This window comes from Medicago sativa, chromosome 6 (genome assembly GCF_051527215.1).
Source record: "Medicago sativa cultivar Bolivia chromosome 6, Bolivia_mono, whole genome shotgun sequence".
Classification (NCBI taxonomy): Eukaryota; Viridiplantae; Streptophyta; class Magnoliopsida; order Fabales; family Fabaceae; genus Medicago; species Medicago sativa.
The window spans coordinates 73,608,251-73,680,339 of NC_140754.1; the positions used below are offsets into that span (position 1 = coordinate 73,608,251).

The 72,089-nt window shown below is 38.5% G+C and overlaps 2 protein-coding genes, 2 long non-coding RNA genes, 1 other non-coding gene and 1 pseudogene across 5 annotated transcripts; 3 read left to right on the plus strand and 3 right to left on the minus strand.

The window, feature by feature from the left end:
- Positions 1-10,926: 10,926 nt before the first annotated feature.
- On the plus strand, positions 10,927-12,813 carry LOC146916765 (uncharacterized). Its single transcript, XM_085721727.1, has 2 exons — positions 10,927-11,143; positions 11,240-12,813. Exons 1-2 carry the CDS (start codon positions 10,927-10,929, stop codon positions 12,811-12,813), a joined length of 1,791 nt encoding a protein of 596 aa, XP_085577853.1.
- A 2,339-nt stretch (positions 12,814-15,152) lies between these two features.
- LOC146916766 (uncharacterized) lies at positions 15,153-16,100 on the plus strand. Its single transcript, XR_015014030.1, has 3 exons — positions 15,153-15,504; positions 15,582-15,663; positions 15,753-16,100. It is a non-coding gene; the product is annotated as an uncharacterized LOC146916766 (long non-coding RNA).
- An 8,603-nt stretch (positions 16,101-24,703) lies between these two features.
- Positions 24,704-30,575, plus strand: LOC146916767 (uncharacterized). The gene has a single exon (XM_085718720.1). It carries the CDS (start codon positions 25,064-25,066, stop codon positions 30,569-30,571), a length of 5,508 nt encoding a protein of 1,835 aa, XP_085574846.1. The 5' UTR covers positions 24,704-25,063; the 3' UTR covers positions 30,572-30,575.
- Positions 25,643-25,749, minus strand: LOC146916768 (small nucleolar RNA R71). Its single transcript, XR_015017189.1, has one exon. It is a non-coding gene; the product is annotated as a small nucleolar RNA R71 (small nucleolar RNA).
- An 8,930-nt stretch (positions 30,576-39,505) lies between the features above and the next one.
- LOC146916769 (uncharacterized) lies at positions 39,506-41,188 on the minus strand (annotated as a pseudogene).
- A 3,032-nt stretch (positions 41,189-44,220) lies between these two features.
- Positions 44,221-54,060, minus strand: LOC146916770 (uncharacterized). Its single transcript, XR_015015270.1, has 3 exons — positions 52,976-54,060; positions 47,037-51,573; positions 44,221-44,537 (listed from the first exon to the last, which is right to left on the minus strand). It is a non-coding gene; the product is annotated as an uncharacterized LOC146916770 (long non-coding RNA).
- Between the last annotated feature and the right edge of the window lie 18,029 nt (positions 54,061-72,089).

Below are 72,089 nucleotides of genomic sequence, written 5' to 3' on the forward strand. Positions count from 1 at the left end.
CCTTTCCTTGATTTCTTCGAGCGCATCACACTTGAACAACCAATCAAGCTAATAGATAAATTAGGTGGAGTTATGAAATTGAGTTCCATCCAATTCATCACTTCCCTCCAAACATGAGATATAACATTACAATGAAGAAACAAGTGGATACTCGTTTCGTCAAACAAACCACAAAAAACACACCTTTTGGAATCTTCACTAGCCAAAACCCTCCTCCTTGCAAGGTTAACCTTTGATGGGATACGATCAAGAATCAAACTCCATGAGAAAGCCAAAGCCTTTGACGGAGCCCCACACTTCCACAAATCTCGAAAGACCACCTTGTCCACTGTAGATAACTCTCCATCGGATGAATCCAACTTTTGTAAACTATCATAGCAAGATTTAACGGAAAAAATCCCCCCCACCTCTGGCTTCCACACCCACCGATCCGGACCAACCCCCACAACCACCCCTTCCAGCATCTACTCCAAATTACAGAACAAATCTCTTTCCCACTCAAACAACTCCTTATGCCATTCAAAACCCACACCTACCACCAATCCCATGCCCTCGCCACATATCCCTCACACAATATTCTTTGTTAGTAGCAAGGGAAAAAAGCCTTGGAAAAATCACACAAAAAGGCTCATTAACCAACCATGCTTCCTTCCAAAAAAGTGTTCCCATACTATTGCCCGCCTAACACCACTCTCCACTTCCAATGCCATCAAATCACGCCATCAACATGAAGAGTATGCTGGCCACCCCTCTCCCCCCAACTCGACTCTCCGCCCCACCATTGGGCCATACTTACTCACCAACACAGACTTCCAAAGAAAGTTGTCTTCACACAAAATGCGTCACCTCGACTTTGCTAAAAAACTATTATTCATCTTCCTAACATCCTTCACCCCTAGACCCCCCTGATCTTTAGGTTGACAAATCTTACTCCACTTCACCCAACAAGTCTTTCGCCCAATACTTCTCACCCCTCCCTAAAGGAAACTTCGTTGCAAACTAACCACCTTCTTGACCACCTTTGCCGGCACCTTCAAATAAGATAAATAAAAAATTGGAACCGCATTAAGCACCCAATTTAAGAGGAAAATTCTACCTCCTAAACTAAGTACTTATTCCCCCAAGAATTTAACTTATATCTAATTTGCTCCAACAAAGGTTCCCAAGTGGACATCCTACATGCATTAGCACCCACCGGAAGACCCAATTAAGTAAATGGAAAAGACCCCAACTTACAATTATGGAAAATACTAGCCACTTCCAAAAAATCCGGTGACACATTCACACCCAAAAAGACAACTCTTATGGAAATTCACCTTTAACCTGGAAACCATTTCAAATCCCCTTAAAACCGCCTTTAGCGTCCATAAATTATCCACCGTCGCCTCCCCGATACAAAGTGTGTCATCGACATATTGACGATGTGAGACCATCGTCCCCCCCTCTCACTACTTCAAAGCCTTTAAACAAATTCCGCCTCACCTCATTTTGCATAAAACCACTAAACCCCTCCGCCACAAAGAGAGAAAGGAAAGGCGCCAAAGGATCAAACCACACACACATGCCTTCATCCAAGAGATCCACTTTTCCACAAAACCCACCCTCCTAAGCATATACTCCAAAAAACTCCAAACCACCGAATCACATGCTTTTTCGAAGTCCACCTTAAGAATTAAGCATTCTCGCTTCCTTCTCTTGGCCAAATCTATAATCTCATTCATGACCAACACCCCATCCACCAAATGCCTACCTTGTAGAAAGGTCGATTGAGATATAGATATTACAAAATTCATCACCTTTGCTAATCTTCCCGCCAACACCTTCGAAAGAAGCTGATACAAACTTCCCAAAATAGGACAAAAGACATTTCCCATGATATTGATCAAAGAATATTCTCACCTCATTTTTAACAAGACAAGATACCAAAATTGCTTGAAGAAGGCAAAAATAAAACCATCCGGCCCCGAACTCTTATCCCCTTCACTTTCCTTGACCACTAACTCAATTTACCTCATTGAAAATGTCTTAATAAGAAAACAATTATCCGTCTTGGAAATAGTCTTGAAATTAACACTGTCCAATTTCGGCCTCTCCCACTCCTCACAAGATACTTGATTTCTACAATATTCCACTACCACCCTTCTAATTCCCAGCACATCATTCACCCAACCATCGCCCTCCTTAAGCACCTTGATGCCATTCCGATGAGCTCTACTTTTCACACAACTATGGAAGAATTTAGTATTTCCATCCCCCTCTCTAAGCCACTTTGATTTAGATCTATTGAGATTGTATAATGGTTGTGTGTCTTACATGACCACACTGAATGTTTATTTATATTCATATGCTTGTGTATACAATTGGTAACGTATTAAATATGATTAATTACAATATTAAAAACTAATAAACACTAGTAAATACACAGTTGACTAATGTTGATTCTTAACACTCCCCCTCAAGCCGGATCATATATATCATATGAGCCGAGCTTGTTACAAATATAATCCACTCGAGAGCCCTTGAGAGACTTAGTAAACATATCAGCCAATTGGTCTTCAGACTTGACAAAATCTGTGGTGATTTCACCAGAAAGAACTTTGTCTCTTACATAGTGACAGTCTATCTCTATGTGCTTGGTTCGTTCATGGAAAACCGGATTGGATGCAATATGGAGTGCAGCCTGATTGTCGCATATGAGTTTTGTGTTTTGGAGGTCTCCCAATCTAAGCTCTAAGAGTAGATTCTTAAGCCATGCAAGCTCCTTTGAGGCTGCTGCCATAGCACGATATTCAGCTTCTGCACTAGATAATGCAACTGTGTTCTGTTTCTTGCTTCTCCATGAGATCATATTTCCTCCAATAAGAACACAATATCCAGAAGTGGATCTCCTATCTGATGGTGATCCGGCCCAGTCAGCATCTGAATAACAAGTGATTTTAGCATCGCCATTGTCTTCATATAATAGTCCTCTTCCTGGTGAATTCTTTATATATCTGAGAATGCGAATAACTGCGTCCCAATGACTATCACAAGGAGCGTTCAGAAATTGACTCGCAATGCTGACAGCAAAGGTAATATCAGGTCTGGTGACTGTAAGATAATTGAGTCTGCCTACAAGACGTCGATATCTTCCCGGGTCTTTCAATGGCTCCCCCTGACCCGGAAGAAGCTTGACGTTTGGATCCATAGGAGTATCAATAGGACGGCAATCAAGCATACCAGTTTCAGTCAAAATATCTAGAGCATATTTGCGTTGGTTAATTGCAATGCCTGATGAGGACTGTGCGACTTCAATGCCTAAGAAGTATCTGAGAGGACCTAAGTCTTTTGTCTGAAAGTTTTTGAAAAGATGGGCTTTGAGTTGCTGGATACCTTCTGAGTCATCTCCTGTAATGACAATGTCATCAACATAGACAACAAGAAATATGCACCGACCGGTGGAGGAATGAAGGAAGAAAACAGAGTGATCCGCTTCACATCTAGTCATACCAAACTGTATTAAGGCAGAGCTGAAGCGACCAAACCACGCACGTGGGGACTGTTTCAGTCCATAAAGAGAACGGCGAAGCCGACATACGAGTTTAGAATTACCAGGAACAGTAAAACCTGGAGGCTGATCCATATAAACTTCCTCCTGCAATTCACCGTGTAAAAAGGCATTTTTAATGTCCAACTGATGAAGGGGCCAATGATGAATGGCAGCCATCGCAAGAAAGAGGCGAACAGAACTGATTTTGGCCACTGGTGAAAATGTGTCACCATAATCGAGACCAAATATTTGTGTGTAACCTTTAGCTACCAAACGAGCTTTGAAACGATCAATTTGACCATCTGGCCCTACTTTCACTGTATAAACCCATCGACAACCCACTGTGGTTTTGTCTGGAGGCAATGGAACAATGTCCCAAGTATTATTTGAATGTAATGCAGCCATTTCTTCCACCATTGCTTGGCGCCAATTAGCATCAGTCATAGCTTCTCCTGTAGACTTAGGAATAGACACAGAATCCAAAGCAGACACAAAAGAAACATAGGAAGTGGATAGACGATCATAGTTTAAAACACAAGCATATATAGGATTAGGATTACGGGACCGAGTACCTTTCCGTAATGCTATTGGAAGTTCATGTGCAAGTGACGTAACGAAAGGAGCAGTTGGAGCAGGAGATGATGCCGGAGGATCAATATCATCCCTGATTGTTGGTGGAGGAGGTTTTCGTCGCTGGTAGACACGCAAGGGAGGTGCGGTAGGGGCTACAATGGGTGCCGGGACAATAGAAGGGATATCTTGAACATCTGTAGTAAAGTTGTCATCAGGTGACACAGAAGCAGAGAAGAATGGACAAGTTTCAAAGAACGTGACATCAGCGGAAACAATGTATCGTTGAAGTTGAGGACAAAAACAACGATAACCTTTTTGTATACGTGAGTAGCCTAGAAAAATACATTTGAGAGATTTGGCTGAAAGTTTGTCTTTTCCTGGAGTGAGGTCATGAGCAAAGCATGTGCAACCAAAGACACGAAGAGGGATTGGGTAGAGTTCATGATGTGGGTTCAAGATAGAGTATGGAATCTGATCTTGAAGGACAGATGAGGGCATTCGGTTAATTAGGTGACAGGCTGTGAGAAGGGCATCACCCCAAAAACGGAAAGGAACATTGTGGTGAAGTAAAAGGGTTCTTGCGGTTTCAACTAAATGACGATTTTTACGTTCAGCGACACCGTTTTGTTGCGGTGTGTGAGCACATGATGATTGATGAATAATCCCCTCTGAAGTTAAAAAGGTTTGAAATTGGGATGACAAATATTCACGAGCATTATCAGTGCGTAAAACTTTAATGGAAGTATCAAATTGATTTTTCACTTCTGCATAAAATTCTTTGAATATATGGAAAACTTCTGAACGATTTTTCATTAAAAATAACCAAGTACATCGTGAAAAATCATCAATAAAAGTTACAAAGTAAGAGTAACCTAAAGTTGACTTGACACGACTAGGACCCCAAACATCGGAATGAACTAAAGCAAAAGGTGACGCAGCACTTTTATTTACTCGTTGACTGTAGGTGTGACGAGTATGTTTACCTAACTGACATGATTGACACTCAAATGACGAAAGCTTGGAAAAACTAGGAACTAAAAGACGCATTTTATTAAGGCTAGGATGACCCAAACGCTGATGTGTAAGGCTTTGAGAGGCAACAGAAGCACATGCCACCGGCGGTGAGAGATAATATAATCCTCCAGATTCATGCCCTGCTCCAATCGTCCGTCCTGTACGTCGATCCTGGACATAAACAGAATTATCAACAAAATGAAACGAATAATTACGAGTACGAGTGAGTTTGTTAACAGATATTAAGTTGAAAGGACAACCGGGAGCATAGAGAACAGAATCTAAGGACAAGTTTGGAAGTGGGTGAGCCTGACCAAGGCCTTGAACTTTGACTTTGGAACCATTCGCCACAGTGACAGGAGGCAAAGAATCAAAGTAAGACAAATGAGATAAAAGAGATTTATTACCGGTCATATGATTAGAGGCAGCAGAGTCAAGTACCCAAGGACCAAGGGAGGACGATGTGGAGATAAAGGCTGCAGGATTACTAGACTGTGTAACAACGGTAGAAGATGATGGCTGATGGGCTGCTTTGAACTGAAGGAACTCATTGTAATCAGCGGCCGGAATAGTAACATCTCCGACGGTAGTAGGTTGAGCAACGGCAGCAACTGTAGGCTGTTGTTGTTGTTCTCTTACTTTTGTACGACAATCAGCTTCAATATGGCCGTAGCGGTTGCAATAGTTGCAACGAACACTATTACGACTACCGCGTCCACTGCGTCCTCCATTCCGTCCACCACGGCCATTGTAGTGCGAGGCAAGAGCAGATGAATCATTAGGAGATGGAGTGGAGACATGACCAAAAGCATGAGGTGTGGCCAATCGCAGCAATTGTTCACTAACTGTCTCATAATCGGGAACAGTAGATCCGGATAAAATTTGGTTGCGCACAGAATCAAGTTCTGGTGGCAGTCCAACAAGAGCCATGACCATGAAAAACTTACTGCGTTGTTCAGCATGAGTTGTTGCATCACTAGTGAAAGGCATTAAAGTTTGAAAATTAGCCTTTAAAGAATCAAGCTTACTAAGATAAGCTTGAACATCCATATTCTCCAATTTCAAAGAATTGAGGCTGTGAACAACGCTGTAGAGACGGTGAACATCATTGGAGAAGACTTTCTTAGCCTTTTCCCACACTTCATAGCAAGTACTGAAAGCTTGGTACTGTGCTTGGAGATGGGGTGCTATTGAAAACCATAGAACGGTGCATAGGGATGCATCGACTTGCTTCCATTTTGTGCGATGAACAGTGGCAATATCTTTGCCTTGTTTGGTCAAGTGATCTTCAAGACCTTGACCGTGAAACCAGAGTCTAACGGCACCAGCCCATATGTTGTAGTTGGCTGTTCCGGTTAGCTTTTCACACGGAATGAGCGGAACTTTGGTGAAAGTAAAAGAATCGGCACCTCCGGTATCACCCATGAGTGTTGGCTGGGCTGTAGAGGTCGTCGGAGTGAGACAAACCTATTGGTAGTGGCACACCGGAGGGAAGATGCGCGGTGGCAGAGATGAGGATTGCTCAGTAGCCGTTTGTAATGGTAGGGTTACTGAGGCATATAAGAACAGATCGTGAAACCTAAAACTACTGATACCATATTGAGATTGTATAATGGTTGTGTGTCTTACATGACCACACTGAATGTTTATTTATATTCATATGCTTGTGTATACAATTGGTAACGTATTAAATATGATTAATTACAATATTAAAAACTAATAAACACTAGTAAATACACAGTTGACTAATGTTGATTCTTAACAAGATCTTTGGTACAACAACGCCTCTTTACTCTTCCACAATTTCCACAACTCCTCAAACTTCAATTTTCTTGCCTTCACCTCTACCAACAATAAAATCCCCTCTTCACTCCTAATATCTAATGCCTCTATCTCCTCCTTCAATTTGATCAATCGCGTGTCAATACTCCCATATTCCTTTCTACTCCATTGTCTAATATCCTCCTTTAACCCTTTCTCCTCCATGCTTCTTCCACCACTTTTTCGAAGTTGCGATTCTCAAGCCAAATGTTATTAAAGCGAAATTGCTTAGGACCCAAATCGGTAACCTCCACTTTCAACACCAACGGACAATGATCGGAAACATCCCTAGGAAGAACCCAAAGCAAACAATTCCCCCAATAATCCCTCCACTCATCCGACACCAACGCTCTATCAATTCTACTCATCGCTCGACCATTCGGTTGATACCAAGTAAACTTTCTCCCCACCAAATTCAAATCCTCCACCTCCAAGTCTCCAACCACTTTATTAAAAAGCATCCTTTCCACCCTATACTCCCAAGTCACCACTAAATTCACCCCCCTTCTCTCTCTTCCTCCAACACGGAGTTAAAATCACCAATAAAACACCATGCTTCCCTTGCCGAAAAATTCCTAAGAAACACCAACTTCTCCCACAAATGTCTCTTTGTCGGTAAATCGCACTTGGAATATAAGTTTGCCACAAAGGATCTTTTGCGGTCAACTCCCCATTCAAGAAACACTCCAACAAGACCTTCACCCACAAAAGAATAATAAAACTTAGCCGCCCTCTTACGTCAAACTGATAAAATTTTGCCACTATTACCCACCGACGGAAGACACACCCATTGAAAATCATCATTTTCCCATAAGTTACGACACAATATATAGGATACCACCTCCATTTTTGTTTCTTGTATTGCCAAAAAATCCACCTTTTAATTTCCCACTAGCTCATTGATATTCTTCCGCTTCAAAGCTCCTCCCAACCCTCTAACATTAAAGGATAACACTATCATTAATTACCCATTTCCTCTCCCTCATTAATCTTTTTCCTACATCCACTTCCTCGGCTACAACCATCCTATGCACAACCGTACCATCCGCCATAGCAAAAGTAACTCCAATTTCCTTCTCCACACCTAAGAATGTCTCGGCATCCACCTCTTTCCAACGTCTCTCTCCCATTACCTCCAAAGGGGTATCTGGTACCCTGTCTTCTTCTTCATTCATAATGAATTGGACACCAGACACTGGCAGCTGCGTACAACTCAGTAAAACCACCTCAAGTTTACCACCTTCAACCTCCACACACCCCTCACTAACCCCTTTCACACGGCTAATCCTTTTTAATTTTTTAATTCCCATATCTCCCCCTTCCTTCCCTCTTCCTTTAACACTAGTAACCACCATTTCCTTCAAAGCACAACACCTTGGTTCTCCCAAGCTTGAGCTTCCTTTCTTTGGTTTTTTCTTTTCCAGCCCCCTTTTCGGAATAGGAACCGCTGGTACACTCTTTTCTTCAGAAAAATTTGATAGGCTAAGCCCATCACCCAAAGTCCCAACAGATTGACCCACAATCCATTTCATGACCCTGACCCACTCCCAAAAGTGCAGCTTCTTTCTCCTTCTTGTCTGTCACGCACTCCAAACCAGGCAAAAGTTAAAACTCTGCTCCATTGGACAGCTGGCCACCGTTGTCGCCTTCTTGATGGCTCGTGTGGGCCACGCGTTTTTGTCCTTCCTCTTCCGTTGACCCACCTACAGCTACCAATGTACCCTCTTGCTGAAAGTCAGCCTCGACCCTCTCCCCAGATACCATGTGGCATCCCTTCAATGGTCTATCTTACAAAACTTCCTCCAAAATACACTTTGCATCCTAAACCTCCAAAAGGTCTTTTTCAACCCCATCAAATATGTCCCCCCTATAACCACCGCCCACATCACCTCCCTGGGTCCCACTTTCATCCTCTTCCCTTTCCTCCTCTGAAACTTCATCTTCCTTGCCAGAACCCTCACCGGAATTGTAATCTGAGAGGTCCTCTACCGCCGGAAAAAACTAAACTTCCTCCCTCATATCATCTTCGTAAATCTCCCCATCCACATTTCCTATAGCCTCCTTCATAATCGCTGCACCGGAATCTTCCAAAATTGTAATAGAGTGTGAAGCACCCCCTACTTTGATATTAGCCCTCTTTTGAATATACTCAAATCAGGATGTGGATACCAGAAATCTGGCTACATCAAGACGCCTCCTCCCCGCCATTTCATCGTCAAGACCGTTGAACTCTCCAAACATTTTACCAATTTGTTTGAGAAAATTGTCATCCCAAACGTGATTAGGCACACCCCACAACTTCAACCACACCTTCCTTTTGCTTGCAACCATTTGTGGAGACCAAGGTTGCACTGATTTAAAATTGGCTTTCCACCATTCTTCTTTGCTCTTTCTAGCTTCTAGGATCAATCCCACCGCCTTACCTTGTAGCTAAAATATGATGTCCCCATCTCAGTAACAGTAATATTCACCCACCCCTCCATAAACAGGCTGGTCTGCACCATCTTAAGATCTCTAGAAAAGTGCAAAACACCTACAAAATAGTTACTTAAAACCTCCAACATCTCCTTCGATGGCATAACGTCCATCGTCGGCTCCTCCTCTCCCCTCACCATTGCCTCCTGCAACCCTAGAGCCACCACATTTTTGAATGATTTATCCTTCACCACCAACGCCGAACTCCCAACACCACCTACCTCCCTCCTATCTACCTTCACCTCCTGACCATCTCTACTAAAATGAGATAAATTCACCCTCAGCTTACATCCTCCACACCTCACCTCTGCCAATCTTCCCTCCAACACCTCAACATCCTCCACTTCCTTAAACTTCACAAAACCAAACCTCTTCCCCCACTTGGTTAGTTTGTTAGGAATTAACACTTCCCCCACCTTACCATACTTAGCGAAAACCTTCCATAACTCCATTCTAGGAACATCATCAGTGAAGTTGGTGAAGAAAAAAGAAGTGGTAGTACTATCTAGGTGATGAAATGATATGTGTTTCTTCCCTCACTCATTTTTGAAATCCCCAGTTGTCCCACTTGACCCTTTCCCTCTCACACCTTCTCTCTCTCTAGATTCTCTCTCATGACTTGGTCCCTTTCCCTCTCAGACCTTCTCCCTTAGATTTGGTCTGTATACTAATTAGGCAGAATGTGATGTAATTAAGTGACTAATTTAACATTAGATAGATATAAATAATTTGTATATTGAAGTGAACTAAAACAGTGTATAGTGAATTGAATTATTTTAACGAGGGCTTAAGATAGGTCCATGAACAATTTGAACCGCGGGGTCCATATTTTTAACGATTTTGAGACCATAAAATTTGGATTTCTGTTCAATAGTAGTGATTGGTTGATCAAGAGAGAATAATCTAACCATATTTAAGATTAGTAATTTGAATTATAAAAACAAAACTTAAGGGATTCTAGAATGTTGACAAACACGTAACACTAGTGAAATTAGTTGAGATTCACATAACCTGTTCATCAACCAGGTGATTGGATGTGTAAAATGAATTGAAACAATATTCATCAAATTCACATAGTTTTTGAATTGTACAAACTATTACAAGTTAGGATTATAGCATTGAGAAAGTTCTTGTTCTATTGAACTCTCTTCATTTAAGATTAATCACATATAGGATTATAGCATTGAGAAAGTTCTTGTTCTATTGAACTCTCTTCATTTAAGATTAATCACATATTGTCAACTCACCAATATTTTGATCGATGGCCAGTCTCCAATGGAGAACCTGATTAAACTACTTTTAGTGGAGTCTTATTTCCCAACCACGTAATTTGACCTCGTTTTTGTTGGCGTTTTCTCTCTCTGTCTAAGATCTACCACCTCTGTGTTCATCATCGCACCTCTGGACTGTGTTTTCAACCTCCACCAGCATTTGTTGTTTTTCCGGCGAAGCTTCTCTTCTCTGGGGTTTTAGTTCTCGCGGTCTTATCGCAACTCTATTTGACCTGTGTTGTCATGGCTTCAACGATTTGTCCTTGGCCGTTCCTCTCCTCGCCGGAGACGGCGCCGCCGGCGAATCCGGGTAAATCATTTGCTCAAGCAGTTACAGCTCCTGGTGATTCTCAGCCACTTTGTCTCCCTGACAAGGTTCGGTTAGGTGATAAAGTTTGGATCAAAATTACGCAGAAGATTTACGACAAAGAACTCAAAGATTACAGAAGGCACCTCCATGGTCGTGTGCTGCTACAGAAGGGTGATCCTCCATTAACTTCGAAGCTCTTGAAGCAGAAATTGGATGGAATCTGGCCTCATCTGAGGAACTGGTCAGTGACTCCATTAGGTAAAGGGTATTTTGAATTTACGATTCAATCTATGGAGGAAATGAAAAAGGTTTGGGCATTGGGTATTGTCAACTTAAAGCCAGGAATTCTGAAATTTTTTGGCTGGTCTAAGGACTTTAATCTACTTAAGCAAACTCAGACGCATGTTCAATTATGGGTCCGCTTAATGCATCTCCCACAAGAGTATTGGAATAAAACCACGCTCTTGGAAATAGCTTCAGGAATTGGCACTCCCCTCTCCATTGATGAGGCCACTCAATCTCGTCTTTTTGGCCACTATGCCCGCATTTTGGTGGATGTTGACATGTCTGACACTCTGTTTGACTCTGTGTTGGTGGAAAGGGAAGGGTATGAGTTCCCGGTATCGGTTGAATATGAGAGGAGACCTGCGTTCTGCCCCCACTGCAAGATGATAGGTCACTCCATTCAGCAATGTAACCGTTTAATCTCTGCCAAATCTCAAGCTACATCAGGAAAACAGCCCCAAGCTCAGCCAGTCACTAATTCTTCTGCACCAGTTACTGGATTATCTATTTCTCAACCAGCACCTGCTGCTAACTTTGATTCAGGTCCCTCTGTTCGGAATGTGCGTAAGTCGGCACAGCAGAAGGCTATTACAGATGTAGTGGGCACGTGTAAGCACAAGGAAGGAACCCCTTTAGTAGATAATTCTCTTGAGTTATCCTCTCCTGCTGTGGCAACTAAGTCACAAAAAACTGTCACTTTCTCACTCGATGCTACTGCGCAAAATGGTGATATTGAGGAACCTCTTGATTTACAGAACTCGTTTGACATGTTGGTTTCGGATTCAGAGGAGTTGGCGGGGGAGGCTTCGTTTGAAGTCTTGGATGACACTTTGGCTAATAATGAGGTGGCTGATGCGAGGAAAACCATAAGTGATCACCCTGTTGAGGTGGTTGGTCTTGTGTCTGACACTTTTAAGAAGGGTTCTGTCCCAGTTGAGACTATGTGCAGTCCTTTTGTTTCTCATGACACTGAACAATTTGAGGAGTCTGAGGTTGGGAGGCTGTCTTTCCCCAACTCAGTTGCTCTCTCTCTAGTGCAGGGTGACTTAGCTGGGAGGCTGTCTTCCCCTAGTGTCTCTGCTGTGACTTCTAACAAGGCTGTGGATCCAGTTACTATCTCACATTGGGCAAATACTCCAGTTCTCACCCATTTGGCCATGCCTAGCTGTTCTGTTTCCAGTCATTTAATGCCACAACCTATAACTACCAGTTACACAAGTTTGACAAGTGACAAGCTCCCTTCAAGCCAAATCTTGGGTCCTGCCTCCAAACCCTCCCACCATTCTACTGCAGCCCTTAAGAGTGTGCAGATTCTCTCCAAATTCTGGGGGGATGAAGTAGCGGAAGAGGACAATAACGAAGCCCTTACATCAGTCTTTGAGCAGCACTACCCAAGTCTATCTGAGAGCACTAAGGCAGAGAAAAAGAAGAAGAAGCAGTTGAACAAAGTGAAGCCTAATAGTTTCAACTCAGCCGGCATGAGGACCCGTGCCCAAAAGAGTACATCTACAGCTGCCTTGGCTGATACAGAATAGTTGGTTCATTTGCAAAAAATAACTAGAAACATCAATACTTTTGTTCAAATTTTCATAGAGAGTGTAGTCTTATAGCAGTTGTTTGGCCATGTATAGTCATAATTTGTTTTGGTCTTTGACACCTCTTTCCTTAGGGCTTTTCCTTTCTTAGGATAGTTCCTGTTTTTCTTTCATAGGTCCTACACTATGTGACTTTGTATTGGTTCAGGCCTCTCCTGTCTTTATATTTCATTGCTTTGATCAAAAAAAAAAATCACATATTGTCAACAAAAAGAAGGTGTAACATTATGCTTACCAAAAGTGGTGATAGAAATATTTTAGGGAACTAAAACTTGATGAAATTTTTTGAAGAACTAAAAAGTAAAATTTAAAATTTTATAGTGGTCAAAAACTTACTTAACTCCTGATTTTATGTCAAGATTAGCATTATTTCTCTTTATTCACAAATCCCTTTCAAAATAGTTAGGTTTACAGAAAAGAGATAAAAGTTAACAAGATCAAGGTAAGGAGAATGATTATGTTGTTTGCAATTCACTTCTCTTTCGCTGCTTGATAACTAAATACTACGAACACAGTTTAACAAAATAGTTAGGTGTCTATAACATTCTCCGCTGGTTACGACACTCTATTGTTAGGTGAGTCCATAATAATTGGAGGCTTGAATGAACTCCAAATTATTGTGAGGAAATATTAGAAGAATATTTCTGAAGCTATTGAAATTAAACAGTTAAATTAGATCAACTTCAATGTTAGGGTTTGGTAGTCATTGTGACATATATCCGTTTATGGGTATTAGTAAACGCATAAAAAAATCTCATGTCTTCTTTCTTAATCCATGTTCCACGTCAAAATTGTTCTTCTTCATCATGGAAATGAGAACCCAATACTTTGTCCACCACGATCTTCAAAAGTAACGATCGGATTTTAATTTGTTTAGAATTTGATGAAGTCTAAAGTTGTTAATTTTTTTGGTTTTCTCAATCTAAATCAATTGGAATAATAACAGTGATAGAGATTAAATGAAAATGAAAGAATGAGTGGAAACTTAATGTGAATGAGAATAGTCAATGGTTCTCGCAATATTTAATTTAGTTTTAATTTTTTAGGTTTAATAGCAGTTTTCGTCCACTAACTTTAACGAAGTTGCGATTTTGGCCCCTTAAGAAAAAAACTACAAAATCGCCCCCTAAGTTTTGCAATTGTAAAAGTGTTGGCCCCCCTAGACCAATTTTTGGTAAAATAAAAAAAAATATAACACGTGGCACCTCACTTAGGGTGCCACGTCAGCGTAGATCGAGCCAAAATTGGCCTTGGGGGCCAAAACTGCCACATGTGCAAAACTTAGGGGGGAGTTTTGTAGGTTTTTTTTCATAGGGGCCAAAATCGCAACTTTGACAAAGTTAGGGGGCTCAAACTGCTTTTAAATCTTTTTTTTTTATTACAGATTATTGGTTTATCTTAAAAATAAAAAAAATACAAATATGAGGTATAAGCCAATTTAGGTATCCATGCATGGGTGTATTAGTCAAGATTTTGGGCCCTCACTTTTGCAGCATGAGCTAAAGTTGAGAGGAAAAAAGGTCAATTTTAAGTATTGAAGTGCAAAATTGTTAATTTGGAGATCAAAACCGTAATTCACCCTTAAAAATAGAAAAGTGAACTTTGTCCTATAAATAAGATATCAACTCATTCATAGAACGTGATTCTCATTCCCATTGAAATCAAGTTTAAACATTGAAATATATAAATATTATCATGCCATTTATTTCACTCTAGGTGGGGCTATTTTTAGTGCGCCGTTTTTTTATTCTCTAAGTTTTAGTCGAGATGAAACTTAAAAAAGAATTAACCAACTCATAATCTTAGTGTAATCAAGTATTTATTCATTGTCTCTTAGAAGTTGAACTCTTAATTTATGTCAATTTTCTAGAGTGTGTGTATGATTCATTAATCATTAATTATGTTAATTGTTGCTTATAGTTGCGGAAATATATTCTTTCAAAAAAATATTACGGAAAGATATATTTGAATATAAAAGCTCATATAGGACAAGGTTTGAATGGTAGAATTCAATTGGTCATCCCCGAAAAGCTCATATGATCTATATTAGCATTTACAATATAAACAGTTTAATCAAACAACATCAAATTCAATCAGTTTTGAGTGAAAGATTCATACATTGACTAGAACCAAAACTAAAATCAAGACTGGTGATTGGTGAGGAAAACTGTGAATATGTCGCTGCAATTCCTTGCTCTTTTTGTTTGTGCATGGGTATTTATTCTCAGCAGCCCTTGCCAGAAGTTTAACAACGCAAGTGGTGATCATGATGCAGGGGCATACAATACTGACATGAAAAAATTCAGAAAACTAGCATTGGCCAGCAGCACTGTGAGTAGTGAGTTAGGTGGAACGAGTAAGTATGGGATCAACCCTTCCATCTCAAGCAATGATAACTCTAATGTGGGCACTGGAAGTTGGATTGGCACTCCATCAGCAGCAAGCCTGATCTGATCAGCTTCAACTTCATTTGTGTGGGCACTAGGAGCTCCTTCTGTTCCGAGCTCGATTCAATTCAAGAGCGTAGGAGTCCATCTCTACAAATGCTCGACTTTCAACATTCTCATAATTGTTATCACTTTAGTACATGCCTCAAGTGTGTATTATTTGTGATATTTCTTTGTCATTCAGGTGACTAGGAATTAGGAATTTTTGTCATTGTAATATATTTCTTTTAACCCAAGACCTCTAACTCCTTATCCATTCAGGTGACTAAGCTTTGTGACTTGGGACCTTATTACGGTGTAATTATGTCCAGTGGACCAAGGAGGGTACCTTTGCCAAGTTTAGGTACCTTATTATCTTACCTATCATTAATTGTTTATCAATCCGTGTATTTGATAATTGAAAATAAGAGAATTTTTTCCTTTGTGGTTCAGATTTGGGATGATACTCATTACTCAGTGCAAGGACAGAAAAATGTGAGGGCATCAACAAGAACTTATGTTTTGGCATAGAATTCTTGCATTTTAGCTTCAATGAGCAGAGATAGAAACATATTTCAGTATGACATGAGGGTTTCAAGTGACTTTGCTGGGAAACTAATGTTTTGGTGCAACATATTTCAGTAATTCGGAATAGCTTCAACAAGCAGAGATAAAACATAGTCAATGCATAACTATATGCTGGGAAACTAGATTTTGAAATTCTTAACTTTCAAATACTAAATTTTCAAAATAGAAAAAATACATTCATTGTAGAATCAAAATTTTCCTCAACAATGATAAATGGACACATCTAAATTTCATACACTTATTTAACACCTCATTCTTGCTAGATTAATTTTTGGAACACCTAGTATATGCATAACTATATGTTAAGAAACTAGATTTTGAAATTTTACTCTTTCAAATACTAAATTTTCAAAGTAGAAAAAAATACATTCACTGTATAATCAAAATTTTCCTCAACAATGATAAATGGAAAAATCTAAATTTCATACATTTATTGAACACCTAATTCTTGAAGAAAGTTTAATTCAATTTAGTCAAAATAATAAGATTACTAGTTTTCTTACCCGGCGTTGCCCGGGTTAAACATATAATTAAGGATGAGTAAAATTCGCTACATATGGTATCCGAAATTTTTGTTACAAAATTACTTTCATCTTTTGATACTTATTTTCTTCCCCCTCCCATAAAAAACATAATCCGGCGTTGCTCGGGTTAGACATATAATACCTTTTAATTTGAAATTGTTTTTAGATGTTTTTTTTTAGATCCTGGTTTTAAAAAAAAAACCAATAACAAAGAGAAATGATGCTCTTAAAAGTGATCTTTTTTAAAAGTTATAACGAACAACCCCATGGACCCTGTTTGTAATAAATTTAAATAAAAATGATTTTAACATTTAGTAATTTAGAGATTTTTTTTTACTATTAATTAACATTAAAAAATAATCAGAGCATGTTTGACATTCAAAAATCATACTGGTCATTAACTTTCAAAAATAGTGTTTGGTAGTATGAATTTTTTAGTGGATATGATAGAAATTCGAAGAAAAAAAAAGTTTTAAAAAAAAAATAGCAAATTTTCCTTCAATTTTTTCTTAACAAATTTGTAAATTCAAAAACAAATAAAAAACACTACATTTATTGAAACAAACTAGACCATCGACCCGTGCTAACGCACGGGTCATACAAAAGAACAAATATAGCGCAAATATGAAAGTAAATACTTACCTTGAATCGAAAAAAAATAGTATAATTCAACTCATAAAATAAATTGCCACAAACGTTTTTAATTTACCATATTAAACAATTTCCATGACATCGACCCTGTTACAGAAAGGAAAAACACTGAATCCTAAATGTCTGATTCATGGAGATTGAAGAAATTTGATAACAAAGCAGATAGTTCCAGCATTCGAGCAAGTTAAACATCTTTAGTGTTGGTAGGCTCAATCTTGCACGAACAGCCGTGTTAGGTTTTGTAATCGATGCCTGGCCAGCTTCACCATGTTCAACAGCCACAGGGTTAATGCTATCAGAGGACCTCTTAAGACTTGTCTTGCTGGTTGGTGTGTCAATCACAGAGGTATTGCTGCATGAGTCTTCAACCTCTTGTACATCCCGCAGACATTTGAGTAAAAAAATTTGTTTAGATTTCTTACAGATTAAATTTTCTGCATTTCATTAGTAATTGAAAATTATATATAATTAATCAATTAAGTACCATCTGAACATTATAATTGTTTTCTGCAACAACATCCACACTAAGCTCTTCACCAGATCCATTATTGGGTTTCTATCACACATACACCAACAAAAGAACCAATTAGTCATAGGATGATTTCCTTATGTACATTGATCTAAAACAATTATTAGATTGTAATATCATATATGAACTACCTCCAAATTATACTTAGACATATATAAATTGTTCAATGACACCAACATCATCAGATGCCTTCTTAACGGCATAATTCTGATAAGTGTTTAAAAGTGATATATTTCATATAGGAGTTTAGGCATTTTAGTGACTTGTTTTGCAAGATTCTCTATGGAAAACTCCAAATATTGTGTTAATATGTCATTTATGCTTTTGAGCCTTATTCTACCCCTTTTGTGCAGGAAAATACAAGCAAGGAGCAAGAAAAGTCAAAATTCAAGGAAGCCACGCCATTAGCGTGTCATACGCTATTAGCGTAGGAAGAAAAGCCCAAGGTCAGAGAGATACGCCATTAGCGTACCTGGGGCGTAGGATCTGGAGCACTCTTGAAGAGTACGCCAATAGCGTATACTGAGCTATTAACGTACAGGCTCCAGGGAGCTACGCCAATAGCGTACCTGGAGCGTAGCTGTCATGAAGAACCACGCTATTAGCGTGGGTTACGCTATTAGCGTAAAAGCTCCAGAGGGGGTACGCCATTAGCGTAGCTGTAGCGTAGAAGCAGGGCAAGGCCAACGTGGCACAAGCCCATTGGCCAGATTATAGGCCGACATACCACACCATTAGCGTAATATGCGCTATTAGCGTAGGTACAAAAACACAGGCCATTTAAATAGCATTCTTACCTCTCTTTTAGGTCATTCACTATTCCATTGATATTTTTATACATTCTAAGAGAGAGGTCAGAGCTATTTCCAAGAGAGAAACACAAAGCAAGTGATTAAGGAGTAGATTCAACCCTAGATTCATTGAGACATCAAGGATCTTGGCTTGGAATCTTCATCTTTCCTTCATTCCTTGCATTAGTTTACATGTCTATGTGTAGCTATCACCTTCTTTGTAGTATTGAGGTAACAATCAAGCTATTATGTAATCTTTTGATCTTTTAATATATAAGGTTCTAGCTTAATGATTCAATATTGTTGTTATTCTTGCTTTTAATGCTTCCAATGAGATTCAAGATGATTTGGACACAAACTCTTGAATCTAGAACTAGAATAACAATCTATCTTATGTTATATCACTCTTGACAAGTTTGTAAACCTTTGATAATTACTTTTAATCAAGATTTTAATGCTTTCGGATACTTAATCAGGCTGGACACGGTCGATTAAGTTATCCGATCGACTTTGTTATCGTTTAAGGAATTTGGACACGAATGTTTAAACGCTAACTTAGAAATAACGATGTCGCTTTGGACACGAAGGATATTGTAGAAATGATTGTAATAATATTGGTTATAAAGCTAGAGTCTATTAATCGATCGAGAGATTGCTGCTGTTATGCTTGCTCGTTATCTTATACCGCAAGCGAAATAGTTCGATCTCCTCTCGTTTTTACTTTATTGTCATCTATGGATATAGTGTTACAAACAAACATTTTTATACCCGATACCTTAATGCGAACTATTGTGAAAATGCTTATGATTAACGCAACTCCCTGTGGAAACGATCCTATATATACTCACGTGTACATAGTTATATGACATGTAGGAAAAACTTACATCAAAATGGCGCCGTTGCCGGGGAGTAGCGTATTTTATATTATAAGTTTTGAAACAATTTTGTCATGTTAAGTCAATTTTGCACAAAATTCTTTCATGCATATACTTATACACTTATATCATTCATTATTTTTTATGCTAACCACTTGGTATAGTCTTGGTAAACTTTGTTTATGCGAGGTACCGTTTCTAAAGAAGACCTTCAATTTGATCCAGAAATAGAGAAAACTGCTAGGTTACTTAAGAAGCAAGCAAAGGAAGCTAAGTGATTAGCCAGGCTGGCTCAGCCGGAATCATCTAGTTTTATTCACTCTCCTTCGGGTTCGGTTCATAAAGTATCTCCGGGTGGCTCTCTGCACACAACTCCACCATCATCACCGGAAAGGGAAACTATTGTAACCATGGCTAATGAAGATGAGAATGCTCTTCCAAGTTGGATTAGTCCAAGAAGGCTTGCTAACCTTGGTAATCAAAATGCCAGGCAAGTCGAATTGAAATCGGGGTTGATAAATTTGATAACTCAAAACCAATTCACTGGAATGGATCATGAAGATCCTTACAAGCATCTCACAAATTTCTATGTTACCGATGGTACTCTTGGTATGAGGGGAGATGAGGAAGAACCAATGTTTTGCAAATTATTTCCTCACTCTTTGATTGGTAAGGCTAAGGAGTGGTACATAGATCAACCAACTTCTTTGATGAAAGATTGGCCTGCATTGGAGAAAATGTTTCAAGAGAGGTTCTTTCCGGAAGATAGGCATCTTGAAGCTAAAACATTACTCACAACTTTTTCTCAAGGTCAAAGTGAGTCTCTATGTGATGCTTGGGAGCGATACAAATCTTTGCTTAGGAGCTGTCTGAAGCATGGTTTTGATAGCCAAATGCAACTATACCTTTTTCATCAAGGGCTTCAAGACATGTCCAAGACGATGCTAGATGCAAGTGCTGGAGGTTCTATTGCTTTGAAAAATCCAGCTGAAGCTGTCAAAATCATTAACCAAATGGCTCTCAACACTAGAAAATCTTCTCACAACCGGAATCCTAATCAAAGGAAAGCCGGTATCCTTTAACTAGAAGCAAATGATGCAGTTTTGGCTCAAAATAAGCTTCTCACTCAACAAATAGAAGCTATGCAAAAGGAGATGAGAGCTATGCCAAAACAAATTCTTGAATCTCTCAAGCAAGAAGGAGGAACATCTCAGGTTAACGTTTGTGAGCTTTGCACGGGAGATCATCCCACCGGCTTTTGTCCCACACCCGGTTCTTTCGAAGAAGAGGTAAATTATGTGGGAAACCAACAAAGACCTAACCAACCACAACAAGCCGGAACCTCACAACAAGCCCAAAATCCGGGTACTTCCAACTTCCAAGGAAGATATCCGGCCAATCAAAACCAACAAAGACCATGGAGAACACCCTACAACAATAACTACCAATATCCACAATCAAATTTCTACCAACAACCGTTCCCTCAATTCCAACAACCATTCAATAATCAATACCAATTCCCACCACAAAATAACCCCCAACAACCTAACAACTCCCAAAGCACCGAGGAGGTCTTGAAGCAATTTATGCAAATGTCCATGTCTAACCAGAAAAATACCGACGCGTCCATCAAAGGCCTTGAAACGCAAGTTGGTCAGTTAGCACAACAAATGGCTCAAGGTCCTCCGCAAGTGGGAACTTTCACCGCAGACACTCAACCAAATCCTAAGGAGCATCACAAAGCATAGCAATCAAAAGCTATTGCTACAAGGAGTGGTAGAGTAGTAGGTAAAGGGGTAGGTGAAGATATTGTTGTTGAAGAGAAGGATGATGAAGTTGTCAATGAGGAGGATAAAGAGAAGTTTGAGGAGGATGTTGTAGAGATAGAAAAGGAAGTGTATATAAAGAATAAAGAAGAATTAGTTGAAAAAGAAAAAATTCAAAAAAGAGAACTAGTGGAACAAGAGGAGATGGAGAAGAAGATGAAAGATGTGGGGAAAGATAAAGGCAAGAAACAAGAAGTTGAGAAGCAAGCGGTGGCTCAACGCTTACCATACCCACATGCTCCATCGAAGAAAGACAAAGAGCGGCAATACGCAAGGTTTCTTGAACTCTTCAAGAAGTTGCAAATTGATATACCATTCTCAGAAGCCTTGGAGCAAATGCCGGTCTATGCGAAGTTCATGAAAGATATCCTTTCCAAGAAAAGAAGAATCAACGATGAAGAGACGATCCAAATCGATGCCAATTGTAGTGCTATTATTCAAAGAACATTGCCTAAGAAAGAGCAAGATCCGGGAAGAGTCACTCTACCGGTAGCTATTGGCACAACACATGTTGGTAAAGCACTACTTGATCTTGGATCAAGCATAAACCTCATGCCCTTGTCCGTTGCCAAAAGAGTTGGTGACCTTTGTATAAAGCGGACTAGGATGATGTTGCAATTGGCCGACAAATCCTTTGCAAAACCACTAGGTATGGCCGAAGATGTTCTTGTAAAAGTGGACAAATTTATTTTTCCGGCTGACTTTGTGGTTATGGATGTCGAAGAAGATGAGGATGTGCCTATCTTAATGGGAAGGAATTTCATGCAAACGGCTCGGATGATGATTGATCTTGATGATAATATCATGAAGGTCAAGGTAAATGATGAAGAGGTTACTTTCAACATCCGAGAAGCCTTGAAGTACTCGAAAGACAAGGGTGCATGTTTCAAAATGGATGCAACTGATGAAGTCATTTTGACTACTTGGAAGCAATTGCACAATAGAACACCCCTTGAGAGTGCTTTGGTGGACGCACTCAATGCTATTGATGAAGACGAAGCAAGTGCCATTGAAGAGTGTTTGAAGGAGCTAGATTCCTTGAAGGAGGTTCTTCCTAATCAAGCCATACTTGAAGATTTGAAAGAAGAATCCAAGGAAGAAGCAAAAGTTGATGACACCAAGGTAGAATTAAATGTTTTACCATCTAATTTGAAATATGTTTTCTTGAGAAAGATGGTACAAAACCGGTGATCATTAGTAGCTCCTTGTCCATCAATGAAGAAACAAAGTTGGTAGAGGTCCTCAAGGCCAACAAGGAAGCGATAGGGTGGAAATTATCCGACTTGAAAGGGATAAGTCCATCTTATTGTATGCACAAGATTATGATGGAAGAAAACTTCAAGCCGGTAGCACAACCACAACGCCGCTTAAATCCAAACATGAAAGAGGTGGTGCGAAAGGAAGTAGTGAAGTTGCTTGAAGCCGGCATGATCTATCCTATCTCGGATAGTGCTTGGGTAAGCCCGGTTCAAGTAGTTCCCAAGAAAGGAGGAATGACGGTGATCACTAATGATAAAGATGAGTTGATTCCAACTAGAACCGTCACCGGATGGAGGATGTGTATAGATTATAGAAGACTCAATCAAGCAACAAGGAAGGATCACTTCCCCTTGCCCTTCATGGATCAAATGCTTGAAAGACTCTCCGGTCAATCCTTTTATTGCTTCCTAGATGGTTACTCCGGTTACAATCAAATCGCCATGAACCCAGATGATCACGAGAAGACGGCTTTTACTTGCCCCTTTGGTATTTTTGCTTATAGAAGAATGCCATTTGGCTTGTGTAATGCACCCGCAACTTTTCAACGGTGTGTTCAAGCAATCTTCTCCAACTTTATTGGTAAATGCATGGAGGTGTTCATGGATGATTTCTCGGTTTTCGGTTCGTCATTTGAAATGTGTTTGAATAGCTTGGATACCGTGCTGAAGCGGTGTATTGAAACTAGCTTGGTGCTCAATTGGGAGAAATGTCACTTCATGGTTACCGAGGGTATTGTCCTTGGTCATAAGATTTCTTCTAAGGGTATTGAGGTAGACCAAGAAAAGGTCGATGTTATTGGAAAGCTTCCACCACCGGTGAATGTCAAAGGTGTTCGAAGTTTTCTTGGTCATGCCGGATTTTACCGGAGATTCATTAAAGACTTCTCAAAGATAGCAAAGCCTATGAGCAACTTGCTCAACAAAGATAAGTCTTTTATTTTTGATAATGAATGTCTTTTAGCATTTGAAACTTTGAAAGAAAGATTGACCACTGCACCAATAATCATTGCTCCTAATTGGAATTTAAATTTTGAATTAATGTGTGATGCAAGTGATTATGCTGTTGGTGCGGTCTTGGGTCAACGTAAGGACAAAATTTTTCATGCTATTCACTATGCAAGTAAGGTTTTAAATGAGGCACAAATCAATTATGCCACAACTGAAAAAGAGTTACTTGCAATAGTTTATGCAATGGAGAAATTTCGTTCTTACCTTGTAGGTTCCAAAATTGTTGTCTATACTGACCATGCAGCTATCAAGTATCTCCTTACTAAGTCCGACTCAAAGCCAAGGCTCATCCGATGGATGTTATTGCTTCAAGAGTTTGACTTAGAGATCAAAGATAAGAAAGGCACGGAGAATCTTGTAGCTGATCACCTTTCGAGGTTGACAAACAATGAGGTAACCAAGAATGAACCGGAAGTTCGTGAAGAATTTCCCGATGAAAGGTTGCTAGCAATTGATGACATTCTGTCATTACGTAATATTAGGGACTTATTGTGACATTTTGATAGAGTTCTCATGCAATTTTTACTGTTCTGGAGTGCAAAAAGCTTAAAATTTGAAGTCTGTTCGAAGGAAATCGCGCCACGCCAATTTCAAGCCGTGCTGCGATTTTTGAAGCAAAAATACACACTTCCTGTAAAGGGGAAATCGCGGCACGCCAATTAACAAGGCGCGGCGCGATTTTGATGGGTCAGGCCCATGACTTCTATAAATACTGCACTCAATCTGAAGAACAAGGGTTACGATTTTGGAGAACGAAAGTGCGATTTAAACACCCAGAAGGCTGCAGCGGAGAGGATTTCATCATCTCTAACCCAGTTTATGTATGTTTTAATTCTTTCATTGATTATGCTATTTGTAAACTCAATTATGAGTAGCTAAATCTCTTAGAGATTAGGTCGGAGATGAACCTATGTAACCCTAATTGATCATATGTTGCTGTGAAACTCTATTACTTATTAATGATATTCTAGTTTTCATTCAATTCAATTGTTCTTACTGCTTTTTATATCCTGATCAAATATAAACATGATTTTGTGAGATCGAATGACTACTGACCATAGCTTTCGACTTAGACCTAATTGAATTGTCCTAATAAACATGGTTAGTCTAGGAATGGATAATCGTTTGTTAGTGATATTAGGTTAACGTGCTTAAACCTTTGATGATTATTAGACCACCTAAGGAATTAGGGGCTGTAGTTTAAAAAGAGGGTCCTAACTCAAGGGATTGATTAGGGCTAATTTGTTAACTATCGTGAAACTAGAGAATCATTAGTAATAATAGGTGCAGTAACCAATTAGGGGAAACATAGAGGATTCGAAGACCTGATCTCATCTCTCTCCTATTTTCTTAATCAAATCTTTACTTTTTATTTGATTTCTTAAAATCAAACCAAATCTACTGCCTAGTGGCAAAACAAAATAAACTTTTATACATCCTACTTTTATAACGAAATTGAATAATTGAAGTTAAAAACAGTCCTCGTGGGAACGATATTTTTACTACTTCGATAGTTATTGGTGCACTTGCCAATCGTCTATCAAGTTTTTGGCGCCGTTGCCGGGGACTGTTGAATTATTTCAACAAGGCAATTACGTTATAATTTAGGGTTTTTGCAATTTAATTTTCTGTTTTTTTTATTTTTATTTTTCTGTTTTCATATTCACTTGATTACTTTGCGTGGTGCAGTGCTACTAAGGTATTTTGCTGTTTATGCGAGGTAAACAGAGCTCTGACGACTTAGAGTACGATCCGGAGATTGAAAGAACTGCTAGAGCACTTCGGAAAGCTGTCCGATCGCAAAGGTTAGCTCAATCCGTTCCACCGGGTGTTCGAGAACAAGTACCGGAGCAACTCTCAAGTGAATCTGAAACAAATTCTTCTCCTAAATCTGCAACGATGGAAGGAGAAGGAGTTGTACCACCAAGACCTAAGCTTGGAGACTACGGGTTAGCCACTCATCGCGGTCAACTGACCCACACTTTTCAACCAGCTAACCCCGTAGCGTTCGACATCAAGACAACTGTCCTCAATGGTTTGAGGGACAAGCAATTCGATGGGACTGAAGCTATGAGTCCTCATGAACACTTGAGCCGTTTTGCTGAAACCTGTGAGTTTTGTGTGCAACCAGCCACCGTGACTGAAGCACAAAAGAAGCTAAGGCTGTTTCCTTTCACCTTGACGGGAAGAGCAAAAGATTGGTTGCTAACAATTCCAAACGGGACTGTCCAAACATGGGAAGAGTTAGAGCTGAAGTTCTTGGAGAAATACTTCCCTATGTCTAAGTATTGGGACAAGAAGATGGAGATCTCTAACTTCAAGCAAGGAGAAGGTGAATCATTGTATGATGCTTGGGAGCGATTCAATTTGCTTCTCAAGAGATGCCCTAATCATGAGTTCACCGAGAAGCAATACCTCCAAATCTTCACTGAGGGGGTAACACCAAACACTCGAATGTTCTTAGATGCTTCCGCGGGAGGTAGTCTCAAAAGTAAAACTGATCATGAAGTTCAAGCTCTAATTGAAAACATGGCTGGCAATGAGTATCGTGATCAAGCTAAAAAGAAAGAAAGAGGAGTGTTTGGGGTGAGTGAACAAACTGCTATCCTTGCTAACCAAGCAGCTATGAACAAACAAATTGAAGCTCTAACTAAGGAGTTTCAAGGCTTCACTTTGGCTCATAAGCAACAACAAGTGGCTGCAATCAAATGTGACTTATGTGGTGAAGAACATCCAAACGGTGAATGTGTTCCGGAAGGATCAAGTGAAGAAGCTAACTTCATGGGAGGATATCAAAGGCAGAATCAATACTACAATTCAGGCATTAATAAGCATCCAAATCTAAGCTACTCAAACAACAATGCTTTGAACTCTCAGATGCTAACTCCTCCTCAACAACAACAAAGGAAGCCATCCGCTCTTGAGGAAACTATGATGAACTTCATGAAGATGACTCAAGGCAACTTTGAAGAGATGAAGAAGAGTCAAGAAGCTGAAAGAAAGAACAATGAAGCTTCTAGGAAGATGCTTGAAACTCAACTGGGGCAATTAGCTAAGCAGTTGGCTGGACAAAACAAAGGCGGATTCTCAGGTAACACTAAAGATAACCCTAAGAATGAGTCTTGTAATGCTATTGAACTGAGGAGCAAAAAGGTTTTGACACCTTTAGTTCCAAAAGCTCCAAAGAAGGTTGATGAAGTAGTTGAGGTGGAGGAGAATGATGTAGTTGAAAAGAATGATGAGGGTGTAGTTGAAAAAGAAAATGATCATGGAGAAGTTGAAAACGAAAGGAAGAAAAAAATAGAGGGAGAAAAAAGTGAGAGATTAATTGATGAAGATTCAATCTTGAGGAAGTCGAAGAGTCAAATTTTGAAAGATGGAGACAAACCACAGGTTATTCCATCATATGTGAAGCTTCCATACCCTCACCTTTCGAAGAAGAAAGAAAAGGATGAAGGCCAATTCAAGAAGTTCATGCAACTTTTCTCACAACTTCAGGTAAATATTCCTTTCGGTGAAGCTCTTGATCAAATGCCGTTGTATGCTAAGTTCATGAAAGACTTGTTAACCAAAAGAAGGAAGCCTAAGGATGATGAGAACATAGCACTTTCTGAGAATTGTAGTGCTATTCTTCAAAAGAAGCTGCCACCTAAGCTGAAGGATCCTGGTGCTTTTACTATCCCTTGTTCAATTGGACCGGTAGACATTGGAAGAGCTTTATGTGACTTGGGAGCCAGTATAAATCTGATGCCTCTTTCAATGATGAAGAAGCTTAAGTGTGGGGAACCAAAACCAACAAGAATGACCATTACTTTAGCTGATCGGTCAATCTCTTATCCTTTCGGTATACTTGAAGATGTGCTAGTCAAGGTTAATGACTTGGTATTTCCAGCAGATTTTGTGATCTTAGATATGGCTGAAGATGGGGATATGCCACTCATTCTAGGAAGACCTTTCCTTGCAACTGGCCGTGCTTTGATTGACATTGAGAAAGGAGAGCTAATGTTGAGATTCCATAAGGAGCAAGTAGTGTTTAATATATTTGAGGCCATGAAGCACAAAGATGAAAATCCCAAGTGTTACCGGATTGACATTGTTGAAGAAATAGTTAAAGATGACTCTTGTGAACATCAACCAACACACCCTCTTGAACGTGCAATTGTGAATTCTATAGAAAAAGGTGAAGATGATGAAGATCTTGAAGTAAGTGATTGTGTGAAGCAACTAGCAGCAAGCAAGCAAGAGTTGGGTCCGGTAAAAACAGAAGAATTAATGGGTAAGCACTCTATAGATGCCCCTATTTTGAGTGGAGAAGGAGAGAAAAATCCAGAATTAAAAGAACTCCCTTCTCACTTGAAATATGTTTTTCTCACTAAGGATGCCTCTAAACCAGTAATCATCAGCAATACCTTGACACCTTTGGAAGAAGAAAAATTGATGAGGGTGTTAAGAGACAATCAAGGAGCTTTGGGGTGGAACATTTCTGATTTAAAGGGTATTAGTCCAGCTTATTGCATGCATAAAATACACATGGAGGCTGAATACAAACCGGTGGTTCAACCTCAAAGGAGACTTAACCCAACAATGAAGGAAGTGGTAAAGAAAGAGGTGCTGAAGTTACTAGATGCAGGTATGATCTACCCTATCTCAGATAGCTCATGGGTAAGTCCAGTTCATGTGGTACCCAAGAAAGGAGGAATGACGGTGGTAGCAAATGAAAAAAATGAATTGATACCCACCCGCACCGTCACTGGTTGGAGAATGTGTATAGACTACCGGAGGTTGAATACCGCAACAAGAAAGGACCACTTTCCATTACCATTCATGGATCAAATGATTGAGAGACTGGCTGGCCAAGCCTTTTATTGCTTCTTGGATGGGTATTCAGGGTATAATCAAATTGCAGTGGCTCCGGAAGATCAAGAAAAGACTGCCTTCACTTGTCCATTCGGTGTGTTTGCTTATCGAAGGATGCCCTTTGGGCTGTGTAATGCGCCGGCAACCTTTCAAAGGTGCATGCTTTCCATCTTCTCTGATATGATAGAGAAGAACATTGAGGTATTTATGGACGACTTTTCTGTTTTTGGTAAGTCTTTTGATCAATGCTTGTTCCATTTAAATGCTGTACTTAAAAGATGCACCGAAACTAACCTTGTTTTGAATTGGGAAAAATGTCATTTTATGGTAACCGAAGGTATAGTTTTGGGGCATAAGATAAGTGCTAAAGGCATTGAAGTGGACCAAGCTAAGATAGAGGTTATAGAGAAACTTCCTCCACCAATCAATGTTAAAGGAGTGAGGAGTTTCTTGGGGCATGCCGGTTTCTATCGGCGGTTCATAAAAGACTTTTCTAAAATTTCCAAACCCCTCTGTAACCTCTTGGTCAAAGAAAACGAGTTTAATTTTGACTCTGAATGTCTAAATGCTTTTTCTTTGATTAAAAACAAGTTGGTAACTGCACCAATAATCATTGCACCCGATTGGGATTTACCTTTTGAACTTATGTGTGATGCAAGTGATTATGCTGTTGGTGCAGTCCTAGGCCAACGCAAGAACAAATTTTTTCATGCAATTTACTATGCAAGCAAGGTTTTAAATGAAAATCAAGTTAACTATTCCACAACTGAAAAGGAATTGCTTGCGGTAATCTTTGCATTGGAAAAATTTCGTTCTTATCTAATAGGCTCCAAAGTCATTGTTTTTACAGATCATGCAGCTCTCAAATATCTCTTAACAAAAGGGGATTCAAAGCCTCGACTGTTGAGGTGGATCCTATTATTGCAAGAATTTGATCTTGAAATTCGTGACAAGAAGGGAGTCGAGAACGTGGTAGCTGACCACCTCTCAAGGCTGGAGAATGACGAGGTAACAAAGAAGGAGAAGGCCATCAAGGCCGAGTTCCCCGATGAACAGCTGTTTGCTATTGGAGAAAGACCTTGGTTTGCTGACATGGCAAACTTTAAGGCCGGCAACATAGTTCCTGATGATCTAACCTACCCTCAGAGGAAAAAGTTCTTCAAAGATGCAAACCACTACTTGTGGGATGACCCTTATCTGTTTAAGGTAGGTACTGACGGTTTGATTAGACGTTGTGTTGCAGGTGAGGAAGCACATAGTATCATGTGGCACTGCCATAGCTCAGCTTATGGAGGCCACCACAGTGGAGAAAGAACAGCTGCAAAAATTTTGCAAAGTGGATTCTGGTGGCCCACCCTTTTCAAAGATTGCCACGACTTCGTCACAAGATGTGACAAATGCCAAAGGACAGGTAATATATCAAAGAGGAATGAAATGCCCCTAAAAGGAATCATTGAAGTTGAACCATTTGATTGTTGGGGTATTGATTTTATGGGACCATTCCCTCCATCTTACTCTTATCTCCATATTCTAGTCTGTGTTGATTATGTCACAAAGTGGGTTGAAGCGATACCATGTGTTGCTAATGATGCCAAAACGGTTGTCAACTTCCTTCAAAAGAATATTTTCACTAGGTTTGGAACTCCTAGAGTATTGATCAGTGATGGGGGGAAGCATTTTTGCAATAATTTTCTTGAAAATGTGCTCAAAAAGTATAACATTAAGCACAAAGTTGCAACTCCCTATCACCCACAAACTAGTGGTCAAGCAGAGGTTTCAAACCGACAGCTGAAACAGATTCTGGAGAAGACAGTTGCGTCAAATAGGAAAGATTGGTCTAGGAAATTAGATGACGCACTGTGGGCATATAGGACAGCCTTTAAGACCCATCTTGGGTTCTCACCCTATCAGTTAGTATATGGGAAGGCATGTCATCTTCCAGTCGAGCTGGAACATAAAGCTTATTGGGCCATTAAGGCCTTGAATTTTGATCAAGTAGCCGCTGGTAAGAAAAGAATTTTGAAACTTAATGAACTTGAGGAGATGAGGCTTAGAGCGTATGAAAATGCCCTCATCTATAAAGCCAGGACAAAAAGGTATCATGACAAAAACTTAGTGCCTAGGGATATTAACTGTGGACAACTAGTTTTGTTGTATAATTCCAGGTTGAAGCTGTTTCCTGGGAAGCTCAAGTCAAAATGGTCTGGACCATTCTTGGTCAAAAGTGTGTCACCATATGGAGCTGTTGAACTAGTGACACCTGAAGGAGATCGAAGTTTCAAAGTTAATGGACAAAGAGTTAAACCATACCTAGGTGGCGACCTACCTAAAGGAAGGGTGGCACTCATTCTGAAGGACCTCTGAGGATCCTTAGCAGTCATGCTAGTGACGATAAAGAAGCGCTGGGTGGGAGGCAACCCACTAGATTTACTTTGTTTTTCAATACATTCAGTTTTTATTTTCTTTTTAATGTCAAAGTCCATTGAACTTATTTCCCTATTGTAATTGATCCTGCACTTGTTTTATTAATGAATTTGTTTTGTTTCATGTGACCTATTCCAGTTTAGTAACAGTTGTTTGATGAAACGGTATTCCAAAAGTTCTAAAGGAGGGGTGACTTGATTCAAAGGCGAAGTGTACGGCGTTGCTAGGTAGTCACACACTCCCAGAAATCTCAGCCATAAGGTTCATTGCCAAATTTGTTTTTCAATTTACTTATATTTAGATTAGTTTTCCATGCAACTACATTTCTAGAACTTGCATTGTTTCTCTATTATTGATTGGTCTTTGTCAATTACACACTGAGGCAAAAGTGCTTGGTCCTGTGAACCTTTTTGAAGCCTACCCTGATATTGATTGAATTTATCCTTTCTTAACCAATTGTGAGCCGGTAGGATTAGAACTTTTTGTTCGGTGACAAACTACATTACAAGCCTAGAGACTTTTAGGACTTGTCCCTTAATGAATTTCTGAGTTAAGGCATTGTAGAATGTTGCTAAAGATTAAGTTTGGGGTTGCTATTGGAATTTGCAACCAACTAAGTTTGGGGTGGGGGTACTAGAGAATAAGAGAAAAAAAAAAAAAAAATGAAAGAAATATGAAATTGTCATGCAATATATACACAAAAATGGTGTATCAAAAAAAAAAGAAATTGAATGATGAAAAAGGGACAAAACATCTAAAATCCGAGTAACTTCAAACTCGAGTGTCCCTAAATGTTAAAAATGTTCTCTAGTACCTTTGCATTGATTGTATTTCCACAAGGTGAATGAATGAAGGATTGAACTTTGTGCTTTAACTTCCGTAGGAATGCCTAACTCAAATTTTGTGTAGCCTACTTATCCAAATATATCCCACCTTTCACCTAAGCCCCGTTATAACCCTAAAGACCTCAAAAGTGTGTAATGATATTGACTTTGATTGATGTTTAGAAACTTTTCAAGCATATGGTAATATGTAGACCTGCATGTCGACTGGTAGAACCCTATTTCAAATTGTTGCGTGGAGTTGTGAATTGGTGGATGCGAACAAGTCAAACTAGCTCATCTTTAGCTAGAAGGAGAATGAACTTTTGGGTACTATCGTTTTGTCAGGTAACTGTTATTTTACTGTCGTTTGTCACTGTTGCAAGCAAATTCCTTGAGGACAAGGAATGGTTTAAGTTTGGGGTTGTGATGACATTCTGTCATTACGTAATATTAGGGACTTATTGTGACATTTTGATAGAGTTCTCATGCAATTTTTACTGTTCTGGAGTGCAAAAAGCTTAAAATTTGAAGTCTGTTCGAAGGAAATCGCGCCACGCCAATTTCAAGCCGTGCTGCGATTTTTGAAGCAAAAATACACACTTCCTGTAAAGGGGAAATCGCGGCACGCCAATTAACAAGGCGCGGCGCGATTTTGATGGGTCAGGCCCATGACTTCTATAAATACTGCACTCAATCTGAAGAACAAGGGTTACGATTTTGGAGAACGAAAGTGCGATTTAAACACCCAGAAGGCTGCAGCGGAGAGGATTTCATCATCTCTAACCCAGTTTATGTATGTTTTAATTCTTTCATTGATTATGCTATTTGTAAACTCAATTATGAGTAGCTAAATCTCTTAGAGATTAGGTCGGAGATGAACCTATGTAACCCTAATTGATCATATGTTGCTGTGAAACTCTATTACTTATTAATGATATTCTAGTTTTCATTCAATTCAATTGTTCTTACTGCTTTTTATATCCTGATCAAATATAAACATGATTTTGTGAGATCGAATGACTACTGACCATAGCTTTCGACTTAGACCTAATTGAATTGTTCTAATAAACATGGTTAGTCTAGGAATGGATAATCGTTTGTTAGTGATATTAGGTTAACGTGCTTAAACCTTTGATGATTATTAGACCACCTAAGGAATTAGGGGCTGTAGTTTAAAAAGAGGGTCCTAACTCAAGGGATTGATTAGGGCTAATTTGTTAACTATCGTGAAACTAGAGAATCATTAGTAATAATAGGTGCAGTAACCAATTAGGGGAAACATAGAGGATTCGAAGACCTGATCTCATCTCTCTCCTATTTTCTTAATCAAATCTTTACTTTTTATTTGATTTCTTAAAATCAAACCAAATCTACTGCCTAGTGGCAAAACAAAATAAACTTTTATACATCCTACTTTTATAACGAAATTGAATAATTGAAGTTAAAAACAGTCCTCGTGGGAACGATATTTTTACTACTTCGATAGTTATTGGTGCACTTGCCAGAGATCTATCAGCAATCAATGTGAGACCATGGTTTGCCGATATGGTGAACTACAAGGCAACCGGGTTCATTCCGGAAGATTTTGAATGGCAACAACGCAAGAAGTTCCTCCATGATGCTAACCACTTTGTGTGGGATGAGCCTTACTTGTTCAAAATTGGAGCGGACAATCTCTTGCGTAGGTGTGTGGTTGATGAAGAGGCAAAGAAGATCCTATGGCAATGTCATAATTCGCCCTATGGAGGTCACTTCAATGGGGAGAGAACAGCCGCAAAGGTACTTCAATCCGGGTTCTATTGGCCAACTCTATTCAAAGATGCCAATTTACATTGCAAGCATTGTGATGAATGCCAAAGAACCGGATCAATGTCAAAGAGAAACGAGATGCCTCTACAACTCATCCTTGAAGTGGAAGTGTTTGATTGTTGGGGGATAGATTTTGTTGGCCCTTTTCCTTCATCATATTCAAATGAGTACATCTTGGTAGCTGTTGATTATGTTTCAAAGTGGGTGGAAGCCGTAGCATCGCCTAAAGCCGATAGCAAGACGGTAGTGAAGTTCCTAAAGAAGAATATTTTCACCCGGTTTGGTACACCAAGTGTTCTTATTAGTGATGGAGGGTCACACTTTTGCAACACACAACTTGCCAAGGCCCTAGATCATTATGGAGTCAAGCACAACGTAGCATCACCGTATCATCCGCAAACGAATGGACAAGCCGAAGTTTCCAACCGGGAGGTCAAACGAATACTTGAGAAGACGGTCTCTACATCTCGGAAGGATTGGTCGGCTAAACTTGATGAAGCTTTGTGGGCATATAGGACTGCATACAAGTCTCCTATAGGCCTCACTCCTTTCCAAATGGTCTATGGCAAATCTTGTCACTTACCGGTCGAGCTCGAACATAAAGCATTTTGGGCATTGAAGTTCCTAAACTTTGATCAAGAGAAGGCCGGTGAAAGAAGAAAAGTTCAAATGCATGAGCTTGAAGAATTGCGAAATCAAGCTTATGAATCTTCAAAGCTCTACAAAGAAAGGACCAAGAAGTATCATGACAAGAAGATCATTCTGAGACAATTCATGCCGGGACAAATGGTGTTACTTTTCAATTCAAGACTAAGATTGTTTCCGGGCAAATTGAAGTCTAAGTGGTCCGGACCTTTCATGGTTAAAGAGGTTAAACCATATGGAGCTGTTGAACTTGAGGATCCAGTCACAAAAGCCAACTGGACTGTGAATGGGCAGAGACTAAAGCCCTACTTCGGTGATGAAATTGATCGGTGTTTGTCGACGATTTCACTAATCGAACCATGATTTCTTCAAAATGCGTCAAGCTCAGGACGTAAAACAAGCTCTTGCTGGGAGGCACACCCAGTTTTGGAAGTATTTTCTATGTTTATTGCATATAGTAGTAGTACATAAGCATTGAAAGCTGGATTGAAACAACAAAGAAAAACTGATCCTGAAGCATCACGCTAATAGCGTAAATTTCGCTATTAGCGTGGGAGCTACAGAGAGCTACGCTAATAGCGTAGGTTTGGCGTAGGAGAAAATTTTTGGTGGGCCCAGGGGATTAACTCCCCTTAACTCCCCACAACCCACTCCTCTTCCCTTTTTACGGTTTCTTTCTTCCTTTTCTCACTCTCACACACAAAAACTTCTCTCACCCACACACTAACCCTAAAAATCAAACCCCTTGTCCTTTGTTTCAATTGGTTCCAAGCATTCATCTTTGCATCAATCATTCTTGTTTGCATCCAATCACTGCACTAACAGGTTTGATTATCTTTCCTTTCCTTGTTCTTATTGAAAAATACATGTTTTGACATGATTAGCAATGCTTAGGGTTAGGGTTAGAGTTTTGATTTGTAAAAAGAGATTGTTCTTCATTGATTATAGTTGGAAAAGGAACAAGAATCATAACCCACATGCAACAAACATTCATCTTTTGATTTTGACCCATTTTGTAAAAATTTGAAAAATAAGGGTTTGAATGATTTGTTGGCAAATGTTGTGATTTTGATTCCTTTTCATAACTATATTGTGTTGTAGAGACATAGGATGAAACCTAGGGGTGAAATATGCTGGTATGTGCTGAGAAATTGCAGGAACAAGAATTTTGAAAATTTGAAAATTGCAGGTACGAAGAAATACGCTAATAGCGAAATCTACACTAATAGCGAAATTTTTCCAGAAAATTTCGCTATTAGCGTGGCAGGCGCTAATAGCGTAGTTCTTCATACTTGCCCAGATTTTCGAAATTTTTGATGTTTTTAAATGACCAATCCTACTTTGTGCTAATATTTTCTATGCAATATGTTGGTATTTCCTGGTTTTGCTGCAGATGGCACCTAAGAACCAAGACAACCTCACCGGGACCAAACATCCTAGAGACAAAATCATTCTATGCAAGGAGTTCTATTGCAATGATGTTCCTGATTCCTCACCCACCACCCTTGCTGATGCTTTTGCCTGGACTTCCTTTATAAGAGGGAAGCAAATCCCATTTGATAGGGATTCAATTAATGAATTCCTAGGCAATCCCTTAGACCTTGAGCCCTCACCTGATCCAACTGACCCTGCATTGTGTACTTATGCCAAGAGAAATGCTTAGGGAAACTGGACCTATGAGCAAATTGAGAGGGACATCATGAACAAGGGTCGGTATTTTGTGAAGAATGATAGAGGAGAGATCAGGCATGCTCTTACCAAAGAAATGAATGCTAAGGCCTGCTTAGCATTTCAATTTCTTGTCCATAATGCTATGCCCAGAGCCCATACATCCGATGCCCCAAAAGCTGTTCTACCTCTCATCTGGTGTATTACTAAGAAAGTGAAAGTGGATATTGCTTGCATCATCGCCAATGAGCTCAAGGCTGTGGCGTTAAAGGTTGCCACCGGTGCAAAGAAGGTTGCACTATTCTACCCGGGACTCATCATGGCTTTGCTAAAGGCCCATGGAGTGGCCATTACTGGACCCTTTGATGAAGACATTGAGGGGACCATTACTGACGCTTCTATTCGTACCTGGGAGAAGAGAGAGCAGAGATGCACCCAAGACCACTTTTCTGATGATGAGGGTGGCCCATCTGAGGGCACTGGTTCTTTTGATTTTTCAGGTTTGCAGACCTTTATGCTGGAGCAGCAGATGAATAACCAGTACGTAAGGGACCAGAACAGCTTTTTGATGGATCAAAACGAAGCAATTTGGAGGAGCAACCAAGGCATACACCAGGACCTCTACAATGCTCACATGTATCCGGGGAATGCTGATTACCCGGTTATGACACCTGACCAGTACCAGAGCTATGTTCACTGGCCTGAGGGCAGGCCAGGTCCTTATGTGGGGGTGGCAGATGCTGTTGATGATGAGGCTACACCTGATCCTGATGATTCTGGAGGTGAAGATGAGGATGTGGATGAGGATCTTGATATGGATGATGCTGATGATGATCAGTGATTCATTGGCTTTTTAGTGATGATTTTCATTTTGCTTTCAAACTTATGTTTCTTTATTTCATGTTGAAACTTATTTAATTTGGTTGTATTTTGCACTTTGGTTATATTTTGTACTCTTCGAGCACTGTGGTTTTTAGTGCTCGACCTGATACTTTAGTACTTTATATTATTATAGTTTAATAACTTAGCTTGTGGATTTTAACTAATGTTTTGGATGAATTTTTGTTTAAATCTTGCTTGTGTCTCAAAAGAAAATTGCTCATGAACAATAAATCTTAAAGTGCTCCATTGAGCCAATGTTTGAGCAAAAGCAGGTGAGTGATAGTGATATTACTTGTGAGAAAGCGTAAAGCCAAGGTATTGGTTTCCTGTTATTTTAGGTTTTTAATAAGAATTTGAAACTTGTACTTTGCACAAAATATATATCATTTAATTCTTGTCATAAACATAAATATTTTTGAACCACTTAGTACTTAACATAAATGTGAGGTAGCTTCAATCTGTTGTATATATGCTGGAGACCGATAATCACCGTCTAACTTGTTTTAGTTATGTTAAATCTGATCATTATTTTGAACTGTTTGAAAGCATGGAAAGGATCAAGGCACTTTTTGAATTGAGAGTAACCTACTTGACCACATAAAGCCTACCTGTGAGAAGAGCGAGTATCTGATACCCCAATCTGAGCCAAATGAATCAAGTCTTCAAACATGAACTGTCAATATTCATAAGCACAATGCTTGTTGAATTTGCCTGAAATTTTTTCAAAAATCCAGTTCATGGTTGAATCTTATAGGACTTTGATAATTTTACTTTGTTGAACCCTTAACCTTTTTGTACTTTGTCCCTTGCCTTAGGATAGGGGAACATTCAATTAGAGTTTTGTTGTATTCAAGTTGGGGAGAAAAAGGAGGCATCATTTGTCAAGTGTGGTGAAATTGTTAAAATAACCTGACAACATTGTATCAAAGAAAAGTTGTACATTTGATAAAGAAAAGAAAAAGAAGAAAAAGAAAGAGAAAAATCAAAAATAGAATAAGTTGTCAAGGTTATTGGTTTGATTGTTAATCACCAAAGGTTGTTATTCTTGGTAGGAAAGTATATGGATTTCAAGTTGTGATACAAAAAAAAATGTTCCTCTTTGATAGGCTTTCTGATCAATTGCCCCACATATGACATTTCTTTTGTAGTCCAGCCAAGCTATAACCCTTGCAAGACCTTTTGATCCATGCTTTTATGCTTTTTGAGACGATATTTGGATGGACACCTAACTTAAATAGGATGTTAGCATGATTGTTGGATGTGTGTTCATTACCTCACTTATTGTTATCATATTATTGCATTTACTTTTAAAGAAGTGTGTTAGGTGTGGTTCATAGATAGTTATGTTTATGTTTTGAAGTTTATGATGTATAGTTTGTGCTTAGGACATATTTCGCATTCTTAGTTTGTACCTAGAGTATCGGAGGACTTCATGCATGTCCACGCGATCATATTTGAATCACCATTTGTTTATTTTTGTTTTGAATTGTTGACACCATGTTGAAAACCTTGTCCAAAGCCTTGTTAGTTTCCTTGTCAATTGTTTTGTTTGAGGACAAACAAAAAGCCAAGTTGGGGAGAGTTTGATAAGTGTTTAAAAGTGATATATTTCATATAGGAGTTTAGGCATTTTAGTGACTTGTTTTGCAAGATTCTCTATGGAAAACTCCAAATATTGTGTTAATATGTCATTTATGCTTTTGAGCCTTATTCTACCCCTTTTGTGCAGGAAAATACAAGCAAGGAGCAAGAAAAGTCAAAATTCAAGGAAGCCACGCCATTAGCGTGTCATACGCTATTAGCGTAGGAAGAAAAGCCCAAGGTCAGAGAGATACGCCATTAGCGTACCTGGGGCGTAGGATCTGGAGCACTCTTGAAGAGTACGCCAATAGCGTATACTGAGCTATTAGCGTACAGGCTCCAGGGAGCTACGCCAATAGCGTACCTGGAGCGTAGCTGTCATGAAGAACCACGCTATTAGCGTGGGTTACGCTATTAGCGTAAAAGCTCCAGAGGGATACGCCATTAGCGTAGCTGTAGCGTAGAAGCAGGGCAAGGCCAACGTGGCACAAGCCCATTGGCCAGATTATAGGCCGACATACCACGCCATTAGCGTAATATGCGCTATTAGCGTAGGTACAAAAACACAGGCCATTTAAATAGCATTCTTACCTCTCTTTTAGGTCATTCACTATTCCATTGATATTTTTATACATTCTAAGAGAGAGGTCAGAGCTATTTCCAAGAGAGAAACACAAAGCAAGTGATTAAGGAGTAGATTCAACCCTAGATTCATTGAGACATCAAGGATCTTGGCATGGAATCTTCATCTTTCCTTCATTCCTTGCATTAGTTTACATGTCTATGTGTAGCTATCACCTTCTTTGTAGTATTGAGGTAACAATCAAGCTATTATGTAATCTTTTGATCTTTTAATATATAAGGTTCTAGCTTAATGATTCAATATTGTTGTTATTCTTGCTTTTAATGCTTCCAATGAGATTCAAGATGATTTGGACACAAACTCTTGAATCTAGAACTAGAATAACAATCTATCTTATGTTATATCACTCTTGACAAGTTTGTAAACCTTTGATAATTACTTTTAATCAAGATTTTAATGCTTTCGGATACTTAATCAGGCTGGACACAGTCGATTAAGTTATCCGATCGACTTTGTTATTGTTTAAGGAATTTGGACACGAATGTTTAAACGCTAACTTAGAAATAACGATGTCGCTTTGGACACGAAGGATATTGTAGAAATGATTGTAATAATATTGGTTATAAAGCTAGAGTCTATTAATCGATCGAGAGATTGCTGCTGTTATGCTTGCTCGTTATCTTATACCGCAAGCGAAATAGTTCGATCTCCTCTCGTTTTTACTTTATTGTCATCTATGGATATAGTGTTACAAACATACATTTTTATACCCGATACCTTAATGTGAACTATTGTGAAAATGCTTATGATTAACGCAACTCCCTGTGGAAACGATCCTATATATACTCACGTGTACATAGTTATATGACATGTAGGAAAAACTTACATCAAATTCCTATACTTCTTTACGGCATTTCCTTCACCAACCTCAACCTTGAAAAGAACTTGCTTGTCAATAAGCACATTAAAATCAGCAGGATAATCATTGGCTCATTCTCCCTGTTGAAAGATTAGAAGATGTTAGTTGAAAATTCTTTGAGAAAAAAATCCTCATATGCAGTACATGCATTTATCCACTACCTTGTCACGTTCTTTGATTAAGTCTTCCACGTTACGCCCAATAAATTGTGTCATTTGGCGATCAAAAAGGACAAAGGTAGTGGATCCTGTATCGTCCATCACAATGACATGCAGCTTGAACCTAACAAATAATCAACTGTATCAATAGACTTCTACGTATAATAAAAACAAAAATTATATTTGGATAAGATTCAGTTACCTAGGCACATCGCTTTTTCAAGTTTTGCACTTGCGACAAAGGAGCATTCCATTGTCAACAGTGACCAATGAAGCACACTGGGTACATGATCGAAAGTACCATTCAACCCCAGTTTCGATCACATATAGTGGCAAGTACCGAACCTTGACACACCTTTAAAAATTTCACCACCTTTTGCATATAAATCTTGAACATAAATATCAATGATTAATCCAAAACAATATTTAAAAATTCCCAAAATAGACAACTACCTGAGTTGACTCAATCATACTTTCGATTATCATTCTCTTGGTGTTGAGCAAGTCATATGACAGAGATGCAGAGTTGTTTGTTGAAATCTGACTAACACTTTGGGTCAATTGGAGCGATGCATTTTTCATGCTGATAAAAGTATACCAATGTCATTAAAAGAATGAAACTCAAGCAGCAAAATGTTTCATTGATGTAGTAATTATAGTATATCAAGTCTTACAAAATACGTCCATACCAATCATAATTTTTTAGCTTCTACTTTCTATAAAAACGTAAATGCTTACCCTTCCATGTAAGCAGCAACATCAGGTAAATCCCCATTAAGTATGAGCTTAGTCCCAAAAAATGCATTAGCAATTCCCATTGCACCTAGTTTTAACAAATTGAACAGCAAGTGAACATTATTATTCATTTTATGCATGGATATTAATAGAAAGTAGAAACTAAAAACTATGAAATACCTAAATATTTGCGTGTCTTGCAAAACTGCAATATCAATACAATAGGCAAAGAGTTGTCGTGGTTAACAAAAAAGCTCATAATTTTGTCAGCATGTTCACCCCCAATTAGAGAGCAATGCAAACGGTTGTTTCAGTAATCAAATATTAGGTAATAATCAATGCATCCACACAATGTTTATTAAATTATATTACATGAAAGAGGCACAAATAAAAAGATAAAGCTCACTCTAGATCTTGCAAAGTGAGATCAATCACTTTTCTCTTCGTGCCCTCCTTTTCAGTTTCCCTTACATCACCCCTTTCAATTTTATGACCAATAACATATGATATTATGTATAGAAAAGTAAAAACAATTGTAAGAATTTTCTCAAGGAGTGTAGAGAGTTATAAGTAATGTACAACAAACATTCATAATTGAAGTATTACCAGCAGATGTGTCCTTGACATTTGAAGAGAGAGTTTCATTGAATGACATGAAATCATTGGTAGGAATAGTAGGCAAGTCTTTTTTGGTAAAACTTGAATACTAAGTTTGTGTTTGTGCGAAGTTAGCTTATATGGATTATTATACATAGGTTAGAAAATTAATACTATCAAAATAAGTACATAAACTACAATAAAAAATAAGTACATAAGATGATTTAGTCAAATTTTCCTCATCACTATATGGAATACACATTCACATGCTTACATCTTGTATCATTGCACCTGTTCAGTTCTTTATTATGAAGGTATCATCTATAAATATAGAAATATGAAGGTTGTATTAAAGGAAATACTGAAAGATTTTCAATTTCTTACTAAATTTTTTGCCAATATGTTTGTTATTTATCGGACCCCTTGTATCACTGCTGCAGTCAATAAACAGTATATAAGGGCAGGGAAGTTGAAGAGATGAAGATACTGAGGCAGTGGTGGTAGAGAAAATAATGCTTTAGGATCAAACTCAAAAGGTGAGCGAAAATCGGTTGGATTAGAAAATTTTGATAGCATAAAATATGGTTCTGCACTAGATGATGTTGAACATTCCATGGGACGAAATCACAATGGGTGAGAAAATCAAACTTGGTATGAACTTTAAATTTTTATAAGAATTGTATATATCATTATGTTACATGGTGTTACTATGTATAGGAGCAACTATGTATTCCTTGCTTTTAGGTATGACCAAAATCAACTCTTGAATGTCATTTACAACACCTCCACTTTGCCCCTTGTGCAATGATGTGCAATATGCTACCATAAGGGCATTGAAGGCATGGAAAGAGAAGATTTATTGTCTTTGTTTTGTCTTTGCATTTGTCTATTTATGAAAAATTAGAATTCAATATGAGCACCTAAGATAAACTTAATATACCTACCTTGTCACTGTCACATATACATATCACATTAGAAGATTAAAATCTAATTTCTTGACATTGCCAACAGGTATTCATAAATAATGCATGGTATGGAATGGCTCTATGGTAGTGGTATTTATCTGCAGGATAATCCAGATGATTGTACCAATAAATGCATTTGGAAGATGACAGGGAGGAGAATATGAACATGTTCAAACTGAAATGCTTTCCTTATAATGTTGCATGCTGCTAAATCTCTTTGAGCCTTCATGCAACTGTTACTGGTTTTAACTAATTTTTGATCCTATATTGTTATGTTATACAATAACCATAAATTATCATCTTCTCTTTAGTTTGATTTGATGATATTTGCTTTGCAATTCCAGTTTTCCCCTCTCTGCATTGTTTTCACTTGGTGAACTTTGTAATGATTCAGATTATGACATTTGAAATTATGACTTTTTTGGATACATTTTGGAGCAACGTATCATTTTGGATTATGAGCTATGTATCAACCATTTGTTGAGATCTGGCTTCGATGTGTTGCTACGCATCATGCTACTATTTATGAAACATTATAAGAGAAGCATATCAGGATCTCATATAGAATATCTATTTATAATGATCCACAAGTCATGATTAAACCATATCGGGATCTTATTCATCGGCAAAGATATTTAAATTTGCGATTAGTTTTTGCCATCACCAGTGGTGCTTCTGGGTTAATTGATACACTTATTAATTGGCATTTGAATTTCAGAGGAGAAGTTAAGGAAAATTCAAACTGCACTGCCTCTTGATTTTTAGTTTCTAGACTTCTTTCAGGGATTAACAATTAACATGGTTGATAGTTGGTTTAACATTAAGTTCTAACAACTTCCAAGAACAAAAGTGTTTTATCTTGGTTTTTCGGATGTCAAACATTGATTACGTTTGAACCTTTTTAACCGGTGATATCTCATTTTTTCTTGGGAAGGGAAAAAGTAAGCAAAACCCTTAAGAATCGAGGTCCGGGAGTTGTTTTCGCTACGGGAAGGTGTTAGGCACCCATAACGACTATAGTATCCTATAGGAACCGTCTTTACTTTCTACGCGCGCGCTTTATTTTTAAATGCTATTTGAAAACGATATTTACACCTAAGAATTTACTAAGCCAAGAATTGGAGGGAGAAGAAAGTGTTTGAATTTTTATTTTATTTGAATTGATGGAGTTTTGATTCCTTGCCTACGTACCCTTTTAAGGGATCAAATCCACCGTAGTTCTCTTTCAAAAAATGTTTTTTTTTTTTGGTTGATTTTAAGTTTGAAAATTGGAATTTTGAAGAATGGAGATTGAGAGGCTTCATGAGCATTGAGATTTTAAGAAAAAAAAGTGGGGTTTGATTAGTTATTTTTGGAAACAAAGTCAAGTATGATTAATTTTCATTGAAATTTGATTAAGAAAATAAAAGGGAAAATACAATGGGGTTTTGACCCCCAAGGTTTATTTAGAAAATGGTTTGAATGATATTGTTCATATTTTTTGGGAAAGAGAGTTTTTCTAAGTGTAAACCCTAAGCATTCATCTAAACATTCAATCCTAAACATACATCTAAACATGCATATCCTAGCCATACATCTAGAAATATCTATGTGATGTGTGTGTATGTGTCGGTGTTTGTGTCGGTGTACATCATTAGAGTCCATAGTCCATATTACATCATTTGGCCTAGATACACACTACTTCCTTGTGAGAACTTAATCCCACACAAATCAATTAAAAGCAAAAGAAATGTAAAGAAATGGGATGAGAAAGTGTGATGGAGAATGTGCTCATGATGTATGAAACATGAAACAAGAAAATGTTAGTAGCATAGGGTAATATCAAAGAAAATAAGCAAGTAAAATATTAAGGCAAAGGCATAGAAAACTTCACAAAAACAAAACCAAAAAGTGCAAGAATACAACTAAAATTTACTCACAAAATGCAAGAATCCTATTGCCTAAAATTCTCACATTCTAATACATTTTTCAAAGGTTTAGAATCAGGTCTTAAAATGAGAATTAAGGCGACATGATGAACTTAACATTTTTAAAGTGAATTTTAGACATATATGCATTGTTTATTCACAAACATAACTTGCAAACCAAGCAACTAATCAAGACTAACACACAAGCAGCAAAATTGTACAAGTTGTCACGACCCAAAATTCAAAATCGTGACCGGCGCACAAACTAGAACAACCTAGTTCGGCAAGCCTATTGACGACACCTGACAAACTATAATTTAAACAATTCTCAAATTGATTTTCACTTCAAAATAATAACCACTGAAAATTCGACAGAGTATCCTCTGTATTTTCAACATTTCCAAGATTTTAATCCTGTCTATGAACCTGTATTCTCATCCAGAGTTTCAAAATGACATATTTACATCTTTGTACATCTCAAAATAAAACATTCCTAAACTCCAAATAGCTGCAGATACTCTGATTCAACATATACATAAGCAAAAGAGACATTCATCAAGGAAACCTACCACCAAGAGTGACACAGATGAACTTCAAGTCTACTAGCATCTTTATACTTAGCTGCTTGGAAATCTGAAAAAGAATAAAAAAAATGAAAGAGTAAGCCACAAGGACTTAGTGAGAGACAACAACCACCACCAACTAGAAGGGAAAACACACAAGGGCACGATCAATTAATTTTCTCAAATATAATTTTAATTTACAAAGCTAGTAACCGTATAAAAATATAATAAATTCACAATCAATTGTACCATGAAAATTCGAAAAACTTTATAGCTTTATCAAACCAATAAGACTATATCAAAATCCCAATGTCGTAAAAAGGTGAATCCAAATCCACAACTTTAAAGAAAATATCGAAATCATGCATAATGAAAAGGAATCGAAGTAATCAAATCCAAATAGAATATAACAATCCAATTTTAGTGAAAATATAAAAATGGGTGAGTCAAGAACTAGGTCCATCTCGTTGATAGCCCTCTCCTCCTAATGGTGGCCTTCCCATAGGGGCGGCTCCATCTAACGGATAGCTCTTTTCTCTTGACTCAAAACAAAAATGTTTTTAAATTACAGTAAACTCAATTTAGTGAAAACAATCAAAATGGGTGAATCGAGAACTAGCTCCATCTCGTTGATAGCCCTCTCCTCCTAATGGTGGCCTTTCCATAGGGGCAGCTCCATCTAACGGATAGCTCTTTTCTCTCGACTCAAAACAAAGTATAAAACATTTTCAATTAGGGAGTTTAACTCTCATTGATAGCCCTCTCCTCCTAATGGCGGCCTTTCCATTGGGGCGGCTCCATCTAATGGAGTAACTACCTAATTGAAATAACATACTAGGTGCACCTAGGTCGTCGTCATTATAACCATAATTTTCAAAACATCATTCTTAAAACACAATGCTAAAACCATATTTCACAACATAACGAAACTTGTTTCAAAATACGTATAATCAAAACTCAATCAAAAATCAATTACTTAGAATCATTATTAAATTCAAATCCAAATCAAAATCCACATCGCGTAAAATTAATATCAAACCTTTCAAAAACGCATATTTCAAAACCACGTTTTACAAGATCTCAACACAACTACGAAAATACATACAATCAAATTCTCCGTTTCAATTTCTCTACTTTACAAATCACAAGTAAAATCCAAATCGAAATGGATCGCATATTGATGACATTCTGTCATTACGTAATATTAGGGACTTATTGTGACATTTTGATAGAGTTCTTATGCAATTTCTACTGTTCTGGAGTGCAAAAAGCTTAAATGTTGAAGTCTGTTCGAAGGAAATCGCGCCACGCCAATTTCAAGCCGTGCTGCGATTTTTGAAGCAAAATTACATCCTCCCTGTTTGAGGGAAATCGCGGCACGCCTATATACATGGCGCGGCGCGATTTTGACGGGTCAGGCCCATGACTTCTATAAATACTGCACTCAATCTGAAGAACAAGGGTTACGATTTTGGAGAGCAAAGTGCGATTTTGAGACATCGGAGACGGCTAGAAGGGCGATTTCTTCATCCTTTTACCAATTCATGTATGTTTTAATTATTTCATTGATTATGCTATTTGTAAACTCGATTATGAGTAGCTAAATCTCTTAGAGATTAGATCCGAGATGAATCTTTGTAACCCTAATTGACACATGTTGCTGTAAAACTCTATTTTGTTTATGAATTCAATTCTAGTTTATTCAATTCAATTGTTCTTAATGTTTTTTATATCTTGATCACATATAACTTGATTTCGTGAGAATGAATGACCACTGACCATGGCTTTCAACTTAGACCTAATTGAATTGTTCTAATAAACAGGGTTAGTCTAGGAATAGATAATCGTTTGTTAGTGATAATAGGTTAACGTTCGGTAAAACCTTCAAGAATTATTAGACCACCTAAGGAATTAGGGGCTGTATTTTAAGAAGAGGGTCCTAACTCAAGGGATTGATTAGGGCTAATTTGTTAATCATCGTAAACTAGAAGAGGGTTCATAACAAATAGGTGCAGTAGACCAATTAGGGGAACTTAGAGGATTCGACGGATCTGATCTCATCTTTCTCTCATATTTTCTTAATCAAATCTAATTTCTTTTATTTGATTTCATAAAATCAAACCAAATCTTCTGCCTAGTGGCAAAACAAAATAAACTTTACACATCCTAATTATATAACGAAATTGAATTATTGAAGTTAAAAACAGTCCTCGTGGGATCGATATTTTTACTACTTCGATAGTATTTGGTGCACTTGCCAATCATCTATCACATATTAATATCGAAAATCCAAAGAACATATATCTCAAAACTGTATTTCTTCATTTCTCAAAACTCATGTCATAGTATAGGCAACCAACCCTCAATTTCAAATCTTTTGCTCAATAAGTCATAGTTAATCCAAATAGAGTATAATTAAATTTAATGACTTTGAAATTATATAATAATGACGAGAAAAATGTTCAAAAGGTGTGTTCCCCAATTTGATAAATACTTTAACATATAAAATCATAAAAATAGCAATAATAACGATATTGAAAATAAGCGATAATGATCGTCATCAACTCACAGATATGACGAAAGAACTCAATTCCTAGCGATGCCTTTCCAATAACCACCAGAGCAATTTCCACCGAATCACAAACATTCTACGGAGCTTGTACATAGTTCCGTTTGAACCCAGACTCCATTTCTGCACCTCCTCGCTAGGCGAGGTTTCATGCTCGCTCGGTGAGCTAACACAATTAGACTCATATTCTGCACAAAATCTGCATCTGACCTCTTACTTCAAAATTATCTCCAGACCTCAATACTGAACCAAAATTAGTGAAACTGGTACTAAAACGTCCGTAATTTCGTTAGGTAACCATAGCATTAAAAATCACTTGATTCCAAGTTACAGAGAGAAAGTTATTACTGTTTTAATGGAGCCATGTTCCAGAACCCGTGACCAAATTTCCAGCAGAATTTTACCAAACTTCAATTGGGTTTTCTGAGTTCGGTTCTAATCCAAATCACACAAAATTTATATCCGATTTGAAGGGAATTACGTGCAGAATTCATAAATCCCAGGATTACTCGCTTCTGATCAGCACAGTAGAAGATACGACCCACATAACAGGTTACGACCCAAATCACTCAACCTGTCCAAACAACTTGTAATTCCTACATCAATCTCTGATTCTTGCTTCTATTTCTAGTTTTTTTCACTCAAACAGAAATAATACCGCTTCTAGCAATTTTCTTGAACCCTAACCAAGCTTCACTCTTGATTCTACTAGTGCCAATATGCATAACAGAGTTAAACATACACACAAGTTATTTCTAGTTTATATCCAAGCTTCCTACTACCAAAATAGTGCATAACCCATACCTGTAGAGCACATGCAGTCCCATATGTGAGTTAAACCAACTTCCAATTCAGTCCCTTAGAGATATAGGCTCGGCAAAGAGAGTTTGAGAGAGGAAAGGGATGAATTGAAAGAGTAAAGTGGTAGAATATCACAAGGATCATGATGTTTTATTTGCTTGTTGATATCTCATTGATTTGGATAATTGTGGTGATTGGTGATTTTTGAGAGGTTCACGTGAAAGAGGGAGGAAAGAGAAGAAAGTTTTTTTTTTTTTTTGGTGAAGGAAGAGTGTAGAAGAATGGAGATAAATTGTGGATTTTTCCACTAAAAAAAAAAATCTTGAGTGCCAAGATTACAATTCTACCCCTTGCTTAAAAAAAATCTCATGGATGAATATTACATTCTACCCCCTTAAGAAAATTTCGTCCTCGAAATTTAAAGTTTACCTGCTAATAAATACAAATAATTCTCCCACACTTTCACTTTTATTCTCAAACATATATTGTTACTAACTGATTCTTTTTGACTGACTAAATTAAACTGCACAGGTACCAGCCACCATTGACGTTGAATACTTCCTTAAGAGAATTCATTATAAATTTCACATCATGCCTTTCCTTCTTCGTACGCTTCATTCCTCCATGGTCCTATCAATTTTACCTAGTCTAAATCTTAACCAATAATGCCATTGAATGATCAAGCTAAAATTGAATCCCCCTTTTCAACAAGTTTTTGTAGCCCTTTAATTATAAGTCTCTTTATTCCGACTAAATGAGTAAGACTACCCATGTACTTCCTACTTAAAGCATTTGCAACAACATTTGTCTTTCCAAGGTGATACAAGTCTTTGCAATCAAAGTATTTAAGAGAACTCCATCCACCTTATTTGTCCTAAATTTAAGTTATACTAAGACCTTTTTGGTTGTTATAAATCTAAGAAAATCCTTTCATATTGCTAATGCCTCAAAATCTTAAGAGCAAAATTATTGTTGACATATTCACTCATGTGTAGGATCGCTTAGATCATGCCTTTCTTTACTCTTGGAATACACAAAAATGTCATCACTAAACAATATCACCCACAAATCTAAGGTTGAAAAATCCAATTCATCAATCCATAAAAGGCGTTGGAGCATTAGTAAGTCTTAAAGGTATAACCAGGATTTTACAATTCTCGTAGCATGTGCGAAAAATTGTCTTTGATGTATGTTCACTCTTAATATCCAACTAGTGATACCCCTACTTCAATAAATCTTGGAAAACACTAAGCTTCTTGAAGTTGGTCAAACAACTAATAAACGTATGGTAAATAATATGTATTCCTAACTATCACCTTATTCACTTGTCTATAAACTACACACAATCACTCATATCTATCTTCCTTACTTATAATCAATACCATTAATCCTCAAGGAAATGGACTTAGGTCAATAAATCTCTTCTTGAGAAGGTCTTGTGGTCAGTCCCTTAACAACGTAAGTTATTCTAGGTAGTTCGATAAAGAGGTATGGAAGTGGGTTGAGTAGTAGGAACCAAGTCTATAGAGAATCTAATCTCGATATCCGGTGACAATCCAGGAAGTTCCTCAGGACAATATCAAGAAACCCAAATGTTTTTAGAACTTTTTTATAATTCTTCACTCACTTGTATATCCCTAATCAAAAACAATTATCCTTGACAACCTCTCTTCAATAACTTGTTAGAACCTAAACTTGAGGTTAAATAATATGGTACCTAACCAGATTTTCCTCAAAAGGATAAAAGTGATTACCCGATATCTCAACTTTCACTACTTAGTTATAATAGGGTAAGGTGGCTTACTAGACAGACAACCAATTCATACTCAAAATCCTATAAATTTGTACTAACACGACTATGTTAATGCATGACTAAATAATAGTTGTGTCGTAGCTACCCATGATGAACACTCCTAATATAGCATACTTTACCACATTGAAATCATACCTTTTCATCCTTGAAACAAAATATTTCCAGAGTCGAATCAACCATTGTAGAATCAAAAGTAATATAAGGAAAAGTAAATTACCTACATGCCCCATGATCTACTCAACACTTTGCGTTGTGCCCAAAAGTTTGTCAACTAAAACTATCTATTTATGTTATTTATATTTATTGTTCCTAATAACCAAATATAACTTCACCATCATGCTAAGAAAAATCTATGTATAATCATTCAACTCATTTCATGCAAATATTTGTCTACTACATCCCCTAAGCGTTTGTTGCCTAATATGAAGTGTTATGCTTTAAAACCTCCGCAAAGTAGCACAATTAGATCTAACCACGAATCCAATTAAGCATTCCCTTAATTTTATAATGAACCACTTGACACTCATCTCTACTATGATAGGGTGGGGAGTTCATTGAAAGCTTAATAAGGCCGGTTTTGTACTCTAAAACTGGCATGAACTCAGTTTGGTCCGATCTTTCACACTCTTGAGGAAATTCATCTCCAACACTTTCTAAAAGAAAACGAGTCATAAACACTTGAGATGTCTCACTTCATCCCAACAGAGGTTATCCTACTTGTTTTCCACGTGTAAATATATCAAACTAGTCATATACCATACCTTCCAACTTATATTATGTCAACTCCCACATCCTTATATCCACCTTTAAATGAGAGCATCATAATTTCATTCATAACCTATCTTGACCGTCAATAATTCATTATATCCACACACATAGTAGACATATAAAAGGTAAAGGTTTAAGTTTCATGAATTTTTCTATATCCACATTGATCTCTCTAGATGAACTTTTCTTGTGGTTCGAAAACATTTCTCTGTGCCTGATTACCATGTTGTTATTGTCCAACAATTTGTTACACAAGCCATTGTATTCCTTGTAAGCCAACAATAATCTCTATCATCATTGGATTTCTTTGCATTTCTCTAGGAACCTCGACATCAATTACTCCTACAACTCAATCACGTTTGTCAACATAAATGCTACGTCCTTTATCATTTTATTTAAGTCAACCATGAGAACAGCCCGAATGACGACCTATTTGACTAAGGTTTTACGGTTCGGCTTTAAATTCGCAAGGAACCAATTTCCCTTCTAGTGGATATCTTGTTAATGGGTGGCACCCTCACTAAATAAAAGAAAATTGACCAAATATAGGACTAGGCGACAAACAAAGTGAGACAATTCAAAGACCCAAAAGAAATCATAAGATTGGACAACAAGTGACACTACCATAGAGTGCTAATAGCTTTTGCAAATAAATTGTGCCGCGGTTCACAATTCATTAGCAAAAATCTATTACTACTCTATGTCTGCAGCTATTAAGACCTACAACCAGAGCTCTGATACCAACTTTGTCACGACCCAAAATTCAAAATCGTGACCGGCGCACAAACTAGAACAACCTAGTTCGGCAAGCCTATTGACGACACCTGACAAACTATAATTTAAACAATTCTCAAATTGATTTTCACTTCAAAATAATAACCACTGAAAATTCGACAGAGTATCCTCTGTATTTTCAACATTTCCAAGATTTTAATCCTGTCTATGAACCTGTATTCTCATCCAGAGTTTCAAAATGACATATTTACATCTTTGTACATCTCAAAATAAAACATTCCTAAACTCCAAATAGCTGCAGATACTCTGATTCAACATATACATAAGCAAAAGAGACATTCATCAAGGAAACCTACCACCAAGAGTGACACAGATGAACTTCAAGTCTACTAGCATCTTTATACTTAGCTGCTTGGAAATCTGAAAAAGAATAAAAAAAAATGAAAGAGTAAGCCACAAGGACTTAGTGAGAGACAACAACCACCACCAACTAGAAGGGAAAACACACAAGGGCACGATCAATTAATTTTCTCAAATATAATTTTAATTTACAAAGCTAGTAACCGTATAAAAATATAATAAATTCACAATCAATTGTACCATGAAAATTCGAAAAACTTTATAGCTTTATCAAACCAATAAGACTATATCAAAATCCCAATGTCGTAAAAAGGTGAATCCAAATCCACAACTTTAAAGAAAATATCGAAATCATGCATAATGAAAAGGAATCGAAGTAATCAAATCCAAATAGAATATAACAATCCAATTTTAGTGAAAATATAAAAATGGGTGAGTCAAGAACTAGGTCCATCTCGTTGATAGCCCTCTCCTCCTAATGGTGGTCTTCCCATAGGGGCGGCTCCATCTAACGGATAGCTCTTTTCTCTTGACTCAAAACAAAAATGTTTTTAAATTACAGTAAACTCAATTTAGTGAAAACAATCAAAATGGGTGAATCGAGAACTAGCTCCATCTCGTTGATAGCCCTCTCCTCCTAATGGTGGCCTTTCCATAGGGGCAGCTCCATCTAACGGATAGCTCTTTTCTCTCGACTCAAAACAAAGTATAAAACATTTTCAATTAGGGAGTTTAACTCTCATTGATAGCCCTCTCCTCCTAATGGCGGCCTTTCCATTGGGGCGGCTCCATCTAATGGAGTAACTACCTAATTGAAATAACATACTAGGTGCACCTAGGTCGTCGTCATTATAACCATAATTTTCAAAACATCATTCTTAAAACACAATGCTAAAACCATATTTCACAACATAACGAAACTTGTTTCAAAATACGTATAATCAAAACTCAATCAAAAATCAATTACTTAGAATCATTAGTAAATTAAAATCCAAATCAAAATCCACATCGCGTAAAATTAATATCAAACCTTTCAAAAACGCATATTTCAAAACCACGTTTTACAAGATCTCAACACAACTACGAAAATACATACAATCAAATTCTCCGTTTCAATTTCTCTACTTTACAAATCACAAGTAAAATCCAAATCGAAATGGATCGCATATTAATATCGAAAATCCAAAGAACATATATCTCAAAACCGTATTTCTTCATTTCTCAAAACTCATGTCATAGTATAGGCAACCAACCCTCAATTTCAAATCTTTTGCTCAATAAGTCATAGTTAATCCAAATAGAGTATAATTAAATTTAATGACTTTGAAATTATATAATAATGACGAGAAAAATGTTCAAAAGGTGTGTTCCCCAATTTGATAAATACTTTAACATATAAAATCATAAAAATTGAAATAATAACGATATTGAAAATAAGCGATAATGATCGTCATCAACTCACAGATATGACGAAAGAACTCAATTCCTAGCGATGCCTTTCCAATAACCACCAGAGCAATTTCCACCGAATCACAAACATTCTCCGGAGCTTGTACATAGTTCCGTTTGAACCCAGACTCCATTTCTGCACCTCCTCGCTAGGCGAGGTTTCATGCTCGCTCGGTGAGCTAACACAATTAGACTCATATTCTGCACAAAATCTGCATCTGACCTCTTACTTCAAAATTATCTCCAGACCTCAATACTGAACCAAAATTAGTGAAACTGGTATTAAAACGTCCGTAATTTCGTTAGGTAACCATAGCATTAAAAATCACTTGATTCCAAGTTACAGAGAGAAAGTTATTACTGTTTTAATGGAGCCATGTTCCAGAACCCGTGACCAAATTTCCAGCAGAATTTTACCAAACTTCAATTGGGTTTTCTGAGTTCGGTTCTAATCCAAATCACACAAAATTTATATCCGATTTGAAGGGAATTACGTGCAGAATTCATAAATCCCAGGATTACTCGCTTCTGATCAGCACAGTAGAAGATACGACCCACATAACAGGTTACGACCCAAATCACTCAACCTGTCCAAACAACTTGTAATTCCTACATCAATCTCTGATTCTTGCTTCTATTTCTAATTTTTTTCACTCAAACAGAAATAATACCGCTTCTAGCAATTTTCTTGAACCCTAACCAAGCTTCACTCTTGATTCTACTAGTGCCAATATGCATAACAGAGTTAAACATACACACAAGTTATTTCTAGTTTATATCCAAGCTTCCTACTACCAAAATAGTGCATAACCCATACCTGTAGAGCACATGCAGTCCCATATGTGAGTTAAAACCAACCTCCAATTCAGTCCCTTAGAGATATAGGCTCGGCAAAGAGAGTTTGAGAGAGGAAAGGGATGAATTGAAAGAGTAAAGTGGTAGAATATCACAAGGATCATGATGTTTTATTTGCTTGTTGATATCTCATTGATTTGGATAATTGTGGTGATTGGTGATTTTTGAGAGGTTCACGTGAAAGAGGGAGGAAAGAGAAGAAAGTTTTTTTTTTTTTTTGGTGAAGGAAGAGTGTAGAAGAATGGAGATAAATTGTGGATTTTTCCACTAAAAAAAAAAATCTTGAGTGGCAAGATTACAATTCTACCCCTTGCTTAAAAAAAATCTCATGGATGAATATTACACAAGTAATATCTAAAAATTCCAAGAATCACATGACATGTATCTTAGACAATTTATCAAGAATTGGAAAGGGATTTAGACAAATTTTATGAAATTTTTCATATAAAAACAAGAAATGAAGCAAGAAAAATATACTAATATTTTTATTAAGATTTCCAGTGAACAAATTGCATAAGAACATCACAAAATTGACAAGAAACCTACACAAATTTTTATAGAATTTTATGGGAGATTTTAAGCATGGCGTGGGTGTAAAAAGCAACCAATAGTGTAACAAATAGCAAGAAAACAAACAAAATACGAGAAAACACCAAAAAACAACCCAGGCCCAAAGCTAAACATGGATTCGGATCTCAGGAAAGCTTTAGAGCCCTCAGATCAAACCGGATCCAAGTTTAACCTAGATCTAACGGACCAGAACACGTAGCACACCATAACACATATCAGGCACACACAACAACTAGATCTATGTCGTACACGTGGCTAAGAGGTAGATCAAACGGCCAAAAACGAAGGAGAGGCCGGTTTGGGAGTGAACCAACCTGGTTCAGGTGAACCGGTCTGGTTCACTCCCTATAAAATCTTGTGAGCCGGTTTCCCCTTCATTTCTAACCGGTCTTTCTCTTTCTTCTTTGCATATCTCTCTCGTTCTCTCTCGTTCCATCTTCTTGGAAACCCTAACGGCGATGCAGACGGACGGCGATGAGCACCTTATAACCTCTAAAGAATGACGGATCCGTCGTCTTCTCTGGTGAGAAAGACGAACTCTGTCCATTCTTTCTTCACTTTTTTTTTACAGAAAACGAAGGTTAATTGGTGTTCTCACCGTTCGTCTTCCTAAACCCTAGATCTACAAGATACGAAGCAAAACGAACATAAATCACATTCTGGAAATAGTTTCTTTGAGGATTTGTACTTACCAGTGTTTTAATCGTAGGAAAAGTTGCAGAGGAACAACGAAAGCTTCGATTGAACCACTTCGTGTTCTTCTAGTAAGCTTCCACTGAAAATGAACCGGTTACTCTCCTTGTTTCCTTCACCGGTGTGATTTTGCTTCGTTTTCACTTCGTTCTTTCTTCTTCTCTTCTTCGATCTTCTTCTCGTGATCGCCTTCGGTTTGAATTGCGAGAAAAGAAGCCAAACGGTTCGATGATGATGATTCGTAACGAATCTCTGAGAATCTTGCAAATTCGTTGCAATTTTATGATTAATTGTGTTTGTTTATGGTGGAATTGATACGGATTTTTGCGGAATTGAATTTCTGGAAAACTAGGGTTTAGAAAGGGGACGAATCTTTGATGCTGATGATTTCTGAGAATCTTTCGAAAATTTGTTGAATGTTCTTGAGGATTTGTTGATTTGGTGATGTTGTTTTAGTACAGTTGATGAATTCTGGAATTTTTTGGGATGTGTTATGTGTTACGGTTATGAAGTTGAAGATGAAGTTGTTGAAGTTCTTGGTGATCTTCAACAATGTTCATCCACTTTCGTGTTTTTGATCTGAGAAAAGAAGAGAGAGAATTGGTGAATCTGTTTGTGGTGATTTGGCAGAAAATGAATGGTGTTCTGACTTTGACTGATGAGGTGGCCTTTTATAGGCTGCCACTTGTGCACTCTGGACCAATAACAATCTGCCACGTGGGTTTGGACTTGTAACAAACTTTTGGACAAATTTGCAATTAACCAATAGATAAGGACCAATCTGCAATTAACAAACAATAATGGACTGGACTGCAAAATTGAAAAGGACTTAATTGGAAATTTAAAAAGATTTAAAGGACTGAAAGGAAAAAATGGACCAAAATGCAAACAAAAAGACTCTAAGGACTAAAATGCAATTATTAGGAAGTTTGAGGACTAAAATGAACATTAAAAATAAAATTGAATTAAAATTGGTAAAATGGAAAATAACGTAAAGTGAAACGATTAAAAACAACAAAACGGACTAAAACGAACCAATTACCTAAATGAGGTACTTTAAAGTAACCTCTCTCTGCCAAAATTTCGTATGAAATGACCAAAATGCCCCTGGGACCAAAACCACTCAAAATGACTCAGATGCAATTTAAAATGGATTTTTGACAGGGAATTGAAGCAAGAGCTTTATACAAGCAAATTAAAAAACTCAGAGACAAATTTTAGAAATTACACAGGGTTTCAACACATGAAAAGACTAAAATGCCCCTAGGGGCTAAACTGACTCAAAATGACTTCAAATGCGATTTTTGAAATGGATTTCGACATAGAATGGAAACAAAGACTTATTCAAACTATTTGAAAGGACTCAAACAATTTTCAAGGATTAAAATGAGTTTGGATACAGGAAATGACTAAAATACCCTTTTTCATGAATTTTGCAAGTAATATTGAAATAAAATGCAGAGAAAGATGTAATTGACTAGAGACAGTTCAAATGACTTGAAATGCAAGAAAAGAAGAATGGAGCTAGTATTTTTAGGTCCAAAATTAGGGTATAACAGCTGCCCCTATTTAAGTTTCTTCGTCCGGAGAGTCAAAAGACGGAGTCTTTGATTTGACGGGACGAAGATACTTAAATATTAACATTTGCACTGTTTTTGGACATAAAAATACGCTCTCAGATTTTGAAAATATGAATGTCATGCAACATTTTGATTATGAATGCAAGACAAACGACTGGAGTCTATGGAGCACGTCATGTCACTGGGGATTCAGGTGGACATTGACAGGGTAGACAAACCAGGGGATAGAAAATAGGGTACAAGTTGTTCTTTGGATTGAACTAACCACTTGACCAAGGAATACAAAACAAGAGATAGGTACAAGCTGTTCTTGGGATCAAACTTGGCACTTGACCGGGGATAGAAACACAAGACAGGTACAAGTTGTTCTTAGGATCGAACTTGTTACTTGACCGGAAACATAGACATATAGGGAGATACAAGCTGTTCTTTGGATCGAACTTGTCGCTTGATTGAAGATACACACATATATGAAGATACAAGCTGTTCTTCGGATCGAACTTGTCGCTTGATTGAGAATGTAAGCAGATAGGCAGGTACAAACGGTTCTTTAAATCGAACTCGCCATTTAACCTGGAGGCATAGACAAAAGGATGATACAAGCTGTTCTTTGGATCGAACTTGTTGCTGGATCAATATCACAACATGTAGATAGGTGCAAACTGTTCTTTGGATCGAACTTGTCGTTTGACCGATAACAAAAATAAGCAGGGTACAAACTGTTCTTTGGATCGAACTTGTCGTTTGACCGGAAACGTAGGCATATAAGTAGGTACAAGCTGTTCTTTGGATCGAACTGGCCACTTGACCAATAACGAGATACAAATTGGAAGTTTGATTTGAAAAGATACAAATCGAGCGTAAGTTGATATTGATTTGGTTTGAAAATAGACATGACCATTTTGTTGGCCCAAAAGCAAATTGAGAGTGGATTATCATTGACACAGACATTGAATTGAAAGTTTGAGATTGAAAGAGAGATTGAACATTGAGATTAATTAGAGACATGGACATAGACATTGAATTAGAGAGTTGAAATTGAGTTGAATTGGATATTTGAAATTGAAATTGACATTGAGATTGGATTGAAAGTTGAGATTGAATTGAATTTGACAGTTGAAATTGGATTGAATTGAAAGTGGAAACTGAGTTGGATTGCAAGTTGAGATTGGAAATGCAACATGTATGTATGGTATAACAAGATTGTTAAGCGTATGAGCACATAAAATGCATGATTATGCATGTATGAATGTTTGAAATGCATGATTGGCTTGTAGTTTGACAGAGGAGTTTCACAGAGATAGACAAAACATTGGAAGATTGGGCACGTAGTGGCTCGTGCTTCAACATATTCACATAGAAATCCTCTTTGGAGAGACCGTCATTGAGAGACGTATCGAAACCATGGCTGAGGGCAATAAAACTTGTAGAGAAGGGACCTTTGGAAGATTCTTGGATACAGGTCGCCGTTGCCAGGCGTGTCAGTGCTGGGTAAACATTGGGTGTTTGCATCTGTGGTCAATGCTTTTCATATCATTTCCATTCTTTCATTCTTTCATTTTTCACTTTTCAATCCCATTTTTGCCTGAACCGCCTTTTCGGGTTTTCGATTCACCGGGAATAGATTCTTTTCATTGCCCCATTTTTGCCTGAATTGTCTTCATTGGTTGTTAATCAGCGGGGTGCTCATTTTTGCCTAAGCCGCCCTTTCGGGTTTTCAACTTAGCGAGCTTTTTATTTTCATTTTTCATTTTTCATTCTTTTTTCATTCTTGCCATTGACCACAGATCATCCTGGGGAGTAACCTGCTTGTAACATGTATTGAAATAGACATTGACACTCATTTATTCATGCATGTTTCATTGAAATGTACCCTATCGCTCAGGTTTGCTTCCAAAATAAACAGAAAAAAGTTTTTCAATTTTCAAAGATGTTCGTTTCAAACATTGACATTATCAAATAGACAGAAAATATTTTGTATAAAGCATTGAAAATAGAAAGAAAAATAGAGTTTCAAACAATAGCACAGGCTCAAATTGATGTAGAAGAGTGAAAGTCAGCCGAAGGCATGACTTCACGGATTTACAAAGCTTGGAAAATGGTAATTTTATTGGTTGGTGATACATTAAACAGGATGACCGCTACATTTCACAGAAATTTTGAATTCGCAAGTACAGAAGCTTCTGATGAAGACGATCATTGACAGTTGCAGATGCCCCAAGGGGTGATGGTGACTTGCCAGATATAGTTACTTGTCTCTTATTATCAATCTCATTTTTGCATGAACCGCCCTTTCGGGTTTTCGGCTCATCGAGACGCTCATTCTTGCCTGAGTTGCGTACAATCTCAGCGAGCTTTTTCATATTCATTTTTTCTGTCCCTAATTTTTGCCTGGATCGCCCTTTCGGGTTTTCGATCCACCGGGAAGCGCATTCTTGCCTAGGCCGCCCTTTCGGGTTTTCGACCTACCACGCTGTTCTTTTCTTTTTAGACAAAGTATTTCTTGACTATATCGGCATTAACAGGATTTGGGAGTTCAAGACCATCCATGTGTGTAAGAATCAAAGCACCACCAGAGAAAGCCTTCTTGACAATGTAAGGACCTTCATAGTTAGGTGTCCACTTGCCCCTTGGGTCGGGTTGCTGACTTATCCTTCTTTTCAATACAAGTTCGCCTTCCTTGAATTCTCGAGGACGGACTTTCTTGTCAAAAGCATTCTTCATTTGTATTTGATACAACTGTCCATGAGCCATAGCATCCATACGTTTCTCTTCAATCAAATTCAACTGATCATACTGACTTTGACACCATTCAGCCTCAGTCAACTTTGCTTCCATGATCACTCGAAGAGATGGAATCTCCACTTCCAGAGGGAGAACTGCGCACTGTAGTACGGTAACCATGCAAGGCAAAAGGTAGCATTTCGTGCCAGTCTTTGTAAGTAGTGACCATCTTCTGAACAATCTTCTTGATATTCTTGTTAGCGGCCTCAACTGCACCATTCATCTGAGGTCTATAAGGAGAAGAGTTGTGATGTTTAATTTTGAATTCTTCACATAAAGCTTGCATCATGCTATTTTTCAGATTGGAACCATTGTCAGTGATGATTTTGTTAGGAACACCATATCGACAGATGATGTTATTCTTGATAAACTTGACAACCACTTGCTTGGTCACATTTGCATAGTAAGCAGCTTCAACCCACTTGGTGAAATAGTCAATTGCCACTAAAATGAAGCGATGTCCATTGGAAGCCTTTGGTTCAATTCTTCCGATCATGTCAATGCCCCACATAGAGAAAGGCCATGGGGAAGATATAACATTGAGGGCATGTGGAGGCACATGAATCTTATCAGCATAAATTTGACATTTGTGGCATCTCTTAGCATGTTTGTGGCAGTCACGCTCCATGGTTATCCAGTAATAGCCGGCTCTTAACAGTTTCGTTGACATAGTGTGACCCGAAGCATGGGTCCCAAAAGTACCATCATGTACATCATGCATCAATTTCTCAGCTTCTTGTTCATCAACACATCTCATCAAGACCATATCATAGTTCCTTTTGTATAGGATTTCTCCATCCATAAGGAATCTACTAGCCCATCTTCTCAAAGTCTTTTTATCTCTGTTGGAAGCACCAAGTGGATACTCGTGATTCCTCAAGAACCGTTTGATGTTGTAATACCAAGGTTTTCTGCCGTTCACATCTTCATCAGCCTGATCTGGGATATTTTCAATAGTAAACACGTGAGCGGGTCTATCAAGACGCTGTACTTTGATTACGGGCACGTCGTTCCAGTGGTTCACACGAAACATGGAAGACAGAGTAGCAAGAGCATCAGCCATTTGGTTTTCATCCCGAGGGATATGGTGCAGCTCAACCTTGGTAAAGTATGTCAATAGACGTCTTGCATAGTCACGGTAAGGGATCAGCTTCTCATGATGAGTCTCCCATTCACCCTTTATCAGATTAATAACAAGTGCGGAATCTCCATAGATGTCAAGGTGCTTAATTCTCATATCAATGGCTTCTTCAATGCCCAATATGCAGGCTTCATATTCAGCTATGTTGTTCGTGCATTCAAAGGTGATTCGAGCAGTAAAAGGAATGTGGTGCCCCTGCGGAGCTACAATAATGGCCCCAATCCCTTTACCATAGGCATTGACAGCACCATCAAACACCAATCCCCATTTGCTATTGGGATCTGGCCCTTCATTAATCAGTGGTTCTTGACAGTCTTTTGCTTTCAGATACATAATCTCTTCATCAGGGAAATCAAACTTAATCGGCTGGTAATCATCAAGAGGTTGACAAGCAAGATGCTCAGCAAGGATACTTCCTTTGATTGCTTTCTGAGCTTTGTACACAATATCATATTCAGACAACAACATTTGCCAACGTGCAATCTTTCCAGTAACAGCAGGCTTCTCAAAGATGTACTTGATTGGATCCATTCGTGATATCAACCAAGTTGTATGATTCACCATATAATGACGCAGGCGTTTGGCAGCCCAAGCTAAAGCACAACAAGTCTTTTCAAGCATTGTATACCGAGTCTCACAGTCGGTGAATTTCTTGCTCAGATAGTAGATAGCATGTTCTTTCTTCCCAGTCTCGTCTTGTTGACTGAGAACACAACCCACTGAATCATCTAATACTGACAGATACATAACTAAAGGCCTTCCCTCCACTGGCGGGACAAGGATAGGTGGTTCTAACAGGTATTCTTTAATGCTATCAAAAGCTTTCTGACATTCATCATTCCATACAATAGGCTGATTCTTTCTAAGTAATTTGAAAATTGGTCCGCAGGTAGTAGTCATGTGAGAGATGAATCTTGAAATGTAATTCAGGCGTCCGAGGATGCCTCTGACTTGCTTTTCAGTTTGAGGGGCTGGCATCTCTCTGATGGCTCGGACTTTGTCAGGATCAACTTCAATGCCTCTTTGACTGACAATGAAGCCTAGCAACTTTCCAGATCTTACACCGAATGTACATTTGTTAGGATTCAACCGCAGCTTGTATTTTCTCAATCTTTCAAACATCTTTTCCAAATACACAACATGCTGCTCTTCATCACTTGATTTCACAATCATGTCATCAACATACACCTCGATCTCTTTGTGAATCATATCGTGAAACAGAGTGGTCATACCCCTTTGATAGGTTGCACCAACATTTATCAAGCCAAACGGCATCACTTTATAACAGAATGTTCCCCATGGAGTAATGAAAGACGTCTTTTCTCTATCCTCAGGCGACATCCGTATTTGGTTGTAGCCGGAGAAACCATCCATAAAGGAGAACACTTTAGATTGAGCAGTACTGTCAACAAGCACATCAATATGAGGCAATGGGAAGTTATCTTTCGGACTGGATTTATTCAAATCTCTGTAATCAACACACATTCGGACTTTCCCATCTTTCTTTGGCACTGGTACAATATTGGCAATCCATTATGGATATTCAGCCGTCATGAGGAAACCCGCATCAATTTGTTTCTGTACCTCAGCCTTGATCTTGAGAGCCATGTCTGGACAAGACCTTCTCAACTTCTGTTTAACAGGAGGGCATTCGGGCCTTGTCGGTATCCGATGCTCCACAATCTTGGGGTCTAGACCCGGCATGTCTTCATAGGACCATGCAAAAACATCTGGATAATCATGGAGAAGCTGAGTGATTTTCCCTTTCACTTCTGGTTCAAGTGCAGCACCAATCTTGATCTCTCGCTTATTCTCTTCACTACCCAGGTTGATGAGCTCAATTTCTTCCTGGTGAGGCTGAATGGCTTTTCTTTCTTGCTCAAGTAGTCGAGTAATCTCATACGGTATCTTTTCATCATCATCCTCATCTTCAGCTTCATATACAGGGAATTCAAAATTTGGAGGAACCATAGGGTCACTGTGTTCAACGGGTTTATTATGGTTCAATCTGCATAAAATGATTGGGATGATTTTTAGAAAAAATGTTTTTCATGCAGATTTTTGAAATTAATAAGAAAAAACAGATGTTTTGGTTTTTTCTGGCATTACCATTATTTCCAAGGAAAAAGGCACTAAAAAAGTATAAAAAACAAAGAGTCGCGGAAAAGACGACAATTTTTATTAATAACGGCAATGCCGAAACAAACATGCCCTTACAAAGATATCACTTTCACCTTGGGCAGAGTGAAAGGATCGTTATTTTGAAAACAAAGAAAAACATGAGCAACAAGACACATTACATGGAAGCATGCATGACTAAAGGAACATCAATGGCCTCCCAATTTCTCACAGTGCCTCCTGGTATGACAAATGTGGGCACATGACTAGCTTTGGCAGCATTATCAGTAATGGCATTGACGAACCCATCACTATAGAAAGTTCCTGTTGACACGCCTGAGGTCGGGGAGAACCCAAGACCCTCTTTACGCTTGTTTTCCAAGATCTGAATCACTTTGCCCCAGCCGGCAGCCTGTCCCTCTTGAACAGCTTTTTGGGCGTCTTTTAATGAAGCCATGCTAGCACTAGCTCTCCGAGGCTCCGTACCTTCAACGGTCAAGCCTTGAAATGACGTCCCTTCGGCGGACCCTGCTTCAACACAAGTGAAAGATGACACTTGGCTAACCAGAAATGCTTCTTCACCATGCACAGTGACAAGCTTACCATTCTTCACAAATTTGAGTTTCTGATGTAGAGTAGAAGTTACTGCCCCAGCGTCGTGAATCCACGGCCTTCCGAGGAGACAGCTGTAAGAAGCATTGATGTCCATTACCTGGAAAGTGATTCGGAATGTCTCAGGACCAATGGTGATTGGCAGATCTACCTCACCAAGGACATCCTTCTGAGATCCATCAAAAGCCTTAACTAGATAACTGCTTCCCCTTAGGGAGATTCCATGGTGGCTCAACTGTCTTAATGTAGATTCAGGCATTACATTCAAAGATGATCCAGTGTCCACCAACACATTGGATATCATGTCAGACTTGCAGTGTACAAAGATATGCAAAGCTAATTTGGGGTGTTTCCCTGCTTCGAGGAGCTCATCATCACCAAACCCCAAGTTATTGCAAGCAGTAATGTTACCCACTATTCCACCAAACTGATCCACGGAGACTTCATGATCAACATAGGCTTGTTCCAGTACCTTCATCAACGCCTTCCTGTGGGCTTCTGAGCTCAAGAGTAGAGACAAGATGGATATTTTTGATGGAGTTTGCAGCAGCTGGTCTACAATCTTATAGTCGCTCTTCTTGATAAGTCTTAGAATTTCATCCAGATTAGACTCCTCAATAGATTGGCCTGATGGGCCGGGGTTCTTGTCAACAGGAGGAGCAACTGGTGGGGTTATTGTAACAACAGGTGTAACCACCTTCTTCTGGAACAAGGGTGGACGGACCTTTCCACTTCTCAGGGTTGCAATTCCCTTAGCAATATTACCAACTGTAGCAGGGGATACTAGAGGCATCTCCATTCCATTCTCAATCATGGTTGCATTATATTTATAAGGAATTGCCTGAGTAGAGGTATAAGATACCGAACCAGGTAACCTGATCACTAAAGGTTCAACATCCTTCGTCGGAGATATCTTTTTAGCAGGAGAATCATGAAACACTGGCACAATTACGCAAACATCACTGGCAATCAAGTGCTTGCTATCCATCAGGCTCTGGATATCACCTTGCACCACACAACAACTCATAGGATTTTGAAGACATTCTAAACAGGAAGCATGATCATGACTGAACAAAGAAGCTTGACAAAGTTTGACATGTAGCGGTACCAAGGGAGTGACAACTCTGCGGACATCCAACACGGGATCCTCTTGAGGAACAGGGACTCTTTCAAAAGCCTCGATCATGTTAACAGCACCATGATTTGGCAGTGGATTGTCAAGAACATGAGGGACACTATTTTCAAAAGTCAACCGTCCTCTGTCCATTAGGTCTTTTACAATGTACTTCAGAGCATAACAACCCTCAACATCGTGGCCCTGAGCGCCCTGATGGAATTCACATGTGAGATCCTGTCGGAACCTGGGAGGCAATGGTGTAGGCGGGGGCTTGCCTGGTCTGGTGACGCAGTGGCCCTTTGCAAGTAGAGTTGGGAGTAGCTCGGCATACCGCATTGGTATTGGCGGAAAATGAGTCCTGGGCCGAGGGCCCTGCTGTTGCGGAGGTTGTTGTGGAGCAGGAGGCTGTGGTTGCATCTGTTGAGCAATGGCATTAACGGGTGCCGGTGGTTGACCCGGCGGTAGAGGATATTGCTGGTAGAATGGTGCAAAGAAAGGATGTTGAGAGTACTGCATGTAGTGATAAGGTAACTGAGCAGCTTTAGGAGCAACTGCAGCTGTAGGTTTATGACCAGATACCATCCCTACTTCGGATTCTTTCCTCTTGTGGTGGCCATTGCCATACTTCTTTGGCGCGCTAGCCGAGGACTCACCCTTTTCGAGAACAATGATACCTTCCCTGACAGCTTCCTCTAGACGAGTTCCCATAGTAACCATATTAGAAAAGTTATTGGGTGCAGAGACTATCATCTTTTCAATGTATTCCTTCTTCAAAGTTTTCAGGAACGTCTGTGTTAGTTCTTCCTCATCTAGTCGAGGAGAAACACGGGCAGCTGCCCCTCTCCATCTCTGAGCATACTCACGGAAGGTTTCATCCTAGCTTCTGAGACAAAGATTTAAGAGAGTCCCTATTCGGCTTCAAACGGGTGTTGAACTCATAATGACTTTCAAAAGCAGCAGTGAGTTCCTCAAAAGTATGGATATTGTCCTTGCTTAGACCTGTGTACCAGTCTGCTGCATCTTCTGCCAGACTGTCCTGGAAGCAGTGTATCATCAGAGCATTATTATCTGCGTGGTTGGCCATCTTTCGGACGTACCGAATGACATGGCTATGTGGACAAGAAGTTCCATTTTATTTGTTAAAATCTGGTACTTTGAATTTCTTAGGAATCTCAAGCCGGGATACCAGGCATAGATCACGAGCCTTAGTTGAAACACCGTTCCCACGGTTGGCTTTAACCTCACGGAGCTCTCCAGCTAGCTCTCTTAACTGTTCCCTCATAGCCTCCATTATAGGGTCCTGTCCATGTGGAGTATCAACATCGATTACTTGTCGCACAGTGTGTACGACAGGTTCGGTAACAATGGGAGTCACTTAAGGCGTAGAAATGTTTGTGTGAGTCTGTCCTTGATTAGCAACATCAGAGATACCGGCCGCGGTGTCAGGAGCATAGAAAGCTGAGAGCCCATAAGGACGGCCATTGGGCATGACAAAACGAGCATCAGAAGCTACTGTGGATAGTGGGATTGATGGAACCACTTCTGTAAGGACCGGACCAGACGTGACCGGTTGTTCTTGTGCGGCCATCAGAGTAGACATAGTGTCATGAGCTTTAGCCAAGTCTTCCTTCATAGCAGCCAGTTCGGCACGGAGCTGAGCATTCTCTTCCTCAATGTTAGCCATGTTCCTTCTCTTGTAAAATCTTGTTTGATGAACTCTATCTGGCTGGTAAACCTTACGAACACGAGCCACTTTTCAGACTGCGGCAGAAGAACCAAGAGGCCATGAGCACGAGAGAAGTCTTTTGTGACCAATGAATGCATATGATGCATGAGATGTGTTAATGCATATGCAAAAAGACTCTTTTTATGTTTATCGAAGGGTTTTAGACGAACTAAAAATTTGTAAACATTACTAAACAAACTTGAAACATTCAAACATCACAAGGTTTTACAAGATACTTCCCTTTGAAATACTAAGCCAAGGGATAGACTTTGAATCATGTAAATCAACAGTAACAACTGGAAATAACAATAGGAAACAGAAATCCTCAAGCGTAGGAAGTGGAAGTATCATCCTCGGACTCAGACTCAGACTCATAGCTGCAGTATTGGGCATAGAAATTACGGGCACCCCTAGCCCTCTTGGAATCCCTCATAAGCAGCTTATCCTTTTCTTCAATCTCTTCCCTAGCCTTGGCCAACTCCCTTTTTAATGTTAAAACCTCATGAGTCTTCTGCTCATCCTTTCCATCCAAAGTCACAATCAAGTTCTCAGCTTCATAGTATCTAGCCCTCCACTGATGCTTCTCTCGGCTCTCCATGGCTAGATGCTCCTGATACATCTCCTGAGTAGGTGGTAATAGGGGTAAAGGCATGGTCGGAATAGATGAAGACACATATCTCATGGAGGGGTAAGGCATGCCAATCTCCACAGCTCGGTTTATCACCCATTGAGTATAAACCTCATGAGCAATACCGGATCTCACACCCATATGCTTCACCTCTTTCTTCCGTAGCTTAGACCAAGCCTCTATGAAATCTTCTCTTATCCCGGTAGGAGCACTAGAGTAGTGAAAGAAGCAAGGAGATGTAGCAAGATTGATGGGCTTCTCCTTCATCGGGAAACCGAATTGTCGTAAGGCGAGCTCCGGATTATAGTTGATTCCACCCCGGGTACCCAGAAGAGGTACATTAAGAAACTTTCCGCCACCGAAAATAATCTCTTTGACCCTAGAAGCGGAAGTGAGCCAAACCACTTCATTAGGAGTGAGAGCCATGATCCGCTATGAAATAGTCCAGTTCTCCGAATTGTCATGGAAAGACTTCGGAAGGTGCGAAATAAACCACCTATAGAGAAGAGGCACACAGCAGTAAATGTATCCACGACCCTTACCAGAACGATCATGAATAGCATGGTATGTGTCAGCCAACAAAGTAGGAACCGGATTCTTGGAGCGGAAGATCATAATAGCATTCATATCCATGAAGTCATCAAGGTGTGGAAAGAGAATAAGCCAGTAGATGAGTAGTGCAAGAATAGCCTCGAGAGTGTCTTGACAAGTGGTTTTGAGATTGGCTTTATCAAGTAGATACTTTGAAGTGAACCCTCGAATGTGAGCCTTGGTGACAAGATTCTTGGAGACATCGGTGGTCTTGAGATAGAGATCTTTAGCAATAACTAAAGGCATAGGTGGATGCTCAAGACCCGTGAAAGGTGCTCCCTTGGCTATAGGCAAGCCTGTCAAAGAAGAATAAGCCTCTAGAGTAGGCACCAGCTGAAAGTCGGGAAAAGTGAAACACCGATACTCCCGATCATAGAATTGCACTAGAGTATGCACAAGCTTCTCATCCACATTAGTCCGAAGAATAGTAAGTAAGTCCCCATAACGGTGTCGGAAACCAGTCGGATCCTCGACCTTGAGTGCCAAATCTCTCAAACTAGCCAAATCAACCTCCATGAACTTGTAGGACTTAGTCTTCCCCATTCCTACAATGTTTACAAATTCAAATTGTCTAAGCCCTTCGATAAATGCATGGAAAAAGTTTATGCATGTATGCATGTACGCATGTATGCATGATCACATTTCAAGTACGGAGAAAACATGGAGGGTTAAGATTCAAAGTCAAGGAGTCGAGGGTGGACACGGCGTCCGGTGAAACTAGGGCTTTAGGAAATAGTAACCGGGTTCTAAAAGATGTTCCCAAGTTGCAACCTCTCCGACGTATATCATGGTGTCGCGAGACAACACTCGCTCCGTGATTATCCGTGGAAGGTCTAACTTGAGTGTAGTATCGCGTGACGACTAAAACTCGAGACAACACTCGGTTTAATCTCCGCACTACATCCTAGAAAATGGCCATGGATGGGTTTGGTTATCTACGGTTCATAGCGTCGTAGAACAATTAGAAGCAAAGTGCCTAAACGCGACAACACACGCCGACAACATCACCCCCCAAAATGCCTTAGCTATGTGGGATTGATCGCATAATCCAAAATACGAGGCAACCCCCGGAATGAATTGTCGATTATATCCCCCCTAAATCCTAAGTTCACTCAGCCCAGGTGTATGACTTTTGATATTCTCACCCCACACGTTAGCAAGAATTTAAACAATTATTCACATAGGAAGCAAGTAAAAGAAATAAGTAAAAATACAAGCGCAAGCGTGAAAAATAAAGACTAGGCGTAACTCTCGAATTTCCCCAGTGAAGTCGCCAGCTGTTTTATCTTGGTTTTTCGGGTGTCAAACAATGATTACGTTTGAACCTTTTTAACCGGTGATATCTCATTTTTTCTTGGGAAGGGAAAAAGTAAGCAAAACCCTTGAGAATCGAGGTCCGGAAGTTGTTTTCGCTACTGGAAGGTGTTAGGCACCCATAACGACTATAGTATCCTATAGGAACCGTCTTTACTTTCTACGCGCGCGCTTTATTTTTAAATGCTATTTGAAAACGATATTTACACCTTAGAATTTACTAAGCCAAGAATTGGAGGGAGAAGAAAGTGTTTGAATTTTTATTTTATTTGAATTGAAGGAGTTTTGATTCCTTGCCTACGTACCCTTTTAAGGGATCAAATCCACCGTAGTTCTCTTCCAAAAAATGTTTTTGTTTTTGTTGGTTGATTTTAAGTTTGAAAATTGGAATTTTGAAGAATGGAGATTGAGAGGCTTCATGAGCATTGAGATTTTAAGAAAAAAAAGTGGGGTTTGATTAGTTATTTTTGGAAACAAAGTCAAGTATGATTAATTTTCATTGAAATTTGATTAAGAAAATAAAAGGGAAAATACAATGGGGTTTTGACCCCAAGGTTTATTTAGAAAATGGTTTGAATGATATTGTTCATATTTTTTGGGAAAGAGAGTTTTTCTAAGTGTAAACCCTAAGCATTCATCTAAACATTCAATCCTAAACATACATCTAAACATGCATATCCTAGCCATACATCTAGAAATATCTATGTGATGTGTGTGTATGTGTCGGTGTTTGTGTCGGTGTACATCATTAGAGTCCATAGTCCATATTACATCATTTGGCCTAGATACACACTACTTCCTTGTGAGAACTTAATCCCACACAAATGAATTAAAAGCAAAAGAAATGTAAACAAATGGGATGAGAAAGTGTGATGGAGAATGTGCTCATAATGTATGAAACATGAAACAAGAAAATGTTAGTAGCATAGGGTAATATCAAAGAAAATAAGCAAGTAAAATATTAAGGCAAAGACATAGAAAACTTCACAAAAACAAAACCAAAAAGTGCAAGAATACAACTAAAATTTACTCACAAAATGCAAGAATCCTATTGCCTAAAATTCTCACATTCTAATACATTTTTCAAAGGTTTAGAATCAGGTCTTAAAATGAGAATTAAGGCGACATGATGAACTTAACATTTTTAAAGTGAATTTTAGACATATATGCATTGTTTATTCACAAACATAACTTGCAAACCAAGCAACTAATCAAGACTCACACACAAGCAGCAAAATTGTACAAGTAATATCTAAAAATTCCAAGAATCACATGACATGTATCTTAGACAATTTATCAAGAATTGGAAAGGGATTTAGACAAATTTTATGAAATTTTTCATATAAAAACAAGAAATGAAGCAAGAAAAATATACTAATATTTTTATTAAGATTTCCAGTGAACAAATTGCATAAGAACATCACAAAATTGACAAGAAACCTACACAAATCTTTATAGAATTTTATGGGAGATTTTAAGCATGGCGTGGGTGTAAAAAGCAACCAATAGTGTAACAAATAGCAAGAAAACAAACAAAATACGAGAAAACACCAAAAAACAACCCAGGCCCAAAGCTAAACATGGATTCGGATCTCAGGAAAGCTTTAGAGCCCTCAGATCAAACCGGATCCAAGTTTAACCTAGATCTAACGGACCAGAACACGTAGCACACCATAACACATATCAGGCACACACAACAACTAGATCTATGTCGTACACGTGGCTAAGAGGTAGATCAAACGGCCAAAAAGGAAGGAGAGGCCGGTTTGGGAGTGAACCAACCTGGTTCAGGTGAACCGGTCCGGTTCACTCCCTATAAAATCTTGTGAGCCGGTTTCCCCTTCATTTCTAACCGGTCTTTCTCTTTCTTCTTCGCATATCTCTCTCGTTCTCTCTCGTTCCATCTTCTTGGAAACCCTAACGGCGCTGGTGATGCAGACGGACGGCGATGAGCACCTTATAACCTCAAAAGAATGACGGATCCGTCGTCTTCTCTGGTGAGAAAGACGAACTCTGTCCATTCTTTCTTCACTTTTTTTACAGAAAACGAAGGTTAATTGGTGTTCTCACCGTTCGTCTTCCTAAACCCTAGATCTACAAGATACGAAGCAAAACGAACATAAATCACATTCTGGAAATAGTTTCTTTGAGGATTTGTACTTACCAGTGTTTTAATCGGAAAAGTTGCAGAGGAACAACAAAAGCTTCGATTGAACCACTTCGTGTTCTTCTAGTAAGCTTCCACTGAAAATGAACCGGTTACTCTCCTTGTTTCCTTCACCGGTGTGATTTTGCTTCGTTTTCACTTCGCTCTTTCTTCTTCTCTTCTTCGATCTTCTTCTCGTGATCGCCTTCGGTTTGAATTGCGAGAAAAGAAGCCAAACGGTTCGATGATGATGATTCGTAACGAATCTCTGAGAATCTTTTAAATTCGTTGCAATTTTATGATTAATTGTGTTTGTTTATGGTGGAATTGATACGGATTTTTGCGGAATTGAATTTCTGGAAAACTAGGGTTTAGAAAGGGGACGAATCTTTGATGCTGATGATTTCTGAGAATCTTTCGAAAATTTGTTGAATGTTCTTGAGGATTTGTTGATTTGGTGATGAATTCTGGAATTTTTTGGGATGTGTTATGTGTTACGGTTATGAAGTTGAAGATGAAGTTGTTGAAGTTCTTGGTGATCTTCAACAATGTTCATCCACTTTCGTGTTTTTGATCTGAGAAAAGAAGAGAGAGAATTGGTGAATCTGTTTGTGGTGATTTGGCAGAAAATGAATGGTGTTCTGACTTTGACTGATGAGGTGGCCTTTTATAGGCTGCCACTTGTGCACTCTGCCACGTGGGTTTGGACTTGTAACAAACTTTTGGACAAATTTGCAATTAACCAAAAGATAAGGACCAATCTGCAATTAACAAACAATAATGGAATGGACTGCAAAATTGAAAAGGACTTAATTGTAAATTTAAAAAGATTTAAAGGACTGAAAGGAAAAAATGGACCAAAATGCAAACAAAAAGACTCTAAGGACTAAAATGCAATTATTAGGAAGTTTGAGGACTAAAATGAACATTAAAAATAAAATTGAATTAAAATTGGTAAAATGGAAAATAACGTAAAGTGAAACGATTAAAAACAACAAAACGGACTAAAACGAACCAATTACCTAAATGAGGTACTTTAAAGTAACCTCTCTCTGCCAAAATTTCGTATGAAATGACCAAAATGCCCTAGGGACCAAAACGACTCAAAATGACTCAGATGCAATTTAAAATGGATTTTTAACAGGGAATTGAAGCAAGAGCTTTATACAAGCAAATTAAAAAACTCAGAGACAAATTTTAGAAATTACACAGGGTTTCAACACATGAAAAGACTAAAATGCCCCTAGGGGCT

Excerpts from the sequence above, each read along its gene's own strand:
- LOC146916765 (XM_085721727.1), top strand. The coding sequence starts at position 10,927 with ATGGCTTCAACGATTTGTCCTTGGCCGTTCCTCTCCTCGCCGGAGACG. Across the intron at positions 11,144-11,239 it reads TTACAGAAGGCACCTCCATG|TGACTCCATTAGGTAAAGGG; the intron begins GTCGTGTGCTGC and ends GGAACTGGTCAG.
- LOC146916767 (XM_085718720.1), top strand. The coding sequence starts at position 25,064 with ATGCGAGGTAAACAGAGCTCTGACGACTTAGAGTACGATCCGGAGATT.